The sequence below is a fragment of the Chaetodon trifascialis genome, chromosome 22 (genome assembly GCF_039877785.1).
Source record: "Chaetodon trifascialis isolate fChaTrf1 chromosome 22, fChaTrf1.hap1, whole genome shotgun sequence".
Classification (NCBI taxonomy): Eukaryota; Metazoa; Chordata; class Actinopteri; order Chaetodontiformes; family Chaetodontidae; genus Chaetodon; species Chaetodon trifascialis.
The window spans coordinates 6,999,556-7,070,525 of record NC_092077.1 but is presented as its reverse complement, the minus strand read 5'-3'; the positions used below and the strand labels follow the sequence as shown (position 1 = coordinate 7,070,525).

General features: G+C 42.3%; 4 protein-coding genes across 6 annotated transcripts; all 4 read right to left on the bottom strand.

Annotated features, from left to right (window-relative positions):
- Nucleotides 1–25,385: 25,385 nt before the first annotated feature.
- On the bottom strand, nt 25,386–39,526 carry etnk1 (ethanolamine kinase 1). The gene is made up of 8 exons (XM_070991573.1): nt 39,222–39,526; nt 37,505–37,764; nt 36,554–36,694; nt 34,018–34,160; nt 29,261–29,344; nt 28,348–28,508; nt 27,600–27,673; nt 25,386–27,351 (listed from the first exon to the last, which is right to left on the bottom strand). Exons 1-8 carry the CDS (start codon nt 39,366–39,368, stop codon nt 27,279–27,281), a joined length of 1,083 nt encoding a protein of 360 aa, XP_070847674.1. The 5' UTR covers nt 39,369–39,526; the 3' UTR covers nt 25,386–27,278.
- Nucleotides 39,527–41,306: 1,780 nt separating this feature from the next.
- Nucleotides 41,307–47,203, bottom strand: pyroxd1 (pyridine nucleotide-disulphide oxidoreductase domain 1). The gene is made up of 13 exons (XM_070992015.1): nt 46,829–47,203; nt 46,628–46,708; nt 46,324–46,443; nt 45,841–45,969; nt 45,344–45,417; nt 45,024–45,220; nt 44,831–44,928; nt 44,585–44,687; nt 44,385–44,500; nt 43,811–43,933; nt 43,141–43,278; nt 42,848–42,937; nt 41,307–42,466 (listed from the first exon to the last, which is right to left on the bottom strand). The coding sequence occupies exons 1-13, from the start codon at nt 46,904–46,906 to the stop codon at nt 42,308–42,310; spliced, it is 1,506 nt and encodes a 501-aa protein (XP_070848116.1). The 5' UTR covers nt 46,907–47,203; the 3' UTR covers nt 41,307–42,307.
- A 4,137-nt stretch (nt 47,204–51,340) lies between these two features.
- Nucleotides 51,341–53,952, bottom strand: LOC139350790 (islet amyloid polypeptide). Its single transcript, XM_070992392.1, has 4 exons — nt 53,833–53,952; nt 52,617–52,712; nt 52,021–52,161; nt 51,341–51,914 (listed from the first exon to the last, which is right to left on the bottom strand). The coding sequence occupies exons 2-4, from the start codon at nt 52,694–52,696 to the stop codon at nt 51,740–51,742; spliced, it is 396 nt and encodes a 131-aa protein (XP_070848493.1). The 5' UTR covers nt 52,697–52,712; nt 53,833–53,952; the 3' UTR covers nt 51,341–51,739.
- A 3,173-nt stretch (nt 53,953–57,125) lies between these two features.
- On the bottom strand, nt 57,126–69,763 carry LOC139350673 (solute carrier organic anion transporter family member 1C1-like). Of its 3 annotated transcripts, none has more exons than XM_070992192.1 (16): nt 69,622–69,763; nt 69,228–69,353; nt 68,178–68,313; nt 66,301–66,442; nt 65,998–66,130; nt 65,764–65,891; nt 63,775–63,921; nt 63,554–63,652; nt 62,557–62,778; nt 62,231–62,395; nt 61,847–62,042; nt 61,589–61,754; nt 60,651–60,835; nt 60,205–60,269; nt 59,782–59,899; nt 57,126–59,669 (listed from the first exon to the last, which is right to left on the bottom strand). In XM_070992192.1, exons 3-16 carry the CDS (start codon nt 68,277–68,279, stop codon nt 59,168–59,170), a joined length of 2,370 nt encoding a protein of 789 aa, XP_070848293.1. In that variant the 5' UTR covers nt 68,280–68,313; nt 69,228–69,353; nt 69,622–69,763; the 3' UTR covers nt 57,126–59,167. The 3 variants fall into 3 exon arrangements, with proteins under 3 accessions (XP_070848293.1, XP_070848294.1, XP_070848295.1); XM_070992193.1 differs by having other exon boundaries at nt 69,228–69,370; nt 69,622–69,757; XM_070992194.1 differs by lacking the exon at nt 69,622–69,763 and having other exon boundaries at nt 68,178–68,309; nt 69,228–69,287.
- Nucleotides 69,764–70,970: the final 1,207 nt, after the last annotated feature.

Below are 70,970 nucleotides of genomic sequence, written 5' to 3'. Positions count from 1 at the left end.
GTCTCTATGCCTCGTCCAAAAATATGTTCATCTCTTCTAAAGATCTATATCGGCGTCTTTGCTTGGTCAACGTCAATCACGAGCCGCCTGAGTTCTCTGGCCAAGTGTAGCAGAATTTTCCGTGATTAACTTTGTAAATAACCAGGTGCCTCCTGAATTTGGATGCTGCACCTTTTCTAAGCTGACAAGGAGCTAACACCCTCAATCTGACGTCGCCGTTGTGCGAGATGGATCACTCGCTCCGTGTGTGCGCCTTTGTGTAGGTGTGCGTGCATCACTCTGTGTGTGTGTGTGTGTGTGTGTGTGTGTGTGTGTGTGTGTGTGTGTGTGTGTGTGTGTGTTAAAGGGAGAGTATTTTGATCTGTGCTGGCTGTTTATCTTGCTGAAACAGGAGTCTCCCGTCACTCCAGCCCCTTTCTGATCCTGACAGATGAGTTCAACCCCAGCCTGCAGCCTCCGAGGGGAAGAGAGGAGAGAGAGAAAGGGAAGGGGAGGGAGAGAAAGAAACAGATGGATATAGGAAACAGAAATAGGAGAGAAAGTGAGTGAAAGAAAGAAACACACATAGGGATGGAGAAAGAGAAGAAGACAGACAGAAAAGGGAGAGGACTGGAGGAGAAAAGAGAGGGCGCTTAGCTTCACCTGCCAGTCTGTGTTAGCGGGGATGAGCCAGAGTTCCCTGCTTCTGGAAGCTTAGTGTCAAAGGTGGGACTGCAGGGCTCTGTCTGACGTGTGTGAGAGAGTGTGTGTGTGTGTGTGTGTGTGTGTGTGTGTGTGTGTGTGTGTGTGTGTGTGTGTGTGTGTGTGTGTGTGTGTGGGCATGTGTCTTCGTGCCCAGTAGGGGTTCCCCCGCACATTCCCACTTCTCGCCTCTCCACTGCTCCTCACATCACTTCTCCCTCTTGCCATCACTCAGAGGTTGGGGGGTTGATTTGTGTGTGTGTGTGTGTGTGTGTGTGTGTGTGTGTGTTTATGTACAGTGGTGTGGATGGGTAATGTGGCAGGCACCTCCTCAGACAACCAAAACAGAGGACCCTGATCTCTCCCAGACTAATTTGATGATACAACTGTGTCTTGTTTTTGACGTTTTTTTTTTTTTTTTTTTAACTATATTTTAAAAATATTTTGTGGGTCAAGCTGTTTTGGAAAAACAGGTATTTGTAGAATTGAAACTGGTGTAAAATAAAAATTGCCCCACTGTTAAATGAAGAAAAACACAGCACGGGGGAGTTTAAATCTACTGTGCTTCAGCTAAACCAACAGTCTCTACATTATATTCACGAGTAATATTCCACATCACAGCACCAGGGATTACTAGCCACTTTTCCGCATGTGGTGGAAAAAAAGTGTAAATATTACTAGAACGTCTTGTAGATCTTCCACTCAGACATCTTCCACCAATATTCCCATTAGTCACATCAGCACCATATTTGGTCAACTTTCGTGTAATCGGTCAGATTAAGAAGCTTTGTGACCTGCAGTGAACTACGACTTTAGAAAAAAACAAAACAAAATCAGCTCCTTAAATGCCTCCCTAATTTCACATCCAAATACATCATGTTTATCACGTCAGTTACTGAGGAAACGGTAAATAGGAATGTTCTGCATTATGCACGCATCACTGAAAAAAATGTGTTTCAGTCCACTGAAACATCTGATGAAATAAAATACTTTGATTTAAATTTTATAGTAAAAGAATCAAACTTAGAAAGGATGAAAATACACCTGCTCCACTTAAAAACTCCTTCCACCTCACAGTGGAAACAAGCTGTGAACGCAACACTGACACACCTTTTAAGTTGATATGGCAAAGGTGTTAACATACAGTCATTCATCAGAAGATAAGGAGCAACATGAGCGTTCAGTGGGAGTCGTGCAGCCGAACGCCTGATGACTGGCAGTCTCACTCCTGAGGGACTGGCTCTGTCGCTGCTAAATGCTCCACTGTGTTCCCTCCACTCGTTAACTTCGCCTGCCCGCTGTCTGCCGCTGGACACATTAGCATGCAGCAGGACGATCAGAGCTTTTTTCATTTGAAACAGCGGCTGCTGCTGGGAATGAGACTGATGAGAGAGGTGAGAGCAAACTGAATCAGTCGAGTTGTGGGCCAGAGAACCATGAGGTGAGGTGAGAGTCACGATCAAGAGGAAATGCAGAGTCACTACAAGGACCCCTCTCACTTAAAAGCAGTCATTTGATCCATTGCTCAGAGGTGTAGGTGTGCACAGATTAGGACTGCAACTAATAATTATTTTCATTATTTCACTAATCTGTTGGTCATTTTTTATTTTTGTCCCAGAGATTTTCAGTTTATTGTCAGAGGAATAAAGAACAGAAATAATCACATTTCAGAAGCTAGAATCAGAGAATTTAGATTTTATTTTATTCTATTTTATTTTTCTTTGGACCCTTTTTCTTAAAAGTTACTCAGATTAATCAATGATCATAATAGCTGCTTATTAATTTAACAATTGACAAGTAATTGATTCATCCCTGCAGCTCTCTCTATATATGATGTTTCCTGCAATTAAATCAAACAAGCAAAAAACAAATGATGATAAAAGGGGTTATTTTTTCCATATTTATGGAAGTGTAACAAAAAATACTAATGCTGAGTTAATGTTGATACATAATGTAGTTCCAGCTTCACAGTAAATTGCACACTGTCTTATCTTTTGCATATCATGGCCAGTGTTTAAGAGCTTCTCGTGTCATTGTTGACAGTCTGATTAGCAACTTGACTTTCAAACTCAACCCTAACTCCACATTTCGGCTAATCTCTGTTAACATATCTGCAAATAATCAGCAGGTAAATTAAAAATAAATAGCTAAATCATCATCAGACGGCAGCCGATGTGTTCCCCTTCTGCTGCTCTCCACACGAACGTGCAACCAAAGCCCGCTCAGTCGGGATTGGTTAATACTACTCGGACTACAAGCACCTTGCCTACAGATTCTGCATGCATATACAGATATCTGTTTATAGCGACTAAGACAGATCTGAAACTATCAGCTGTTGCCCTTTCTTAATACAAAAGTACCGATTATACCCCCTTGAAGGATGTTTGGGAGATACAGTCGAATTTCTAAATCTCGGAATTTCCCCTCGAGGGACGAATAAAGGAATATTGAATATTGAATTGAAATCTTTTTTATTCCCTTCTCAGGTTGCATCAAGTATTTTTCTGTTCGAGCACAGCAGCAGGAAGACACAATGACAAAACATTTAATCCACTGTTACCATGACGTCTGTGTCCTTCACTTTCCTCCTACTTGGTTTCGACTGCTCTCAACTTGTGTGTGACATGTGAGTCAACTGGTGGGTTGCAACCAGAAAGTGGTTCACCTGGCACTCCATAACAACGGACCTTGGAAAATCCAGCTGTACTCCTATTTAGGTAAGCAGGCTTTATCCTGAATTAAAGGGCCTATTAGGCTGCAGCAAGGATATATTTTCCTCTGCTTGTGAGACAAAGATTTTTTTGCCTTTAATGAGTGTCTTTTCACTCTCTGCAGGCTACTGGAGCCCTATTATTATTGCCTTATTATTTTGCTCATTACCCACCACTCTCACCTCAGATGCATGCGCTCAGTTAGGCCAGAAACGCTGAAAGAATCGCTGTTGGAGTCAAAAACCGTCCATACCTCTGAGACCGTGGTATGTCCTCCAATGTGCAGGCTGTTAGCTCCATTACTCTCTTTTATGTTTACCTTTGCATTTCTCTCATTTGTCTGCTGCCACTTGTGCCTCTACTCTGCCTTCGCATCGTGCCACAATGTGTCGGAGTTGATCTGGACGTGACTCCTCCTATAGCTGCTGTTCCGTTACCTTCTGTAACTCAGTGAGTCATGAGTTATTTTGACTGATTAGTGTTAGCATAGCCCCAAGTTAGCAGCTAGCACGAAAGCTGCGGTAGCCCTGCAAGTAGTCGCCATGTCAGCAAGCTTCAACAACCGCATATTATGTGAAGACACAAGGATGAATTTTATCGTTGCTGGTGGGCTCAAATCACAGTTCAGGCAGGAACGCAGCTAAACAAACAAATATTAAACATTCTTAAAAGATGCAGTTCCTATCAAGACAAATATCGTGAACTACACGTACTCAACTGAACCTCCCACCTGCCCTTCTGACTGACGCCTTGCCCCTCTGATGAACCCCGACCACCTCTCCAAATCATTTCATACCTCTGTTAGCTCCCGCCCACATGGGCCTCCTCCCCGCTTGCCTCCCTGCGCCAAGTCACAGGGAGCCCCCACTGATACCCGAGGCTCCACAGCGCTCTATCTCACTTGCACGCACGCACACACACAGACTTACACACACTCTCGCCGCCACCACCTCGGCAGCACTGGGCCATCTGTGGAGCCTCGGTGCGGAGAGCCAAGTCACCTTGCTGCCACACAACTACTTTTCTAACCTTTCACATGCGCTACACCTTCAATTAGCTACACAGTCAGCAACAATGTGGGCTTTGTGTGTGTATTTGTGTGGAGGTAGGAGGCTTTTGCTCCGTGTGTGTCGGTGTGGAAGTGTGTTTGTGTTTCTGAAGGAGACACTGTAGCAGGAGAGCGCGAGCACAAGGGGCCAACGTGATTTCAGCCCAGCTATTGAATTGGTGTAATTGGGAGCATGACCGACAACGTAACGGCTGGAAGGCTATATGTCAGACCAACTGCTTTTTAGCAACATCTCTCCTTCCCTTTCTCTCTCGTTCACACACACACACGCACTCTTTCATCGCTTACCGTTGCTTTACATTGCCTATTCTCACCTCCCACCCCTCCATCCATGTGTCTCTCCTGAATGGAAGCTCATTCCTTTCACAGCCGCACATCCTCGCCGAGACTCAGCCGAGAGGTCTTAAAGAATGTACCGTATGTGCAAGGGTCGGACCCTTTGCCCTGTCTCGACCTGACCCGAGACGAGGAAAAACAGCAGGTCTTTGTAGGCTTCTGAGCAGGATCTGAAGTTTCTCCCACTCAGCGACGCCAAGAGACCTTGACTTTGACCCCGCGCTGTATCTGGCATCGCGAAACGGGAGCCGTAAATGCAGAATAGTTTTCATTGAAAAGAACGCTGGGCCGAAAGATGATGGCCAAATAGGCCAAATTGTCTGCAAACACCCCCCTACAAGGTGTTCGTTCACATGCTCGCACTTGTTCTTTTATTAGAGAGCGTGCTTCTTGAAAAGTGGTGATAATGCTACAGGCCTGTAAAATTAGACCTTTCAGAGAGGTAGCTCAGCGATGCTTACCACTTAATCCACTTAGATACCCTGCCCCTGAGTCTTTCTCCATTTTTCTTTTTCTTTTCTCCTTCTATCTTGTTTACCTTAAACGCCTCTTTCTCTAACTCCAATCTACCTCAGTTTTTATGTTTGTTTCTTTCCCTCTCTCCTCTCCCTCTCTCTCTCTCCGCGTCTCTTTCTCTCAGATCTGTGACAGATCGAAAGAAGACTACAGGGGCCACGGAGCGGAGGCTGTGAAAATCTCACCACACTTTTAATGACTTTTAATGAGATTCATAAAACATGCAGAAACTTGCAGAGAAAGGGAGAGAGAGAAAGAAACAGAGGGAGGGACTGAGAGCGAGAGACGGAGGGAAAGCAGCACCGCCCGCCACCAAGCTGACAGCGAGCAGGCTTGACATTTGGCCTCTCGTAATTAGGGAAGTGCCAGATTCCGTCCCACTAAATCTCAGCTCAGAATCATTATTCTCGACGGTGTTGACTCCGCAACGTCCGACCCGCTTAAGCCCTCCTCGGTGCTTTTTTGTCCCCCCCCTCCTCCCCCCCTTCTCCCCCGTAAATATCGCAGCCAAAATTACATTACAGTTTTGCGCTTGCCTCCCCCTTAATTGCTTGCCCTCCAAACACAATCTGCTTTGGCAATACATAAGATGGTATGTGAGTTAACAGCGACAGTGAGTTGGCAGCGAGGCAGCTGAGCGGCGGTCTGTGAAAAAAGGGAGCACTAAGACGAGGAGATAAAGTGTGGAGGAGAGCTGGAGAGGAGCTGATCACACACAGACAAGCTGGGGAGCAGCAGACAGATGCCATGAGAGCACGGCTGTCATCCGCACAGCCAGGATGGAGGGAGGAGAGGCGGAGCAGAGGGAGGAAGGAGAGGCCGGGGTACAGAGAGGTGGAGGAAGAGAGAGGCACGGGAGGAGTGGGAGAAGGAAAGGAAAGGAGAGGGAAATGTAAAGAAGAAGGTGAAATGGTGTGAGTTGAGAGAACAGGGTGAAGGGAGGAGGAATGGACAAGAAGGAGAAACTTTTAGAATTTAGCCAAAAAGTACAGGGAAGGAAAGGATGCGTGGTGCTATGTGACCGCTCAAATCTGTCATTTTCTCTTTCCATGCTTGCTCACGCTCCCTAAAAAAAACTCTTTAAAGGATGCTTGTTCAGTAAAACTCTGTATATGGAGAAGCAGGACGCACGTCGTAATATGGTGTTGTCTGTGGAAACTTTGTTTGCATTAGTTTACTGCCACTAAATGCTTCAAACCAATCTTAGAGAAATGAAAGAATGGAAATAAAATATGCTGTTTCCTAAATGTGCAGAAACGCCAGGAGACAAATGACTCCTCCACTTCATTAAAATGCCGAGGAATTATGTTTTTCTCTTTAAGCACAGCCTCATTTCAAAGTTTGTGGATGTCCGTACTGAGTTTGGTATAGTTTTACACTGTGTGAACTGGTCAAAGTATTAATTACTGTACACGGATCTGTGCAGTGTTGACTGACGTTACATTTTAGAAACAGAAAAAAGAGATCATTTAGGACTTGTCTTGTATTTTAAGTTGCTTTAAGTGAATATGTTTTTTTCTTCTATATTCTCTAGTTTCATTGCCTGTGTGATTGTAAGTTGATAATAATCTGACGTGTTACTAAATACAAATAAAATCTATTGAAGAAAAACAAAATGACTATTCGAAGTGTAGATATATGTGTTATTTAACACATATATGCTAAAGTTCACAGCTAAAATTAACTCATATAAAGGAGACAAAATGCTTCACCGTCACAAGTCTGAGCATTATTTTCTATCAATTAAAATCAATTGGTTTAAATCAAATGAATTTAAACAGCTGCACATTATTTTTTATCTGTAAATCAAAGCAAAAAGAGATGGGAAATTATGAGTGATGAAGGAAGTTTGATACTGGCGAAAGAGTACACAGAGCAGGAGAGTATAAAATATCACTACCTAATACAATCACACTGTATTTCCTTCATAACTCTGTAACTCTTTCATTATATTTTCCAGCCCGTCAAATACGTCAGAGTGTTGAGAGACAAGCCGGAGCTGTTACTGACCTTACTTTTATTTTGAAATGTTGCACCATGTGAAGTAGAGTGCATGAGGTTTACTTCTCAATATCCATTTTAGTTCATCATTCAGCATCTGTTAAATCCAGATGATCCAGTCAGTGTCATCTTTAAAAAAAAAGTGCCATGATTTGTTTTAAGCCTTTGCAGTCAATCATTTTGTATATATAAAAAAAAGAATTCAAATATGCCATAACCACAAGTTAATATCCCCCAGCATGCACCATCATCCCACCGCACGCACAAAAAATAAAAGAATTGCCACAAGCTCCTTTTTTGCCACTTTATGAGAAGTTTAGACAAAGTTCCCTCCTTTTCCTTACACTCGGAGGCTTGTGTCTTGCAGAGAGAGCCCATCACAAAGCGTCAGCTAATCTGGGAGATGGCAAAGAGGGGACATGGGTTTGACAGGGGCTCGCTTACTCCATAAGCCTGCCATTAACGCTAATCCTTATGTGTGATGAGCAGAGGAGGGGCAGCGGCAAGCGGGGAGGGACGAGACAGTCTGTAAATATCAATAACAAATAGGAGAAGTGGTGGTATTAGCCCCCTCCGCCCAGTTCCACCACCACCACCAAACCCTCATCCCAGCCCAGTTTGGCCCTCATGTCTGCAGTCTTTATCTTGCAGGGATTGGTCTGAAGTTAATCTCTCCAGCCGTTATGACAGTCAATTAGCAGAGAAGAATGTAGCTGGACTCAACATGCTTGAAAGTGAATGCATGGGGGGTTCATGGGGTGCGTTTGTGTGTGTGGGTGTGTGTCGGTGAGTTTGGTATCAAGGAGTGTGTGTGTGTGTGTGTGTGTGTGTGCATGTCTGTGGAGAGATGTTCCACAATGACAACTATCTCTCTGTCCGCCCCCCTGGAGAGCAGATGGGATATGAGCCTGCCAATGAAACAAGAAGAAAGAGTGGCGTGTGTGTGTGTGTGTATATGTGTGCAAGTGTGTGTGTGTGTGTCAGTCATGCATATGCACGCACACATGCATAGGGGCGCTCAGTGTGTGTGTGTGTGTGTGTGAGAGAGAGAGTGTGTGTATCTGTGCATTCAGTGCAACAGTGTCTTCCCATAGTTGCACAGTTGTACAGTTCTACAGAGTTGACGAGAGCACATTTACTGAGGCGGCTGCCGGAGAATGTGATGCCTATGGACGTGACTCATTGGAGCAAGAAACACTGGCATCACAAACATCAATAATCAGAGTTTTCTTTTCAGACTGCGTTTGATTGATTTTCCCCCCAGAGATTTGCTTTTAGAGGTTCTAAAAGTTTGGGTGATCAGTCATCTCGGAGGATGCAAAATCCCATTGCAATCACTGTTCTTAAAATTCAATTCAATGCTCGATTATAGGAAGTGCAGAATCGGACAAATCAAGCAGATTTTTGGTCATATTTCACGTAAGGAATCATGCATCCACCCACCGGTGGGTCATTTAGCTGAGAGCAGCACACCAAACTCCCCTTTGAAAACAGAAAAAAGTGTTCCTTGAAACAGTCATATTTTCTATGACATTTTGTACAAGAAAAAAAAAACAACTAATTCTCAAACCTCCCCAGACTTGGCTGTGAATTTAAGATATGTTGAAGTTTAGCTTCAGGGCTGCTGCAATTTCTTCTTTTCCCACACTTTTGAGGTAATATCATGATCAATAGCAGCGCGAACGATCTAACAGCAACAGATGGGTGATTTCAGTCTCTGCTCTCAATATTTAGGAGTTTGCCAACAGGGCCAACGCTTAAAAACTTGTTGTTGACTTTTAATTAAACCTTTTCTCTTAGTTTTTGAGTTACATGATGTGTCATTCCTGTTTGGAAATGTTCCGTACCGTGGAGATATCAGACCAACAGACAATTACATTTAGGGTTGCAACTAATGATGTTTTTATTATGTATTAATTTGCTGATTATTGTATTGACTCATTGATGAATCATTGCTCTATATAATGTCAGAAAATAGTCTGTTTTGAGTGACCAATAGTCCAAAATTATAAGAAATGACCATGAAAATCAACAGATTCACACATTTGGGAAGCTGCATTCAGAGAAATAAACCATTTTTGCTTAATTGATTAATAAATTATCACAGTAGTTGGCAATTAATTTGCTGTTGATTGAGTAGCTGATACACTGCTAAATAATTCCTATGATATTAAACTACATACTCTTGCAAGTTACTTAATTACTTCACTTAAACACACATGCCTTTTTTTGAAAATGTCACTGGAAAAAAAATAGAAATGGGCCTTATTTGGAAGAGAGTAACATTGACATCTATCAAATTAAATCTCTCATTTAAAAAAAAAAGAAAAAAAAAAGCATTTCTGGGGAAAGAGCTAAAAGCGTCATTGTAAACTTGTTTACCTTTTAAGATGCTGGTGAAATAAACAGGCGGCGGTGGAGCCCGGCTCAGTACTGGCCTCCAGGGAGAGGTTGGGGCAGCCACCCAGGTGCCCTGAACCAGAATGAGAGGCTAAACTGGGCCGCAGGATGCCCCCGGTCCCTTGAATGCTTCTCCCAGGACAGAGAGGATCCGGAGGCCAGACCAGCGTGGTCCAAAACTGAGCCCAAGTCAGCCCGGGGGACCAGGACAATAGCCAAGAATGTGTTCATATGGTAATGCAATCAACATCAAATCTAACCAGAACAGATTTTGGGGGTTTCTGTTTATTTATGGTGCTTTTTTTAAAGTTATGAAGGCGCACATACTCTCATGCCCATAAACCTTGTTGAACTGTGGGTAAACATAACCATCTCCACACATATAAGCAGGCTTACACACACGCGCGAGAAAACACACACAGGAGCAGCAGCAGGAGCAGCTGCATAAGTCTTTGGGTGAGTGCACATCTGTTAGACTGGCTTAGTACAGTGAAACTGGCTGTTGACAGCAAATGTTTTCACTAAAGCCCACATTGTGAGTTATTGTATATGGTGGCTGCTGTGTGGGGGAAAGGACAAATTCATTTATGCTTTCTTTCTCTCTGTCATTCTTCTGTCTCTCATGCAAACTCTTTCAGCCTCCCTCTGGCTTTCCTTTCATCTGCTGCCCGTTCGAGGCGCACTGGTCAGCAAGTTAAATCAATTATACCGCGAGCAGTTGAGATATTTGTGGCCATTTGAAATAAAATGCTTTGCCCGGGTATTTCTTGAAAACCCCCCATTTCCAGAGGGCAGACGGCAGGTCGAGGTCACATAACTCCAGCCATCTATCATCTGCCACCTCTGCTTTGGCTGTAATAGCCTCTATTCCTTGTAAAATCAGAGTGAATGGTCGCACTAATAGAGAGGCATGTTTTTATGTACCTAAACTGTGGATAGATGTGATTGTATGATTGATTTGAAAACCTAGTGTTCTTTCCTGTGAGTCAGAGTATTTGTGTGTAGGCAGCAAATGAAAAATACCAGCATGTAGTGACTGGAACAAAACGATCTGACCCTCAACCTTCCAATCTTTTTAAGCGTCTTTCCATTCAGAGGTAGCTTTCAATGTGTTGAAATTCAATGGTATGATTACGCAGATGCAGCATGCTGTGTGTGTGTGTGTGTGTGTGTGTGTGTGTGTGTGTGTGTGTGTGTGTGTGTGTGTGTGTGTGTGTGAGGGGAGTTGAGGGATATGTGTGGGTGTGGCTGTCGATGGGTAGGTGTGGAAGTTTTATGTGTATATGCGCGTGCTAATCACCTGTAGGCTGCTGGTTGGGGGGTGTTTGTGTTCAGGGCACCAAGCAGGCCTTTAGAGTGAGGTTGAGTGAGCAGCAGAGTCACACACACACATACGCGCACACACACACCCACGTAGCAGCCAAGTCCAAGCCAGAGCTGAGCCAAGACTGTGTTTAGAACAAGAAAAACACTTTGTTTACGCTTTAGGGCCCTTCACTGCTCAACCGGCGAAAGAGGGAAATCAACTCATCCCTGGTTCCCTAGCCACCGCCGAGTCGTCAACAGATGAAGTCAGCATCTCACACCCAACAGATGGGGCGCAGGGAACAGCAGCCTACTTTAACAAATGGACTTTTCTTTTCTCTGCTTCCCAATCTACTAATCAATGCTCGTCGTCTGCGCGATGGCACTGATGGCTGCAGGCGGAAGGTTAGCAAGTTGCTGGCTGAAGCAAAAGCGCGATTATTCGAGGTGTGTGTCGGGGCTCGCTGCAGAGCCGAACTCAATGTGGCATCAAGCTGGGTGAGAAAAGAAATAAAAATACATTTATTGTTGAAAAGGAATGTCTTTTCTTGGATATAATCCTGCAGGGCTTGGTGGAAGTGCATCTGTGGCAGGGGATGTTTAATATCAGATGCTGCTTTTTTGAAATTGTCTTGCTGTGGTGAGATCAGAGCATCCAGATGATAAGGACACGCCCACCTAAACGCCCTCAATCAGATGAACAAACAACTCTGGCTCCAGAGGAAAAAACACACACACAATCTATTTATTTATTTTTTATCATTTATCCTTTAAGTCGTCTGGTTTTTTGTCCGTATAATTCCTTTATTCTTCACACCCAAATCAAGTGCCTCTGTGCGCAGCAGATAAATAGGAATTCCAAACTCCAATGGTTCATTTGTCATGGTGTGAATTCCAAGAGTGGAATCTAGAAATAGCTCGAGTGTTCAAGCGCGGTTGTTGCCTGGGGCTCGGTGGCATGTAGGAGGCTTTGGTGATATTTGCTTTTTGCATATTTTCTACTAGGGGGCTTTTTTGGAAGGGAGATATGCACTTTTCCCATTGCAAACATTGCAAAAAAAAAAAAAACAGAAAAGATTTTTTTGTGTGTTCTGAGCTGCACGTTGTAGGAGGCTTTGCCCATTATTTTTGTATGACATTACAGTTTTAATTGAATTGAATGCAATTTATTCTTAAGAAAACTTTTAATTAAGTGCCATATGGACAGATTGTGGAGTAGTGGCCTCCATGATATTCCCTTGGGGACATTTGCTGCATAATTAAGAATATGAACTGTAATGACACTATGAGATTTAATGGAAACTTGCAGTCTAAATAGATGATGTTGGAAAGCCATTATTACCCAGACAGAGAGGGCTGAGTAGGGTTCTCAAGGGACTGTGGGCTCCCCAGAGTGGAACCCTGGGAATAGAAACCCTTGAGAACAAGGAAGGAAGGGAGGAAGGAAGGACGGAAGGAAGGAAGAAGGACGGAAGGAAGGAAGGAAGGAAGGAAGGAAGGAAGGAAGGAAGGAAGGAAGGAAGGAAGACAGTGTCGTTCTTGATTTGACTACAAAATGTATTCATTGACCAAAAACAGCAAATGTAGCGAATCTACCGATGTTGGCTGTAGCTAGCTAGCAATGTACGCACTGAATGACATACTGTGCATTTGCGAATTAGGGTCATGCAGCAGTCGCCTGCCTGCCAAACTTTTTCACTCAAGTTCAGACACTGACAGCTGACATGGACACGTCTTTGCCATAGTTTGCACTCTCTTCAGCAAATCTGCGTCCGTTCGCGGCCACGTGGCTTCATGGAAAATTCGCTTCCTGTTCGGCCTGGACTTGATATAGAAGCTGCCGTCATGGTCGCTACGAGCAGTTAATGTTTTTCACAGTGACAAAAGAAAAATAAGTAAAATTGCAGACGTAAGAGATATTAATTTCTGTATGTGTACAGCTGGCTAGCGAGCTATGTATGGAAATGATAACCTTACGCCTAACCCTGCCAATCAGGGTCTGACTTGTCAACTGTTTCTCACAGACCCATTTGAATTAGCTAATACTTTTTGTTATCATGCATAATTCTTGTCAGCGTGCTTCGGCTTTTACATTTTGACTTGTGACTTATTCCGCTTATTGTGCATCTGGAGCCCTTTAACAGTATCTATAGCTATTTACACCTGTCACCAGGTGATGCAGTATAGTGACAGAGTCACCTTGACTTCAGCAGCCTCAGAGTCACTATACTGCGTCCACACGGGGAGGAGGTCATAGGGAGTGAATGGCATTTTTGGCATTTATGTCGCTGTAACTTTACACGTTGTGTTCTCGTAACTCTTGAGGCAGCCATTTTGTAATTGTGTAAGGACTTCACACTGCCCATAGGAAGCTCCTTGTTCATCACCACCCTTTGATTCCCATGGAACAAATAACTTTCACAGCTGTTTCTGTCAGAGGAGAACTTGGACGTCCACAATGGCTCAGTACAGAACTCATCAGTGTTTTGTGGAAAACTTCAATTGTTGTGGAGCACTAATAACAGTTGGAGAAGACTACAGCAGAATGAGGCTGCTGAAGTCAAGGTAAACTATTTGCCGTGAGCAACGCACAGCAAAATAGAGAATTCTTCTGTTGTTAGCGTTCAGTGAGCAAACAAAACAAAGAGAGGGAACAACGAATAAAGCAAAGATGTAAAAAGCTCACCGCGCCAAAGAATGTGGAACTGAGAGAAAAGAGAGGGAGAAAGATTGAGGAGAGAGAGAGTGAAAGAGAGGGTGTCGAGAGAGCCAAGGAGAGGGTAAATATGGAGGCCAGATAACAAGAAAACAAAGGCAAAGAGAAGAAAATCAAAAAGTGTGTGTGTGAAAATGAGAGAGAAATGAAAGGAAGTATAGACACAGTTAGCCGCCCGCAGAACATAACAAACTCATTTACAGAGCAGTGCCAGACTTGAAAACAATTATCTGCCATCTCCGTTGCCTCTGTAGAAGAGTAGCCCGTTTTGTGGGGCTCTTTGTTTTTCTCAAGGACATATTCATTATTTCAGATGAGACCCATTTGAGTCTAAATAAAGACTTTCTCTCCTCTCTGTCAGATTCACTGGTGCTGTGATGCTGCATCTGAGGGGATGTGAAAACACGTTTGAAAAGGAGTCTGATGAAAGCACTTCTATGCCACTAATGCATGTTCATTAAGTTCAAATTCTCTTTTATTTCCACCTCCCTTTTCACATTTGAGTCCGGGTCCTAATATTTGTGTTTTTGTGTTTTTCTGTGTTTGCACGGTGCACAAGTTCTCTTGAAAAAACGGAACGTTCGAGCAATCGGTGACATCTTTTTCTTTCGCTCGCCGCCCACGACAATAGTCGTCTGTCCAAACGGGCTCTTTGAAAGCAGGCCGCATCTTCTCCTGTGCATGCAAGGAAGAGGAAAAGGCTGGCACTAATCACATCCAGACAAAAGACACCTCTGACAAACAGTAAACAAGGAGCCAGAAGTCTTTTATGACTCACAGGGAACACACGCACACATTTACAGAAAGTGTTATTCCTCTCCGGATGAGAGGAGATTTTGACATTGCGAGGAATAATTCGCCGTTGTGTTCGTAGCCGCCTCGCTTCCTCTTAAGGTCACGACGGCGAGCGCAGATGGAATCAAAGTGACACGGCGGACGGCGGGGGGAAAATAACCAAACGGGCTTCAGGTCCCATCTTACCTGCTCGGGAGGTTGTCTCGTCTTCGCTGAAAGACCTCTGTGTGTGGAAATGAAAGAGGAGGGTACGGAGACAAACACACACACGCGCGCGCAAACACAACACACTTCAAATGGCCTTCGAGAGCGCTGCATTCCACATTTAATTGGAAGCAAAAAAATCCAGCATAGAGCACCCTCCAAAGTAAACTTCTCACAGCGGCGAGCCAGCCAATCACACGGGGAGGCCAGGTCCCCGGGGCCCCGCCCTCCAGAAACGGGCACAGATAACCTATTGTTGGAGCTCAAACAGCGGTCACACACACTCACACAGATGCCCTTATACACAAAAACACATATTCGCAGTGAGTATTACTTCTGAAACTCGCAGCAAACATGTTTTGTGAAAAACTGGATGAGAGCGAGCAGCAGGTACTGCCAGTGTTTTCACAGCTATTTAATCCCAAAATTTGTCCACACGATGAGAAACTAATGGAAACTAATGGATCAGAGTGGAGCAGAGCAGAGAAAGACACCGAGAAAGCAGGGATGGTGAAAAATAAAGGTATCCTTGGTAACTAGAATAACAAATGTAATATCAGGTTTACAAAGCTGGGTTTTCTCCCCTCACACACACTTTCACGACGCATGCGACACGATAATGAGGGATCCATTCGCCTTCTTTAATTCACACGTATCAGCGCGATGTGACGTTTGCACTGTGGCATTAAAACGACAGCAGGTCTGCGAGCCCATGTGGGAAATTTGACGACTTTGATCTGAGCTCGTGTGACTGCAGCCTGTCTCAAGATGAGGACAAAGGGCAGAAAAAAAATCGAAAGAGAGGAGAAAGTATTTTATTTTCATCGTGAAATGTGTTGAATTTGTGTTCAGAATCATCTAAATGTCAATAATCAGTCTGACATTTCTCCGGCGCCTGAAAGATCAGATCAACTCGATGTTGCTGTTTCAGTCATTCTTCCATATTTCTCATAATTTAGGGCGTTTGTTTTTGTTCTGGCACTGTGTATTTCCTTTTTTTTTTTTTAAATGCACGATTTAAACTCTCACGCTCTGAAATAAATAAATGTGTCTGAATCCAATCTGGATTAAAACATTATAATTGTGAGCATTTATCCCTGAAAATCCACAGCTGAATTTTTAAGAGGATGTGAGCACTAGTTTTTATTTAACGCAAACACACACAGGGGGGACATCTGTGCTGAACGCTGACCAAATCCGCGGCGACTTTACTCACAATACAATTTTGTTGGAAGTGTTAGAATTTGTTTCAAGTTGATGGCACAGCCTCCATTTTGAGTTGACTTTGATATCATTCTGCGAACAGTGAAATGTCTGGATAAGTGTTGCGTTTAGGCCAGCCATCTGTACCATCTCCAACTCCAGAGCAGTTACATGCAGAGTACCCTCGATTTGCAGGGGGAGAGACGCGGCGGCGTTTTAAATGGTTCACTGCTGGCATCTACTGGACAAACGGAGAAATCCAGGCGCTGCGACAACTTTGGCGGCCCCGCTGTCTTCACTCCTCTCCCTGCTCTTCTCTTCCACAGATGATCCGATTCCAGCATCATGCATACCATGATTAACAGACATTATGTGGTTTGGCAAGAAAGGCAAGATACAGTAGTTAATCATCAACATTTTTGCCAAAACTGACAGATTTCAGACTTCAGATTCCAGATTTTTCACTTCAGAGTGAAATAAAAAAAAAAAAGTGTTAGTGTACATCACAATTACGCATCATGTCTCCTGCTGGGTGTAACGTACATGGCATTAAGGACATCTCTGACATGGAGCTGCAGCCCATTTTGCACAATCCGTATTTTAACAGCTAAAAAAAAAATGTCTTTATTATGGCACTTCATTTACACCCAGTCTATACCTGATCTGTATCAATTTAATAAAGGAGAGAAATTAAGGGTTTCACTGGGATTCTATAAACTATTAATTCAGGAAAGTAGAAAGAATTGCTTTTCAATGAAAAGCGTTAAATTATAGCTCTAATGTCAGGTTAGGAGTCAATATTTGGATATCAGGTTCCTCCTATTTGCTTAAAAGTGCAATGATTACTTATATTGGCCACAAGTGTTTATTGTAAGTCAACATGTTTAAAGCACATTAGTCATAAATTGATTATATGTCACTTTTTTCAGGTGTAAACTTTAAATTGCAAGATAAAAAAACACGTATTTTTGCATCTGCACTGGCCTTTTAAAGAGCATTTAAACCCCGAAATGTTTTCACGGGTGCAGAAGAGTCTTTAAAAATCCAAATGGTTGTATGTAATCACTCAAAATCCCTTTTTTCTTGGAGGAAATAATACAAACAGCGGCAATAACTGTAAATACACGCACATACGCTGCACGTGTTTACTGTGCTGTATGTATTTGTGTGCATTCAGTATGGGTGCGTTTATTTTTATTCACAGCATCAGCGACAAATCCCACTGCTATAAATGCCTCTCTTCATCAAGCCCCATAATGTGTGCATAGGTTTGACTGTGCGAGTTAAAAGTGCAGTAAAAATGGTGCTAAAGGCATAAAAAGACTGTAAATAATGACACGCGCACGACATGTTTTAAATAAAGATAAACTGCCAGATGAATGATTATTTTCTGTCCCTCAGCTGATCAAGTGTTGGTGTGCATGCGCCGAGCGTCTGCTGAGGAATTTGCTCATTTAAGTGTCACCAAGTTAAGTGAAAATGGAAAATTAAAGATGATTTGAGCACAATAATATTTCTATTCTTTCTCTTTCTTCATTTTTATGTGTGTTGATTTGCATGGCTTGGGGAAATCACTCGTGACAGAGGAAAGGCGGAAACAACAACAACAACAAAAAAAACCAGTCTGCGATGGAGATTTCCTGTGTGAAGGAATGTGATTACTGGGACTTTTTTTTTATTTTTCCTGCCGAGCACAATCCTCATCTAATTCTTGTAATTGTTGCCTCATAATATGACACATTCACATAAGCAAACGCATTCAGCTCCAGCCTGTTTGGGACGCTGCGGATTGAGTTAGAGAGTTCATCCATTACAATAAAGAACAAAGCGCTCCCCTATCTTTTTCAGACATTTCTCTCTTTATGATGCTGAGTATGGCTCTGAGGTTGTCAGAGAATTCAGGCAGACAATGTGTCGCTTTGAGATATATCGAGAGCTCCACAATAAGATCCTGTGTTGTTGATCATTTTGAAAGGGAGGGAGAGCGAGAGAGACAAACTCCAGACAAAAGCGATTGTCTCGATTATTTGTCCGTCAGCGATGTCAGGAGCGCATTATGAGCGACGATGGCTTCGAGGATAACGGCGAGTGAGATTAGGCCCCGCTGAGGAAGAGAAAGGAGAAGAGAAAGAGGGGGCGAAGAAAGAGAGGAGCGAGAAAGAGCGAGGGAAGGAGAGTGAAGAGTGGAGAATAGGGATGTGACTAGACTAGAAGAGAGCTCTGTGATAACTGCCAGCCAACAGCCTGTTTGATCCTGAGGGATGGCAGAGGGATGTAAGGCGTTTGAAGCTGACAATCCCTTTGTGATGATAACACATGTTTTTCAGTGTGCGCGCTGATCCTCCCTCTCCTATTGTATTATGGGCAGCAGACGGCAGCTACCTTTAGGCCCAGCGCGGTTATGAGCAGCTGTCGGCATTGTGGGAAGTGCCGCTAATCTGCTTCAGTATCTTTAGCCCCTCGTTTAGCTCTTTGATCCTCTCCCACTATGCCTCCCTTCCCACCACGACGAGCGACTGAGCTCGGCAAAGCTGTGCTGGAATGTCGGATAGATAGCAGGAAGGGGGGAGAGAGAAAAGGAGGAAAATACACAATGCTCCCATCAGAGGCTCGCTATTAGCAGATGTTTCTGGGGGGGGGGGGTTTGCATGTGAGTCTCTGACAGAGACACAGGGGACACGGCCTTTCATTTGTTCTCCATCACTCTATTCAGGCTTTCAGTGTGGAGCCAGAGGTTGTGCCACGAGCTCAGTGGTTAACATCACCTAAACTCATGGTTTTAAATCCCAGTCTCTGCCTTTTCTGCTTCTTCCCACACTTCAAAGACATCTGAGGCAGGTGGGTGACACTGAGGAGCTTATTTGGGTTCATCAGTGGTGCATGCTGCAAAGCGCAGTCATAGTAGGATGCCTAGAGCGCCCAAGGCAAGCAAACGTGACTTTTGGTCATTCTTGTAGTCAGAGGGGACAGCACACCCACTGTTAGGAAGATGGGAGGATTTACAGTAGAGGAACACATCGTCTGTGGGTGTAGGAGAGGTCATGACTTACCACATCACCTCTTTTCTTTGTACGCGGTCTGCTCTGTGTTGTAGCACTCAAGCACTTGTGGGATCAGGATGTCATCACGAAAGGAAGAGCAGAATCACACATCACCTGAAATCAGAGACAAAGATATACCTCTGCTTAGGATGCTGTGACTGTAGAAAACATCATGTCTGTCCTCTCGTGGAATCACTTTCTCAGGTGACAGTGAAGAACCTTTTGAGGGACTCAGGAACTTTATCTGTTTCCACCAAACGAACCAGGTTACCTGCTTGGCCATTACAGTGTATTCACGCTCCTCTGATGGTCCCACTTCCCAAATTGGGAAGTTGTTATTCCAACTTCAGAGCAGCTGCAAAGACAATGTGTTGGGTTGTCACTTCTCTAACGATCCGTGTTGCTCTGCATGGACAGCACTGGTTACACCGTAATACAACATGCGACAAAAAATTGATATGCCATACGTGAATAAATAGTACGTTTCTTACCCTCAATCAAATATTTAGTTTTCTCTGCCATGTTTCTACATAGATTGGAATATTTGTGTTGTCTATCAAAATTTTCGCCAACTTTCCCAGTCGGGAACTCATTTTTCCAATTTCCAATATTACTGCAGTACTTTCCAAACAGGGTGGGGCGACTCCTTCTTGCCAAATGCGATTAGAATGCTGAATGCATGTGAAATTCACAAAAACCCAGCAAATCTTCAGTTTTTATTTTTACTGTATTTCCTTATTTGGAATCATATTGTTCGTTGACGTGGTGTTCCTGCTGTTTGTTCTCAGGATTGGCCTGTCCTGTTTCTAACTAACGAGCATTAAAGGAACACTTACAAAACCTTTTAGTTCCTACAATAGTTTCAGTTCTTGATAATAAAAGTTTCTCTGACTTTTGGTCAAAAATGCTCATTTTTCAAGTCAAAGATATAAGCCACTGTTTTCTCTAGAACACATTCAAGCCAAAATGTGGAAAACTGGCAGGTAATTTCTCACAAGTTATCACTCTTTTGAAGACGTTTCCAGCATCCTCAAAGACTCCTCTATCCTGCCAGAACCATAAATATTCAGTCCAGTACAGAAGATTTTATCCAATTTCCCCATGTGGCTTCATTCCTTCAAACAAAGATGGCAACCAGAGGTGACACACATTTCTTTGCCTTTTCTAGTTGATACGAAGCATCACCAAAACTGAAAAGTTTCTGTGTCTGGCTCACTCGATCATGTATTTGGGAATGAATAAGGTGTTCATATTGGCAGAAACACTGACGAGTGGATAAAATAAGGCATGAACTGAGGCAAGGAGCGCCTAATGTTCCTAAAAAAATATTAAAAGCCAAGAGCAGGACGTATTCTGATCAGAGAGGCAATGCCAGCTTCCACCACTCCCTCACGGCTTCATTACTAAACATCCACAGTCTGCTGTGCCCCTCCGTCCTCTGAAGCACAGTTAAGTTCACAGAGAGTCATCAAAATATCCAAAACAAGAAAGGAAAGGTGAGAACGCACCGGCGAAATGTTAGACCAGAGATCCAGGCTAATAAGTAATTATGGCCAAGAAACAAATCAGGTATGAGACAAATGACAGTCTTTTAACAGCTTTGAGCAAAACATAAAACATATAATAAGATGAGGTGGGTGTAGCGGAGGTGTGTCTGTGCGTGTGGATCATTGTGTGTGTGTCGGTCGGGGGTGCGAGCAAGCCGCAGCGAGCGGAGCGGATACAAGCTGCACACAATTAACAGAAACATAAATATCTCGCCGTGCTTAAGCAAGCCATTAATCAGATATAAATAGAGCAAAGGAGCCCTTTGTGATTAACGAGGTGAGACTCACTGCTAATTACTGTTTCCCTCTCCTCTGGTAATTAGGTTGGCACGTTGAATGGGGATGAACGAGACCGCCCTAACCCCACCCCACCCACCCCCCCCTCCACGCACACACACACCCTGCAATTGTTCTGTTTTGCTCTCTGCTCTTCTGTTTGATTGTAGTGAGCTGCATGTACAGTGTGTGAATGGGATTCTAATGGGATGGCCAAAATGAAGCACAAACCATCTTCTGATCTGCGTGTGAGCGGAAATCCAGTTCTTCTGGATATTAGAAAGGTAGCAGGGATGGCCAGATAGAGGTCACACGAGGCAAGGGACCTCTTGGCCCCTTGAACTTCTTAAAGTTTAAGGCCCGGTGTGTCAGATTTAGGGGCATCAATTGGCAGAAATGGAATATAATATTCACAATTGTATCTTCATTAGTGTATAACCTCCTGAAAATAAAACCAGCTGTGCTTTCGTAGCACTGGAGAGAACGCCAGAGAGCGCTAAAGAACGTTTTTAGCACGTTTTAGCAGCCACTGTAGGGGAGGGTGAGGTTGCTCGATGTCACTCAATCCTGCATACTGGTCATTTAACAGTGATTGTTGGCAGAGCTGCTTTAATGCCATTGTATTATTAGCTGATGCTTCAATGTTGGAAGCCATAAATCTGCATTTAGGCCTGTAAATTAGTGGATTGTTTATATTGGAATGCGGCAGTCAATTTGTTTTAGCAATGAATTTAGTATTTTGGTATTTGGCTTATTTATTTAACCCTGATTGCAAAAAAGTGAAAACGTTGTGTTTAGTGCTTCATAATATGCCAAACATTTTCAGGGGGAGTCAGGGAACCCTGGACCAGAGAAGATGGAAGTGTTTCTGGATGTTAGTGACAGGCGGCTTTTGCTTTGCGTGGTAGAGGCATAACGTATTTATAGATGTAGTGACGAACTGTGTTCACTAACAATGGTTTTCCAAAGTGTTCCCGAGCCCAGGTAGAACTATCCTTTGCACAATCATGTCAGATTTTAAAGCTGTGCCACCTGAGGGACTGAAGGCTTTCAGCTCAAGGTCAGTTCAACAAGATATTAAAGGCGACTGCAAACCGCAACAAATGTAATGCTATTCAGATTTATTCAAATATTATATGTAACCAGTTGCTTTGGCCTTAGAGGTCGACAAGGCGAGCTATTAGGCAATGAGACCTACAGATAGACAGGTTTTTATGTCATTCAGTGCCTTGCCTCTGTTTACTGTGACGTATTTAAACACAAAGAGAAGTTGGGGAAAGAAATTAGACTCTTTCTAACTATAACATTGTTACGCCTGCAGAGAAATGAGACCAATGAAATTGTTCTGTGTGCCTGAAAGGTTTGCAGTTAAAACTCCTCTCCAAAGGGACTCTGCCTTATGAATTTGGAGAAATGACAGCTCTGATGGATGTGCATCACAGCTGTGTCAGCACTTTCCCTCTTCTCCCAGGCCTCGGCCTCTGACGGCCAACAGGCTTTACTTCCCCGCTCCCTGTCTCACACACACACACACACACACACACACACACACACACACACACACACACACACACACACACACACACACACACACACACACACACAATGCTGTGCTCGGGTGATGTACAAGTATAATCCATTACTACACACTTACACCAATTGTCTTCAGTTGGAAGTGGCTGCTATGACCTTTTTATGGGAAATGAAAATAAGTGGAGGCGCAGAACAGCCGATATTGGATTCTGTTGTTAATTAATGTGTGTATTATCCGCGTGGATGAAGCCAGGGGGAGGAAGTTAATTGAATTACAGTCAGCGAGTTGGATAATGCACTGTTGTAATTGTTCAACTGTATAAGACAGTCCTCACATTAGGGAGATGAAAGGCAGGCTTCTGGAGAATGGTAAGAAATTACTTGTTTGGTTTTGGGGTGTGAGGCATGAATGGTTTTCTAATTTACCCCTTGGGATGGCAAACTATGTGCATTGGTAAAACACGTCTGAGCACTCCTTATTTACTTACAGCACTTTTGCAGCACATAGACAAAATAACGCATCACTAAAACCCATCTTATCGTAGTTTTCACTGACTAATAGGCCTAACAAATAACATTAGGCTCGAGCCCCCTAGAGCTCACCTAGTCACTTTGAATTCATCCATATGGCCTTCATGTAGACTTATTTTTTTTTTACATCCAGGCTGTATAACCAAATTTGGTCCTCCACAAAGGAGAACTGGCCCAGGGCTCAGTGTTGCAAAGCAATCTAAGCCTATTTGAATGTGATGTTTTCTTCAGTAAATTCAGAATGTTCTTATTTGCTTTGAATGGAGAGGTTCAATACAAGGCACATTAATGAGCCGCCTTTATTTTAAATATAGAAATCTATGTTAATAAGCATTAATATCACAAATAATAAATGTTGAATAGGATTATTTTTGTAGCATGTGGTGAGCTTTTCTGCCAGGTTTGGGAACCTGCGCATATACTAATTTCTTTCTATGGGATGTGCTGCCATCTTGTGGTCAACTCTAGCATAAACTCGGCCAAAGACAAGTACATTACATTTTACATACCCTTTCTCAATCCCAGAACAGCTCATTCTGACGGGATGATGGTAATGTCAGGATCTCTAAAGACAAAAAAAACAACTTCCTAGAAAGATGCAGGTGCAACATTTATTACTTGCACAGCATCCATATCAATAATGGCTGTGTGGTGTATTACCATGTAGTGGCACTAGTGGCCCATTTAAACCATAATGCTCATTCTAGCTGTAGATGCAGCAGCAGATTTATGTTCACACTTTAAAGAAAGAACACACACATCATAGAGAGAAGACTTACATGTACATTAAGGCCTGTGATGTTCAAGCTACTTATTTAAGATTATTAAATCACAGTTTAAATCCAGATGAAGAATGAGGGAGCTCTCACTAACACAGCAGACCTCAGCAGAAGCTGCAAAGACAAGGTGATACTCCCATAAAGACACAAACACCCGGAAAGAAACCAGCGAGCAAAGAGACAGACAGGCATGGGGTGTATTTCACTCACCTTTTTGGACGTTTATGTTCATTCTTCTTTCTTTCATGAGGGATCCATGTCATGTGATGTCCCACCGGCGCTCATTTTGCTTGTGACCTTACTCCTCATCTTCTGTCTCCGTTGCTTGTAGCCGAGCTGCTGTCATCTAGCAGTTCTGGAAAACAAGCTAACTCTCCAAAGTAATTCATGTTGAGAACTTTCCATTGTTTGTTTTATTAGTCACGTACGTCTTATGTCACATTTCCAGAGAGCTGTCCATTTAACTTTCAGTCGACGAGGATTTCTCCCCCCCCCCCCCCCCCCCCCCTTTTCTCCCATTACTTAATTTCTTTCCGGATGTAATACCGTCTTTGACCACACGATTAGTTGAGATTTACCAGCGTGTAGCTGAGGGGCGCTGTTTCACTCAATTAACTCGATAAAGTAGGGATGATGTTGGCACACCGTCTGATAAAAAAAAAAGTTTTACCTCTACTTTTCTTTGTTCAGTAATTCATAGAATTATTTTGCCTTTTAATATAATTGTCATTACCTTAACTGATCTTGTTCGGCAGACATAAAGATGGACAGAGGACACATAAGGGTAAACAGACTTTATTATAATTTTGTTGTTTACAGTATTGAAAATGTCTTTTTTTTTTTTTTAATTTCACCTCTTACCCCTTGCAGTTACTCACTTTAATGCAACTTTTAGAAAACAAAAAATAAAAGAACTCCCTCTATGTACATTCATTCATATTTGAGAACACGCAAAAGGTATTACTTTTTACTGTACATATAAACATATGCTAAAGTGGCCAGAGAGATCTGAGGGCAGACTTTTTACAATGTTAAATATGAAACACACACTTGTAAAATATAGAGGTTCATACTATTAGCAGTACTACGATGAGCTGTGTAGAATGTACAGTTTCAGATTGATGGGGAAATAAAACCTTTAGGACATATTTCAGCAGTACAATTTGTAACATTTTGATAATTCTGATTATGGTTGTCAGATTTGACAATCTGTGTGTGTTATGTGTAAACGCGGTCTGACAGTGAACTACCCGGACACCCCACAGAAAATCTTCCACAGACCCGAACATGTTCCTTCAATACAACTCAAGCCTAAAACTGAATCAAAACTCTTCACCATTGAATACACTTTTATGTAAGATCTTCACATTTTAAAAGCCAACGTACACGTTTCTAACTCCTGCTAGGCCCGACTCAAACTACTTAATTCACCAGCATGAAACACACACTGAATTACAGACGGGAGTGAAGCAACAGACCTAACCTTCAAAGTGTGAGTACGACATAAGCTTTCACAGGCATACACACACTTCAGCGTCTACTCCTTCGCTACCACAGGAGTGTTAACATGAGTGCACGATCCAGTTTTGTCAATAACTGTCTCTTCACAGAGCTTTGCAAACTCGCTACAGCAGAGAGCACCTGGGCAAACGTATCATTTGCAAAGTCTTCACCACATTTTGCTGATGATGATCATGTTTAATCTGCTCAGGAAGCTGAAAATCAAGTGCTCTTGTTGCACTTTTTCTTTTTTTTTAAACATGCTACGTTTGCCCAGGAGTCATCTGCTGCTGCATCAGCAAACATTCACACACTCTCAAGACCTCAGCTTTAACATTTCCATTTAAATAAGTATAAAAACAGTCTCTATAATTGCCATTCTCTTTATGCTACATGGAAAATGATACAGTGTGCGTTATGTACAGGCAAAAAACATGTCAGCACTTTGGTGTAGGCTTATTAAAGTAACGAGAGATGAACCTGTTTCAGTTTTTAAAGGGCCTCCTGAAGCACATTTTAAAAACAATTCACATGAAGGTCAATGGTGGATATCGAGAAGTTACTGACAGCAGCCGTTGTTTTCTTTTTCTCCAGAAGATGGTGCTCTTGCTCACCAGATGCCACTAAAAGACGACTCCCATCTCATCATTTCCAACTGAACACAGACAGCCCAACTCAGTCAAATTAAGACAACCAACTCGACGCCAATCCACCTTTTCACAGACCTTCACCCCAACACTGGGTGCTTGAAATGAAGAACGGCAACAGTAACTCAGCAATCTGACAGTAAGCAAGGTCACATGGCAACAAGTGAATGAAATCTAGTCTACATGTGTATAAAATGGTCAGTTCTCAGTTCATTGGGACTGAACAGTAGTGTTTTGTAAGATTAAAAATGATTCCCAAACTTTCCCTGACATGGAGCAGACAATACAATGGTTTGGTCTCGTTTTGTACAGCGTCTTCCAGTCGACGTCACAGTGGATCAAGTCCCCAACACGGCTGACTTGTCATGTGACCTACAACCAAATTTCCCGTCTGCCATTATGAACACGGAATGTTCAGATTACAGTGAGATGCAAGCTTGTCCCCAGTTACGATTTAGACAAAAACCAAGTGTCAAAACAAACAGAATGTACAGAACAGTGAAAATCTCCCTCGAGTCAAAAGACTGACGGGTGCTCAACTATTTGACTCAACGTAGAAGTAAGATGTAAACACAAGATGCTCTCCTACGACTTGATGTTTCTACCTTCAGCCCAGAAAGCCTGAGGACACGAGCCCTCATCAAACTACACAGCAACAATGACTACATGGCTATTCTGGTGCACCACCCATGCAGAGTTTGTTGGGTAAAATAAGGGTGAAAACAGAAGTCATAAGGCAGGCCACAAGTTTTGTTTTGTGTGTGTGTGTGTGTGTGTGTGTGTGTGTGTGTGTGTGTGTGTGTGTGTGTGTGTGTTGTGGCTCATATCACATGGGATTATGGGACAGCATCGGCCTTTCCATGTCAGCGTTTCCTCTTTTTTGGGGGGTTTTGTTTTTTCCTCTTGGTTCCTCAGCAAACAGAGCAGGCTTTATATTGCTATCACGTCAGTATAAATTTGGTTGTTAGCAGGGCTGGCGATCAAGGGTTTTCCCCCATGAATGTGCATATGAGGAAGGTGTCTCCAGGCGATCAGATTAGTGTTTGGGCCACCTGTCTGTCATGTAGGTGGTTACCATGTATTGGTTGTGAGGGAGGTGACATTCCACCTACAATGTTTTTATAGTGATTTGAAGAAAAGCTGCTAACAAACACAATATGCTTATATCGTGATAATGTCCTAATTGATATTAGAATGACTGAAATGGCCACGACAAATTCTGAAAAGTGGGTATCATAGCAGGTCTCGACACACAAGCCCACAGTACAAAAGACTAGGGCTGCCTCCTCGTTCACGGAGGTGTGACAGCAGATGATGGATAAAGTTGTGCTTGATTCAAACTATAGCGATAAGGACATGTAGAGGGGACCCTGTAGGCACTGAACAGGACAGACTCTCAAGTCTGGCTCTTCCCTACATACACCCTAAGAGGGTGCTCTGCAGTCATACAATGCGTAGAGCAGGAGAGAAGATGGGGGGGGGGCCTTTTATTCGGGTAAGTTCAGCGCAGCCACCTCCAGTTTCATCTTGAAGTACTGGTTGAAGCGCAGGATTGCATATCTGAGAGCAGAGACACACAGGGAGAAGAGCAAAGTCAGCGATAGGTTAAAAATGTAGGTGACATGTTAGCTAGGTGCAAAAATATCAGACTGTTTTAGCACACTGTGCACTGAGATGACACAAATAACATCCATCTGGGTGCTTTGTATTTTGTTCTTAAACATATGTTTAAATGACTGAAATCTGCTGTTCAGCGCAAAATAAAATAGCTCAAATGTGCTTCATGGTTTAGTTCAAGATGGACTTACCCCAAGAAGTCAAAGTCGATGTTGGAGAACTTGGCCTGAATCAGAGCCCAGAGACCCCAGAAGAAATGAGACGCCTAGATACAGAGGAGAAAGAACACAAAAGATTAGCATGCACTCTCTGGCTAAAAGTAAATGTCGTTTCTAATTACCCAACACAGCTCACTCAAGCATGTACAAGGCCAGCAGACGCCCTATGGAAACAACACCAAATAGCTGACACAGAAATGCAATTGCTTCACTTGCCCATCCTCCACACTGGCCTCTTGTCCTCTTGACAGTAAACAAGGCAGAATGCGGCTCAGGGGAGAATGCCGAGCCTCGCAAGGGTTACCAGTCATCATTAAGAGCGGCTCCCATATGGTGGCCGCATCAGCAAGCACATCACAAACATCTTTCTCTCACATTCAGAGCAGGCAGGTTTTTATAGCCTGCATCACTCCCTACTCTGTTTAACCGACATCACACCAAAATCCATGTTTACTGACCCAACACCTGACAGCAGGCCTGGAAAATCCACTCTGACTGAGCCTCCGGGACACTTACTGTGCTCTACAAGTGTTCAGTTCTTCAATTTGACCTGTCACCGGGAAAGGGCATGGTACTGCAACTACCATCTATCTGCCAATCAGAAACCGTCACCATCTTGGTCTTTAAAACCCAAGACTTGACCAGAAAGACCAGTCAGGCGGAGATGAGCCCTTCTATAATCAAATGTGGTTCATAATGCATGTGTGATACGAATGCTTACCAAGGCAAATCGGTTGACTTGGACGTAAAGAATCTCCACCTCCCTGTCGGTCACGTCACTGCCCTGGCCTTTGTACTCCTTATAGGCCTCCAGGTAGGAGTGGAGCCACTGCAGCTGAAAGGCCCGATCTGGGTAATTACTATAATCCACCTCATTCAGGCCTACAACACATAAACACACACAAGTTACACACTAATATTTCTGTTAACACTTCTTATGCACATCTTTTTTATGTACACCAAGCAGTCCTGAAAATAATAATAATAACAAACTTCATTTATACAGCACCTTTAATACTGGGTGTGCTTTATAATACCATGCAGAGAAACAAGAGAATAAATGAGTCGGCAAATTAAAACCAAGCTATCAAATGAATAACAAAGAGGCAGCAAATGCTACAAACAGTAGAATATGCGAAAGATGGGAACAAAACAGTTAGAGTCAATGTTGAATGAATATTTTTTGTATTTGTTTTAAAAATGTTCCTAAGCTTACAGCCTTCGGTAGGGAATTCAATAGTTTTGGTGTGTAGCTAAAAAAGGCTGAGCTGCCAATTTTTTTACTTGTATTTAAAGAACTGGCAGCAGTGGATCTAAGAGGGCGTGACGGATTACAAAATGACAAACAATTAACAATGTAGGCCAGTGCCAAACCATTAAGGGCCTTTTAAACAAGGAACAGAGCTTTGAAACCAATCCTTAAGTTACTGGGAGCCAGTGTAGATTAGCTAAAACTGGGTGATATGCTCTCGCTTTTTTGTTCGAGTTCACAGCCTGGCAGCAGTGTAAAGAGCACTGCGGTAATCTAATCTACATAAAACAAATACATGAGCAAGTGTTTGCAGTATCTCGTTGGGATAGGAACGGCTGCACCTTTGCAACATTTCTTAAATGAAAGCACCAGTTCTACTTACCAGCAAACTCATTGAAATGGTTCCCAATGTCGTAGGCTTGGTAATTGTACCCAGCATACTCGTAGTCAATGAACTTTACATTGCCTGGAAAGAGAAGCGGTGTTGTTTAGACAGAGACACGGGAAGCAGACATAAAATGATTATGTTGTCTTTTCCCTTTGATTACTCTGAATGTCAAGGCTTTTTATTTCATACTGTAACTTTCTCCCTGTCTGACTGGACTGGCTGGCTAGTTAGCCAATTGTGGGGCAAGGAGTAAGAGCTTGCATTTTGAGGAAAGTACGACTGTAGAGGGAGACTTGGGCACAGAAAATGAAATAAAGGGAACTAAGACGGACAGGTTTCAACTGAAGAGTGACTTGTCTGAAAAGAAGTGCTGACAAACACTACGCATGCACTGTAATGCTGTTTGGGACTAACGCAATCATGCTGTTAAGATTTAGGGAACTCAAGAGGATACAAAATAAAAGCTCTTGTTAAGTAAATGTGGCAAAATATATGCTTTTATACCATCTTCGCTTTTCTAATTAGATATACTGAAGAACTACAAGGGAAGCAATCCAAAAGACAACATATAGATAGCTCGCAGGTCTTCAAGGAGGTTGAGTCGTCAATCTCTGGTGATATTTTAGTAAACAAATTAGATGTACCAGTGACTTATTATCAGCCTTTTTTCACAAGACCACAAAATACACAGCTGGGATGCGTTAGCAAGAGATGAAAACACATGGAACACATACAAATATCCAGGGGAAAAAAAAGATTGCATCTGGCTTTTCACACAATGTTTGTTTTGGATACATGCACAGAATGAAAGAAAAAAGTCTTAAGTTATGTTTGGAAGAGATGCGAGGAGGGGGAATAAAAGAGAAAATGGCAAAGAAATTAGAGGGACAAAGGGAGGAAGATATTAAAATACAAAGAGACACTAAAGCAGTTCGTAGAAAAGCACAGTGAGCTGCCAAAGCAAATGAACAGCAACACACTGTTTGAGACGCGCTCTCAGAACTTTGTCGTTGCTGAGAGCCAGCTGGAGTTAGAGATCCCAGATACACACTAAACCTGCTCGACACGTCTATTCCTAAAGGTTTTACAGTCTTGTGAGGAGTTCTGCACCAAACTACAGGCTTGAATGCTTATGTATGTAAGATACTTCACCTACATGTGAAAAAGCATCTCTTTAACTGCCACTGAAATTTGAGTAAAGACAGTTAAATCTGATGTTAGAGCGTGGAGAGGACGGGTCAAAGAATGTGTTGCTGTCTGCATGCAAGAACAGGAGGTGTCGGCATGAACAATGAACAAAGGGGGAAGCACTCAAAACACAAACCCTTACTGACAAGCCCCGTTATTACAACACACTGATTAAAAAAAAAAAAAGAAAGAAATTTTGAGAAACAAAACATGTCATTAAATGTCTCTAAATCTGTTGGTTTGTTTTGGCTTTGGCTAATTTCTTTGCCCTAAAATGTGGAACATTAGTCTTTGAGGTGGTGCTGGACTACAGAGAAAGACACTTTGAGGTGGGTTACCAGCCGGCGTGTAGGTCCTAGCGGGACACAACTGAACACCTCCAGGCAGTGGCTATAGCCCCCCTGTGCAGCAGATGAAAAGGTTGGGGCAAACACATCTTTCACACATGCTCACTCTCTCACTGACATATTTTGTCTTTTACCCATGCTTGCTCCCACGCACCGTGTCGAAACATCAGGTCTTGCTCCTAAATCCCATTCCCCGCCCTACCCGTGCAACCTCACTTCCCCTTCACACAACACTCCCCTCGAATGCTGCATTCCAATTGGTCTGCTGTCAACCCAATAACATGACACCTCTGCCGCTTCTGCAAATGGCAGAATCTTTGAGAGGCTTCCTGTTGGCTGCTGAGCTGCAGATTTTGTGGCCCTTGGGGCTGAGTTAAAATGCGTGCCGATTGTTTTTTTGTTTTTTTTAGCTTTGCAAATATCTGAGGAAAGTGAGAGGGGGCAGGGAAACTATAGCAGCCTGTGTTAGAGGCTGAGAGACAAAGTAAAGAGAGACAAAAGAGAGAAGTAATTCAGCACTTGTTGAGTGTACTTCCATTTCTTAACCATATTTTTGGAAAACTAACAAAATGAGTGCGCTGCCACCATTTCTGTTTATGGTTTTATCGGTACAGGAAGTGGTGGCGCCTCTGCTGTCGCGTTTGGTAGACAAGTGGTTTTATTCACAGCGACAACAGCAGAGCAGAAGTGACAGGAAGCAGCGTGGCAGCTGTTCTATCTTTTCATGCCTACTCTGCTTTTCAACCGAACAAACAGCTGTAAGTGCATGGTAAGACCGGCACTGAGCATACTCCGACGGTTTGGATAGTTTGAGTGGGTGCGGTCAAAGATTTTGTAATTATTGCTTGGAGTTGAAGTCCCTGGGCTTTTGCGGTGTCCATTCCACTGTGATTGTCATGTGTAGGTGTGGTCTTGTTGTGTTTGCATTGTTAGAAAATGTGTGACTACACTGGAGATACTGGGATAAAGGAACATGCGTTTCTATTCTGGTTTTTAATCATTAATACTTCCAAACAGAGGTCCTGATAACCTCAGGTGTACTTACTGAAGCCTGAAACATGATTCTGCAAGTCTGCAAATGTGCACAAAATGCTGTGCTCGCACTTTAACATGCTTGAACAAGAGATGTACCTTAACTTAAAATTAGCATGTGCTCTCAGGGCAATGTTGCATTTGTCACTACTGACTGTACAAGAACTGAACTGAGTTTCAGCTGAGTGTTGCGCCAAATTTTAGTAAAAGCAATCAGAACTTCAAATGTGTGCACCTCCACTCCTCTGTGAGCTACGGTTAACCAGAAACTGTTTTGCTCTTTCTGTGTGGCACAGGTACTTCCCCACGCTTTTGCCGAAGCATGTTTCAGCCTTTGACGGATAAGACTGATGATGTTCTATATTCTTGCTAATGTCAACAAATCGCATGAAAAGACCCAAACCAACAACGCACTAGTCTGTCTCACAATGCAAAAAAAAAAGAAAAAGAAAGAGGAGGGGGGAGATATCACAAGCATTTACTTTGAATAAAAAATCAAAAAGAAAATGCTCCGTAGTTTTCAGCAAATGTTGCTCAAACAGTTACATTATTGAAGACCACTTTTATCAGTGGATTAATACACATTTGGTGCACTAAGGGCTACGTGCAGCAGTGGGACAGTGTATGTAGTGTTGACTCAATAAAATACACTGTGTGTTCAGTGTAGTGTAACTGATCACGTCACCCGGTGAACAGTGTGGCTGCTTTTAATAGTGACAACCAACAGTGGAGCTCTATGCCACCAGGGAGGAAGCTATCTGTAGGCTTTTGTCTAAACGGGCAATACTTGTTAGTCTGATCAACTCAACGCTGGTTTTCATTTTTTCATGGATTTTGTTGACGATAAGAAAATTACAGAATATCACCAGACATATCATGTCAATTACACGGTCTGACCAGTGGTCAATACTGATGCCATGAAATGGAAACTGAACAGTAAGGAGCAGTGACGGAAGGAGTTTTCCAGCTTCCAGCGAGTGCAAACCATAAGCAGTTGTGTAATAACCACCAATGTAAGTGGCCTAGCTACTGCCAGAGGGACAACTGGTAGATGAGTAGCACTGGAGGGAAATGGGTGGGTACGTGGCTCCTACTGCTGCCATGAACTCATCCCGATTTGCCTGAGCAGTAGGCAGACTACGTGAGGGCCCTCAGAGCCGACTGTGCGTGAGGTTTGTCTCTCTCCATTGCCTCCCCAGGGCAGGGTGGCACAGGGCAGCCACAGCCTCAGCTGTCATTCCTAGGGGAGAAAGGCTAGACACAAGGAGCTGTGAGAAAGGCCCCGCCCCTCGTCACAACCTGACGAGGGGGCTGACAGCTCTTCAGCACCCCCACCCCGCCTCCCACATACATTAAAAAATCCTGCACTTTCTTGTTTCCCCTCTTTCTCACCAGTTTACCCCGCCATTCCTCTGCTACAAAGACAATGACTAGAACAGTTTCGCTGACTGGTACAGTGTCATTGGCCAGTTTCATTTAAGTCGCTCAGTGCAAAAATAGGCAAATAAGTTTGCTTGAGGACAGGCTGCCCTACATTTCTTCTTTCATCAAGAAAAAAAAAATCCCAAGAAGAAGGAGGAAAAAACCCCAGCAACACTGCTAAAGCACCAAAGACACGTGCTGTCAATAAAACTGAGATTTGGTATGTGGTATGATGTAATGGCAGATGGTTTACATTCTAAGTTTTCATCACAGAATTAGAACAACAGATCAGACAAAATGTAGGAAAAGAAACGGCTTCACTTTGCACAAAGCCGATGGTCTCCCAGGATTTAAAGGTATGGGAAACTGAAATCCAAAAACACTACAATCTGTGACGGTGATCTGCTTTAACACGTAATTGCCAAATTTATTAGAGGCAGATACACAAAACTTTGCCCCACCTTCCAATCTCTATCAATCAGCACACCACTTTAATTTATGTTGCATTTGCCCCATTTCGAATGAGGATTTCATCAAGGGTAAAACAGAGGGTCCAAATGACAGGATTGTCTTTTCTGACCGTTCTAATTCTACACCTGCAGCCCAATGCAAACACTGACAATGAGTGAAGCATGTGACTAGCGTTGACCAAGTGCAGTTAATGCAATCCTACCTGAGCGCAGGGACCAATGCAGTTCACACTACAACACAATTCAGTCACACAGCAAAGTCTACAGCTGCACTAGTGCAGCTTATACTCACCTGCCTCCTCGTTGTAAATTATGTTTTTGCAGAGTAGGTCGTTGTGGCAGAGAACTACGGGGGAGCCCAGCACCGACAAGTTCTGCTGGAGCCACACCAGCTCTTCTCGGAGGCACAGTGGGCTGGGCACCTCCATATTCAACCTGGAGGGGGCAGAGAGTCAGAGAGTGTGAATACTGTGTACTGAATTAGAGTATTAATAGAAGAACAGAAGGAGGTGAAGTCAGTACAGGGGGACCTGAAAGTAGACTTACAAATAGAGGTGAAATAGGAACTGAAAATAAGAAGCATGAGAAGAAAAGGAAACAAATAACCTAATGTTACAAACAGTCCCAAACAATTTATGTGGCAAAAATAGACGAAAAAGAATAAATGCTTTATTCATAATTGCAATCTCACAATCTTCACAATCTCAACAAAAATTAATATACAGCAAAGGAACCACATGATCTTGGTGCACAGCCTCAAATTTAGGGAATGTTTAGTCAATGTGCCCAACGCAGTCAATTCAGAAAATAATGATAAGCTTCATAAAAAGAATTAGAGAAGCTCGACCGAAAGCCCGACTAGAATAAAGTGTTTGTGACACAAGTCAAGTCCTCACTGCAGTTCAGTTACAACCACATTTCCTGCCTGTTAGATTAGGCTGTAACATTACAGCAAGATAACTAATACATGAACACAGTGACACAGAAAATGCCTTCATTAAAAAGGACTGAGACATGAGAAAAACACCTACGCAAATTAGCAAAGTGCACACTTTACACAGCAATGCAAAACAGAAAGAGCAGGCTTCAGGCCTTGTGATTGTATGCACTCCACCTATTAGGTGTTTTTTCCTTCAACACACATACACGAACCCCTGAGATGCTGCGGGCGTCGCAGCCCTTTGGAAGTCTTTATCAGTATTTGTCTTACCACGTTATTATTTGGGTGACCTACGCAGAAATCAACAGCCTGCAAAGTCAATGTTTGTTTTGGATTCATTTTGGGCGCCAACTTAAATGGTGGCAGTTGTTACTGCCAACACTATTTTCAAATGATCAGGAGCGAATGGTGCCAAAGTGCCCAAAGTGTGTTCACTTAAAAACCCCGGATAATCAGAACTCAATTTGTCTGTGATGTGGCGCACCTGAATTCTTTTGTGTTGGCACTGACACAAACTGAATGGAGGGAATGGATGATGAAGATATAAGAACTGATTAACACCAATACTTTTAATGCTTTTAGCTTATGCAAGATTGATATCAGACTTAGGATATTAAGAGTGACTGCTAACTAAGTGTAATATTAATGATCCATTCCGCTAGGGGTGGATGATATGACCGAGAATATATATCACAGTGGGGTTTTTTTTGGTTTTGTTTTTTACTTTGGAAGCAGTAACCTGTCCGATACTATAGGTTAATTAGTAAATGTAATGTCAATCATTCTCAGAGTTAGACAAGGGGCAGGATTAGACATCGAAACAGCAATTATTTGGTAGAAACCCTAAAGCATATTATATAAGTGCAACACAGGGCATGTCTATCATGTGCACTTAAATAGAGCTGGAACACACACACACACATACCAACACACCTGAGTGGGCTTTCGTGTAACAGCATAGCCAGCTGAGCTTGTGTTGTAGCGTGAAGTGTGGAGATAATGTTAGGTCTGGCTATGTGAGACGACACAAAAAGCAACGTGAAAATAAAAAAAACTGTTTCCCACGCCAAAGTTACTACTCTGATTATTTAACTGGCTTCAAATGAGGCTTAACATTCACACAGTTTGTCTTCACTGTCCCTCAATATGAAAAACGGCAACATTGCTACAGCGTGCGGGTCTGCAATAAATGCTACAAGCAACATTTGCTGCGGGAAATGTTAATGCCAAATTCAATAGCCAATTGTCCTGCCCCTCAAAGCAGTGCAAAGTAAAATGATTAGCGCACACATGATATAACTGTTATCCTATGAGTTTCCAAGTTAATCCACTGAGTCTTCATGTCTTCAAATGGTGTGAGTAGATAATTGTGTTGGTTCTTGAAGGCAGCAACAGAGAAATTAGCACGCCTTGTTTGATAAATGTACTTTTATCATATCAGAATGCCACGGCTGTAAAGTGAAATGATAACTGCTGAGCATATGAAAGGAAACTGACGTACCTCCTCAGACATGTACAACTCATAATAAACACTTGTGTTGTGCCATTACATGTGGGGTGGTTTGGATCATTTGTGACTCACTGATAAGAGAGGTAGGGGGTCGTAGTTCCACGTGGAGACAAAATATAGCATAAATATGCAAGAGGCAAAGCCACATATTACATATAGTCTGTGTAGATATAGTCTATATAAAACCAGCAAATGAACTGAACATGAACTGTCTGACTTTTTAAAACACTTTTGTCAGCCAGGACTGTGACAATGAAACTGAATTAGGCTTTAAAAATTTCATTAATGTACTGAAACATTTAGATGGCATCAGAGAAAAGCAGCCACTTCCGAAGGTCTGACACTTCTCAGTAATTAAAAGATTTGATATGGCCTCACCTGGCAGTTTGCTCAGGGTCCTCTAAGCACTTGGGGATGAGAGCAAAGTACTTGCCCATCTTCAGCCACAGATCAGACTGCGGCACCCAGCCATTGTGGGCATGGATGGCGTGGTACTTGGCCAGCTGCCTGGCAATGAGCCTGCAAGACAGAAGACGACAGAAAAACAGGCAGATATGAATAAGAGCAGCACGCAGCCACTGGGCAATGAATTTAAAAAACAATAAATGAATAAATACAGGTTTTATGTTTTCATCAGATAAGAAACAGATCTGTTCATTAGGATACACTCACTCATTAACAATGTTTTAATGTAACATCAGGACAAATCTCTAAATTTTATAATAATTTACTTCAGTTCATCAAACACATGTCCCCTATTGATCAAAGTGCATGTTCACAAAGGATGAACCTCTCACCATCCTTGCTTTTGAGCGACCGAGCCTTTCCAGGATGCCCCTTTCATACCCAATCACGATACTATCACCCGTTACCAATCAACCTGTTTACCTGTGGAATGTTCCAAACAGGTGTTTTTGGAGCATTCTACAACTTTCCCAGTTTTCAGTTGCTCCTGTCCTGACTTGTTTGAAACGTGTTGCCGACATAAAATTCAGAATAAGCATATATTTAGAAATATCTGTGAAAATGAGGAGGTAAAACGTTAAACATATTGTCTTTGTACTGTTTTCAACTGAGCATATGTCAAAAAGGACGAGCAAATGATCACACTCAAAGTGGCCCAGCTTTTTTGGAGTTCCGGTTGAAGTAATTCATTTTAAACTTCAGTATCACACAAATAAATGCATGTAACTGTATGAGTGAATTTGAGTGAGTGTGGTGATCTGCACTAACAACTGAGGGAGGAAAGTGCTAACAGACAAATCTAGCTCAAAGGCTAAACAACTTTATGGAAACACTCTTTGTTGTATATCAAAGCATTTCGGTTACCTGAAAACAGGCTGGCTGCGAATGTCCTCAGGCTCTAGAGCGGTTCCTTGCAGAAATTCATAACACAGGCCATTGTTGAAGGTACAGTATAGGCGTGGGGCACAGCGGTGTGCATGCAGTACCCTGAAACTTTTCACTTCATTTTCCCGGTCAATGAGCAGTTCAGTTTTGTTGCCATAAATACGGACCAGAACCACATCCTGCATGACTGCACCCACATAGCAGCCCAGCAGCTTATTGGTTATTCCATCTGTGAAAAACTGCAGAGAGAAATAAGAGAAAGAGTAGAAAGCAGGTGAAACAGGGGAAAAAAATACATCAGAATTTGTGCTTTGCTTCAACAAGCTAGCTTGACATCTAGAGTCAGACCTTTCTGCAAAAATCTACATTATTTTGGGTGTTACATAAGTTCTGGGAGGAGTCTGGAGCTGGCAAACTACACAATGGAGAGAAGAGGAACGAATGTAGCCATGAAAAAGTAGGGCTTGTCTGGTTTGATTTAAGCTGAACTGCCTCTGCTGTGAAGCTGGGAACATTTTTGGGGAGAGGTGGGGGGTGCTAACATACCAGCCCTAATTGTTCACTCTATAAGGGATTGGCTGAGAACGATGGGACTGTCAGGAATTTTATTTTGCATGAGGAAGCAATGACAGGCATTTGCTGAGTTCCCACTTTGCTCTCATTGATGAATATAAGCAAGGGTGGTGGAGCATGTGACCAGCTCCTATCCTCACTGTTTACCGAGAAGAACCACACCCCCAGTCTGATAATGGACAGGGAAATAAGCCACTGCAAAATTCATCACTTTCTGGATATCAGCCCAGGCTGTAATGTTCAGCACATGTCTCGTCGTGACTCTCTGGGATAATGAAATGTCAGGAAATAGCTTTATTTGAGAACTAGGCCTGTTTGAGTTTGGTAGACCAAAGAGAGCACTTACAGAAAGACACATGCAAAAAGTGAATGCATGGAATAGTCTATATCCATGATCTATTAGTCATCTGTGAATAGACCAGGGATTTCTACTAATCTATGACATGTACCCTGAAGCTCAGTCAATGCTGCGCAGCATGTTGACAGTTCTGGGCCGAGGTGTCAGACACCTCTCCTCCTGCCCTCATCTGTATGACCACCTCCAAACAGAACTGTGGCTTTGATTATTAATTACCTCTCGATCAGTTCGCTTCCTACACAACAACGACAGAGAGCAAGGTGTGTTTAATTTCCGTACATCGTCGCCGAAGTACCGCTGGTGAACAGGTTCGCCTGCATTTGCAAACTGCGCCAAAGGCTCCGACTGCTGCATCATGACCCGGGCTGACGCAGATGCTATTTGCAAAGGCAAAACATTAACCGTGACAAGGGAAAAATACCGCAGTATCTTCGGAGCTGTGACGTTAATATAACGAGGAAATTACCTACCATCTGTCTGAGGATCCGAATAGCTGCTTTATAGTGACATTAACATAACGCTAACTTACTTCTTGATATTTTAGCTGCCTGTGGTGTCATTATAATAAGGTTAGCTGGTTTTGTGGGCCATTTATTCATTGAATAAATTAACGTTAGGGTTATTCATATGGGAACACGCTGCTAGCTAACATCGGCTCGGACAACTTTTGGCTACAAAGAAATGGATATACAAGCTATGGCGAATTTGGAGACATGCCTGTATCTGCCTGTATCTGTAAAAGGTTTTAAAGGGAATAAATAGTACCTTCACTTTGACCTCGGATGGCTTCCAGCTCGGTCTCAGCTCCTTGATCAGCTTTAATGCGCCAGATCTGTAGTCGCTTTCGTCAACTGTCACATCTATTTTGGGCACAGCGGGAGCCTCGTCGGGTACGTGAATATAGTTGGCCATGGATAAAACTTAAGTTCTTGGAATATCTTGAAGTCTATCGATTACCGTACCGTACGTGGCAGCAAAACACGCAATGTATGAAAATGTCACAAACTGCGGGTATATAGACCTTGAGCGGTCGGTGTGCGGCAACGCCTCTCAAAAAATCCCACCCACCCGAGAAAAAATGTTCTCCCGATGCATGCCGGTAGTCGAAAGATTCGCTGGAAGCGCATGTTATATGTATCAGCGTGCACCGTCGGCGGGGCCTAATCATTAACAATATCTTCATATGGAAAAATGTTGTCCTGGTGCCAGACATCACCGAAAAACAAAATACATGAAGTTATAACATACATACGAGCACAAATGGAAAGTATTAGTGGGCGTATGTCTTATTTTGAGACTTTGAAGTTTTAGCTTTTTCGTGACTTAAACTTCTCAATTGCGTAATCATGTCGGTGGTCCTTGGTACATACACAAAAACGTACACTTAATGCGTAATACCCACTGCGTCACATCCGTAATCTACTTGAATGAAATGAGCTTTGTGGCAAGTCTGAGCGTTTTAAATGTCAGACCTACGAGGGGCCGTAGTCCGACTGAGAGTTTAGACCCATTTGAACTCAAATTAATCCGGCTTTCTGGCCTAATACACGCACACCTCGAATGTTAGTTGTAAAGGCAAAACGAAAAAGGTTATGCTTTTGTGAACACAAAATGTATTTCTGCTATTTGTCTAGTAGCAACATGTTGGAACAGGCTGTCCTCACCTCAACATAAACATTTTATTTTACAGATATGAACTGAATGACAGACAGTGTGTGAACGTGCAATTCCATATCACAGTGAGAAATGTAGGTGTTTTACTGGGCTTATCATGATGAGCAGGATGGATGTTTCCTTCAATTTTTATAATCTGAGATTCTTGGAATTACAATTCTGATATCAGAGAGAGAGAGAGAGAGACTCCTCTAGACTAGAAAAATAATAGTATAATAGTATTTCCATGTTGTCCACAAGTCAGTATGACCATTTAATGTCTGTTCAACGCTGGCATCTGAATTCATGCCAGATCTGCCTTACTTGGTCACATTATCTTAACATGTGCCACTGTGGCCAGTGTTGACTCATCTAGTGAACGATGCCCTGCTCTACACCCACACAGGTACACATTTACTCTTGGGAGAGCTTCCCAGTGCAGTCAGCTGGTCATTTCCTGCTGGACAGCCATTTTACCTTATCAGCAGCTCTTTAGGGAAATAAGTGCTTTTTATTCGTGTTTATTGCTCTTATTCCTTCAGTCTCTTTTGGAGACTCATGAGTTACTTGCACAGATGGAAATTAGGGAAAAGAACTGCAACACGTCCCCATTTCCTGCAGGCTTTTTCTTGCATTACAAGCCTTTGTCGTTTTGCATAGTGCTCAATGAGTGACACCACAAGGTTGCCATGCCAACTTTTATCAGCCAATGGCAGCAGATAAATCAGTGTGGGCAGGTTCCTGTTGCTTGTCTACCCTATAAAACACATATCTACAGGAAAACCGGTTGACCTCGTCTTTTAAATTGTCCTTGTGGAGACAACTCTTTACACGTTACCGCTAATGTTGTCCTTTCAAAAGCTGATTTTCAAATAGCAGCATCCCCAAGAGCGACATATCCAAGGAACAATAGACAGCACTGTGCACGTTCTATGAACGCCTGCTGAGGTGAAGGAGGAGCCGCAGCTGCTGTTTAGTTAGAAATTTGATCAAGCGTCACTAAGACAACAGGATTTTCTTTTCTTTTTATTTTTTACCACCATGTATTGTTGAACACATCCTGTTCTTCTGGGTAAAAAAGCCTCAGTGTCTCATCCATGCAAGTGTGTCTCACTTCACTTTATGAAACAATGGATTTGTGTTCATGCAACATGAAAAAGGGCTTTTCTAAACATATCACTCAAACACTAATTTAGTGCTCTTGGTTTTGAAAATAATTTATTTTAAATCAAAAATATATTCTTTAGTACACAAGTGCATTGAAAGTATACTACACAGGATTTGTCCTTTGTGTCGTGTTCTTTGTAAGTGAATCATTCAAAGCTGGCCCCTCCTACATCGCATTAGAAAGACCAAAGCAGTGAATCAGAAAAAAAACAAACTTATTTTCTAACTGTTTCACGAGGTTACCTTTCAAATCCCACATAAACACGCCCACACCTCTGCACAACCCTCAAAGAAGGTGCCGCATTGCTGGATTCTGTGTGAGTGCAGCCAATGCGCAGGCTTCATCCTGTCTGCTGTTGACTAGGTCTATCTGCAGACACACAGTAGAGACAGGAAACGCCTACTACATGATACACCTCCAAAATCGTTAGGTTTAGAAACCAAAACGAACTTGTTAGGGTTAGGAAAAGATGTTGCATCTAGACGTTTCTCTGCTGTTGCCTCTCTGCTCTGCGTGAGTGTAGTTCGGCCTTGCCCTCTGTCAAACAGACACAGACCAGCAGGTCTGTCCACATTCACAACACAGACAGAGAGCAGAGGGGGGAGACACAGACAGGGGCCCGACCTCACACCCTGCGCACTGTTATTGGCTGGGGGAAACACACCCACTGCGCAAAGGCTGATGCCCAGAAACATCCCGACCACAGCAAGATAAGGAAATACAGGGAGAGAGCAGGGTCTCTGCAGATACACTGCCATGCACTTCTAGCAGGTGAGAAGTGTTGATTGAGACATTGTTTTTTAGGAAAATCCTGTACAATATCCCTTTAACAAGAACCAAGATAATGTCTTCTTTGTCAGACAGCTGTTCGTCATTGTCAAATACACCCATTAGCATGACCATGAAGGCAGAATGCAAGATTCCCTCTTGTGCCTTTAGACATCCTTCAGGTTATCAATCAATGTCATCTACCTTGGATGACCGGTGAATATTCATTGCTCAGCATGCTCCTAAATCGCCCCCATCGTGCTCAGTCGAAGTAGTCCTCTATATCAATGTTGGGGTTGAGCAGCTCCTCTCCATACGGGGTCAGATCCATCTGGTTGAGGATCAGGTTCTCAAAGGTCTCCTCCAGGTCTGTCTCCCCGATCAGCACCGCTCCCACCATCCTGCCTCCACTGAGGACAACCTGGAACAGTAATACAGGTTGAATGTTTGTGAAAATACAAATGTTATCTCCCACGGTGGATGGAATTATTCTGTTGGACACGTGAGGAAAGCAATCTTCAGATGCTATCGCTTTCTAAAGGTTTAACAAATAATCAGCTGATCCTGTTTTGCTTCTGGCTCATCACCAGCATAAGATCACACACACAGGAAAACAGTGGCTCCCTTCACACAACTCCAAAAATTCAAATGGCAAATTTAAAGGCCACTGGCACCACAAGAATGTCTACAAGGAAACAAACAACCTGACATATGTGATGACAAATTCTTTTCTTATTTAAGTGTATTTAAGTGATACGTTAACACACGTGTATTAACACATTGTTATTCTCGTTAGTATCACCTTGACATACTCCTGGCCTTTAGTGCAGCGCACCAGTAGCTCATGGTCGGGCCCCAGCCCCTGTCCATTAAACTTTCCCAGCAGGACCACCTGTGGAACGACCAGCAGACAGGAAGTTGTTTAAATGCACGGTGCGAATGGGCCTGAAGGTAGAGAGGACACTCACACACTCACAGAGCAGCTCTTTGAAATGACCTTCAATAGTCTTGAAACACTGACTAGAATTTGCACAGTAGATGATTAACATATTGGTTGTTCTTTAAATGACTCCCCTGTAGTAAAATGTCACTCACCTTGTAGTTGAAGAATCTGGTAACGTGTGAGAAGAGTTCGAAGCAGAAGTCCAGTTCTATTGGTTCTGACAGGACGTGTGCCGCCATGCAGCGGCCAGCGTGCCAGCCCATCTGACGGGCCTGCGTCCACAAACGCATCTGCACATAACACAAACGCACACATACACAGGGTCTGAAACAATGCAGGTGAAAGCACATTTTTTTACATTGCTAAATAAGTTATACTACTATATATTTTAAAGTGTTTGCAAACCCATTTTTAATGTTATCCTGCTGTAAATTCAAGTACTCTGTGTGAATTCAAAAACAGACTCATTCACCGATACCAAGCTTATCAATTTTTCTTTAGACTTCACTAAAAGCGTTACAGCGCATGTCTTTAAAGCTTGATGACAGAATCAGTTTAGGCACTTTTAATTATTTACATTTACAGAGCTGTTACACTTTAAGTCAATTTAATGAGGTGTAATTGGCAGTATGAGTGAAATAAAAATGCATACAATCTTCGCTCTTTAACCCATGTGGAAACTGACACCAATTATCCTAAAGGCAATTAATCAGCCATTATCCTACTATGTTGTCCTATGCACTGTAGTTTCTAAAGATGCAACGTCTGAGGGAAAAATGGCATTCTGCACAGGTCGATGCGAAGGCTGGTCGGTCAGTTTACCTGCTGCCACAGTGGGCTGTGTTCCCAGCATGCAGTGCACACGTCTCCTGCGGCATACACATCTGGCTCTGAAGTCCTCATGTGGTCATCTACCTGCAGGCCACCATCATCAGCCAGTGCGAACTAAATACATAAAACCAAATATAGAAAAAAAAGTTATCATCATTAAGAGCCAAAATATGACACAATGAGGTGGCTCCAAGTGGGGAATTCAAAGTTAAAAGCAAAGTGAGAAAAGCTCATCTGTCCTTTAGTGACATCTAGAGGCTTTCACATCAAACTGCTGAGAGCTTTGCATGATTTTCTGCTTCTGTTCTACTGTTTACTAATAGTGCACTGTCCAACTTCATGAGCCCACAAAGGCTTCTGTCTGGCAGGAGGATATTTTAAAAGGTTACCAACAGATATGGACAAATCTTGTTGATTAGGCACTGACAAAATGGTAGCTAGAGCTCATATGAACAGATTACGTAACACTGAACTTTGTGAAGAGACAGAAGAAGATGCAGACTCGCAGTGCTGGCGCAGTGAAAAGACTTGGGAGCACAAGAGAGCTTATTGCTCCTTTAGTCACCTTGTTGCCGGGGAGAAATGGCTCAGTGTTGGGCACGACACCGGTGGCACTGACTATGAAATCACAGCCAAATGTTTTGCCATTGGTGAGCTGGATGTAAAGTGGCCAGGATCCCCCTGAGACAAGAGAAAGAGAGAAGCTTGAGGAATGAAAGGCTTGAGGGGAAGAAAAAGTGGGGGGCGAGGAAATCTAGTTCTCACCATTCTCAGGTCCGAGTGTTTGCTGTGGGGAGTTGAGCAGCTCCTCAGAGGTGAAGATCTTTTCTACCTCACACTGGTATTCCACTGAAACTCTGCGGGACACCTGTGCTCATGCCAGCAAGGAGAACAGACCCGAGAGAAGAGGTGGAAGGTATGACATAACAGAGGGTCAAGATGCATACAGATTGATCTGCAGAGGCCCGTCACCCTTCCCGACCTGTAACGAAGCTGCACACGCTATCTCACCTGCTCTGCTCCTCTTAGAACGATTCCTTCATGCCAGTCTGGACCGAGGGCACTGCCAGCCTCTGTTGGACCGGAACCACGCCCTTGTGCGTGTCTATCTGAAAATAAACACATATACAGAAATCGTTTGTATTACAAATCTCGGCACAGACTCTGAATCAGAGAAAACCTTTGAATAAACCATGATGAGGACCTGCTGTGAAGGTCTGGGACGCTCCAGGTGCTGGTTCCTCGGTGGTGTAGCGAGGTCTCTTACAGGCAGCAGCTCTCTCTGGTTTGTCAGCCTCCAACGACGGGATGAGGAACTGCGCCGCTCCAGCATCAAAGAAGGTGTTTCCGATGGCCTTGTCCTTCACGGCCCAGATCACCTCACAGCCCTCCACCTCAAACCTAAGCACAACATGTTGGACAACACTGAATGAGTGTACAGAGTGACCAAAGTCTGAGCACGGTGGTAATGTTAGACAAAGTGGTTTTATATTGGCTCCATGCTCTTTAGCTTCTTTTACTTACACTAATTCAAGAGCAATCCCTCCATTGCCAACAACAACGATTCTCTTTGCGGTGCATAATCGCTTCTGAAACTCCTGAAGCACAAACACAGGAAAAACTCTTCAGCATGTTTTACTTTTTAAATCACAGACTACGGAGGTTATGTTTTTAGTCCAGTTGTTTTGACTGTTTGTAGATTAGCAGGACACATTAAACAAATGCAAGATATTATAGCAGTTGCAGCTGTTGAAATTTTACTGGATGCACTTTTGTACACAGAGCCAAGGCCAAGTGCTGTGGAGGTTACTGTGCCTTAGCAGGAGTATTCACAGAGGATCAGGAGAAGAAATAAAATGGTGCAGAGAACAAAACAAACAAAATACAATCGGAGATGTTCTGCTTCTCTGGACAGAGTGCAGACTTGCTAAGGTAAGGAGGACTTACTTCTTCAGTGTCCTCAAGGATTCCACACCTGCATGTCAGTAACAATACAAACATCTAGAGTGATGCTGTGTTACCTGGGCACTGTCTGTGTCCCGTATCCCCAGCACAAAAGGGTTGTCTTTGGTTAGGAGCTTGGGTCTGCCTCCACTGCAGATACACAGCTTCTCATAGCCAAAAATGCGTCCATCTGCAGTTTCCACAGACTGAGGATGGATAGAGAAATGGGCAAAATTAATGATTGATTCATTTGAACAGCAAGCATTCAGTCTGATTACAGTCCCATTGCTCTGTACTTAGACCATAAGCTGTAACCTCATGTCCACAAGGTGGCGATAGTAGACACATAATAGTCATCAAAGAGTGGTTGCTGTAAAGTGTTGCAGGACATCACTGTCTGGATTTTATTGCAATTCTGACATGATATTCAGTAAACAACTGATGGGGGAATTACAGCATGTGTGGAATTCTGTATTTTCCTCACAGTTACAGATGTTAGTGAGATACACATTTTACGAACAGTCGCAATTTCTTGTTAATGCTCATGTGATTTACGTTACATGTGATTGGGCATGAAGGGATTTGACAGCAGAGTGGATGACAGTCAGGTTGGGATATTTCTCCTCCAGAACACTGGATGGTCGCTCCTCAACATCAAACTCCTCCAGTATCTTGGACACCTTTGCCAAGGAGAACAAAGTAATAAAAACATAGTTTTAATATGTGATGTTGTCATCATTTCATGGTCGACTCAAAGTACATGCGTCATGTACATGCATACATTCATTGCCGGTCGTTCGTGTGCATTAACAATATAACTATGTTCCCTCTGAACACCACCATCATCATCACCATCCTCCTGACCTGTTTATAGTTGGTCACTGCCTTGATGTGGGGACCTGCTGTAATCAGAGCCACGTCAGCTGATGGAATCTGGGATGACAGCTGTCAATGAAGATTAAGGTTAATGTCAACTAGCTCCATGGCATGCATTACAGTTGTAGAGCGTACGTATTAAAGTTAATAGATTTTTTCTATTACACCGAACTAACAATTCATTTTCACCTGCTCAACACATGTCACACCCGCGATGCCACCTCCCACGATCACAAATCTAAATGTTTTCTCTTTTTTATCTGCCATTTCTTGCTTAGAAAAATGCTAAGCTAACGGTATCTAGCTTACACTAGCTCCCTTGCATTTTGCGATACATGGACTTAGTTAAACGGTCAATTTTGTAGTTCTTTCTCTCTCTCTCTCTCTCTCTCTCTCTCTCTCTCTCTCGGTGCGGACTCGTTGATAAACATTTGAGACTGTACTACTCATTGGTAAGAGTGTAAAATGCTCTAAGAAATAAGTAAGTAATAGCTAGCTGACCAAATGCTTCTTTAGCACATGACAACAGAGGACCAAAGAAACATGACTTCCGTGTTTACGGTTACCTACGGCAAGCAGCAGGGAAAGCTTTCAAGCGCACGCACTGAGGCACGACCAAGGAATTGACTACAGCTTTCTTCAAGGAGGCTGTTAGCAGTGTAATTATTTATTTATTTATTTTCAAAGTGTGCATAATCTTTAATGGCCCACAAAGAAGTCACATGCAAGCTGTGTTTCATACAAAAAGACATAGAATGAGCACAAAAACAGGGATAGAAAATTAATGAAAAATAATCCTCAGAACATGACTTGAAACACTATCAAACAACTGCTTTAAAATGCTGTAGGAACGGGGTCAACACATGAGGTGGATGAGTGTGACTCTTTGAGAGTCTTGCAGAGATCAGTTAATGTAGTGTAGGTGCATTTTCTCCCATGCTTACATCTTTTTTACAGGGTTTACAGAACTCATCTGTGTTCACATCAGCAGCAATATAGGCTCAAACTGACCTAATTTGCTAGTAAGGAACGATGCTAGTTATTCACAGTTTCATGCAGAAAACTGTGGACGGGTGGAGGCAGAGTTGAGCCGATGGTCAACAGTGGAGAATAATATTCCCATCATTCTCTGTAACAATTTTGACTTCTTTAAATATATTACAGTGGACTGTGTGCCCAGTTCTCCTTTATTTTCTTTCAGCTGCTTGACAAAATCTCTTCCTCTCATTAATACTGCTGTTGTTGAACCATGGGGAGATTCTGTCAGTTGACCTCTTTTTAACCTTTAGAGTAGCAGCAGCTTTTAAGGCAGATTAAATGCTATTGTTGAAATGTTCAGCCAGGTCATTTAAAGGGCAGTCAGCTGTGTGTGGCTCAAATGATAATATAATATTACAGACCTTTGCTGCAGCCTTGCTATCTGGGAGTCTCTTTTGATTCAAAAATTCCCTTTTGGTTTTAGAGTTGGTTGGCATCAAAAACCACATAGTGATGGTCAGAAAAAACTATTTCTAATACTGAAACATTGTCGATGTTTAATCCTGTTGTTATTACCAAGTCCAGAATGTTACTATGCTGATGAATGAGGCTTCATTTACATGTTGGGTAAGCCTTAATGCCAGTGGTGTGATTAGCTTCTTTGGCTTCAACATAGTATTATAAAACCTTTCGTCATTCAGAGTCAGTGGTTCATACATGTATTGCAATGGGTGGTTAAGACAGCGTTGGTGCTTTCTTATTTGATTTCTTGCTGGATTTGCCTTTACAAAAGTGTCAGGAAGGCTGGTTTGGGAGCCCCATCATCTGATCCAGTGGCATTAAGACACATCCAGGGCAACGTGTCAGTCAAATCTGTGCCAGGATGCTCCACAGATGAAGCCATCCGTCTGTGCTACAGAGTCAATGAACTGCTCATTCTTACATATGTGATGTAGTGTTTCAGTCTTCTTTTCAAGATATGTAGTTCCCTGAGTCAGCTGCAGCTCACAGTGATTTAAAAGAATCCAGGATCCACTGTGCAAAACCTTTGGCAGAAAAAGAACAAAGATACCAGAAAAAGACTGTAAGCAATGCAGAGAGCAAGCAGGAAAAGCATCTAAATCAACTTAAATTGATTTATTTTTTATCTAGCTGTAATCCCTGTATTAAAAAACCTGTAAATTAATTTTGCAGTGAGAGCTGTTAACAGTGACAATCCTTTGCTTTGAATTTTGATGGTAGGGCTACCCTCTTGTTTATATTTGGATCACAACTGTATCTTTAATGTCAGAGATTAATGTTGTCACCGGGTCATGAATCAGATCTGAAATTCCATCAAAACATTCATCAGCCATCATTAACGCACCGATAAACAACTCAGCACCAGATAACACTTGAAGTACAGTGCCATTTGTGATTTTACATGAAGTAATCGACCGATCTTGACATGATCCCCATTCTGTGTCAGGGGGTTTGGTGGATAATGGCTGCATTGTTTTTGGATTCATCAGTAAAAGCCGGCGTTTGTTCTATTTTTGAAAAACCTTTTATGCCGGTTTTAACTGTGCATGGGAGTATTGCTGTCAGTGTCTGAGATGATCGGGTCACTGGTAATCAAACACAGGTTAATGCCGTGCGTCATGCTTCCCCTCTTGATTTTCATTACGTTACCCTGAATAACCCCTGCGGGAAGACAACATATGACTATATTGAATACAGTATCGTGATCACAATGCTGTCATAAAAAGGAATTTGGACAAATGGTGGGCTGTTTTTTTTTATAAAATAGACACTGAATGTACTCAGTGTATGCAACATCATTTTTATTTTTCATTGATAAAATGTGCTCTCGGGTGTATCTGACTGTGAGGCCCTTGACCATATTATTGAAACCGTGTTGCTTCTGAAATTAATCAAGCTATTTTTATTTTACTTTAAAGCTAACCAAATGCCCCATTACATCCATTAAATTGTTAACATAATTCATAAACTAGATACACGCAGTAGAGTACATGTAACTAGGAGTTTAGTGGGGGGAGATTGACAGCCTCCATCAGGATCACAGTTATTTAATGTGACTATATCAAGTGGACTATAAAGGCAATGGATTTTAATTAACTAGAAGTACATGTGTTACATATGTTGATTAAATGAATAATTTCACAGAAAAATCTGCAAAATTCTCAGTACAATGCAATTTTATTGTTCAACACGGAGGAAATTTTTCTTTAACTACACTTCTGCACAATAACACACAGGACACAAGAAACAACAACATGTAAAACAGCATAGAATTAGTCATCAACTCATAATACCACGTGAACAACATCTGATGTCTCTTACTTCAGTCACAGCATGAGCAATAAATTAACTATTGAGATAAAAATGTCCAAAAGTCTCCACTACACTGGCATCATGCTTAACAGCCTGTTATATGGGCTGTCCAATGATAGCACTGGTTCTTCTTCAAAGATCCAATTTAATTTTTGTGATTATTTGAGACAGGGAACTGTGTCTGATGGCCTATTAAATTTAACTTGCTTATATTTTCTTACTGCAAGCAGCAACTGTTAGCTCAGTTTACCAGAAAGACTGGAACTGGGGAAACAGCTGGCCTGGGTCTGTCCATAGGGAACAAAATCTAATAACCAGCACCTTAAAAAAATGTAGAAAATTTGCCCATTATGTTTTGTCTGTTCCAGCTGTACATTAACTGAAGCATAAAAACAATAATTTGTCGTCACGTGTGGGGCTGCAGTTCCCTGTCTTAGGTCAGTTAGGATCACTGCTTTATTTTCAGAAATGTCAGAATAATGTTAGAGAGAATGATTTATTTGAGCTTTTATGTATTTCCTAAAATTCCCAGTGGGTCAGTTTACATACACTTAGTTAGTATTTGATAGTATTGCCTTTAAATTGTATCACTTTGGTCAAACATTTCAACTGGCCTTCCACAAGCTTCTCACAGTAAGAATTTTGGACCATTCGTCCTAACAGAACTGCTTTAACTGAATCAGCATTGTGGGCCTCACTGCTGACACACACATTGGCAGTTCTGGTCACAAATTCAAGGTATTGGACGGTCACTCCAATACCTTGACTCTGTTGTCCTTACACCACAACTTTGGAAGTATGCATGGAATACCCAAGCACACCACTTGGAAGAACCACTTGAGACCTTTCTGGCTGATGTCTTGGGATGTTGCTTCAGAATATGGACATAATTCTCACGATGTCATCTAGTTTTTGTGAAGTGTGCCAGTCCCTCCTGCAGCAAAGCACCCCCACAGAACACCAAACTCACGTAGTTTATAGAGAGTAAGGGATTCCTCTTGGGATACCTGTGGCAACTCCCAGCACATGACACAATGCAGCTCATTAATGTGCAGCCCCGTAGCGAGGGGTGTAGCACAAAATGTTGGTCCCTTCCTGCATCCACAGCTATTCATGTGGGTATCCTTGTGGGCCCCTACTCACATTAGGGCCCCTGGTCCTGCAACCCCAATAGTTAATAATCTGATCTATTGGAGCTATTCCTTACCTACAGAAAAACATGATGAAACCCCTTTTGTGGCAGATGGGGAAGCATGCTGGGAGCAAACTGTAATACTTCCAGGTGTTTTAATGGGCATATCATGTCGGAGTGCCAGCTGTGGATATGTGAACAGCTCAGAGCTCCTGCATGCAGTTGTCATGATACGCAATAACGTGGCTTAAAACGCATCAAGATTTTTAGAAATATATTTTCAGAATTTTATTATCAAAACCAACAAATAACATTTATTTCATATGGCTTTTACATCTGTTTTCTTTTATTTATTGTTTTTTATTTACTTTGACGTCTTCTGATGTATTTCTATATTCACATCATGCCATTGTGGAACAGCATTAACAGAGCCACGACACACAAAGCCAGGAAAGAAAAAAAGAAAAAACATATATGGACTTTGATGGTTTTAAATTAAAGGCACTGTTTCTTAAAGTTTATAAAATAAAGAAGAAAACTCTGTTCATAATCATCATTATGACCATCAGTATCATCATTATTAATGTCATTCTCACGATCATTGTTACATAAGATGTCTGGTTATATCATCAGTGCACTGGGAGTGCAGGTTGGTACTAGAGAGGCAGGTAGCTGGGAGGCTGCAGTAGGTCCCTCTTGCCATAGGTGGCAGATCCCACGTTGGTCGGTGCGTAGACGGTACCGATAGTGTTACTGGAGCGGACCAGGAAGTCTGCTAGCCTTTGGGTGACACAGGTGGCTGTGTTGCACTTCCTCTTTTCTATGTGGTGACTGGGAGGATGAAGAAAGCACAGACTTCACAGTGACACTCACAGATAGAAGGTTTTTCACGTAATGCGGATTTTAAACAGTGGCTCATTTCTGTCAGTGCCGTCACCTGTTCATAGCTGTGAGCTCCCTTTGTGGCCGTGAACCCATGAGGCCGAGGAACGGGTTGGAGATTAGCCCAGGAGCTAACCAGCCTTCACTGTCTGGGAGAGTACTTTCCTGCTCGCTGGATGAGCTAGGAGTGAAGTACCTGAATCACAGGAGGGAAAAGGGCCAAACTATTTCACACTGATAGCTGATGATACCCTCTTCAAAACATCCACTAGCCCCGAGAGCCAGAAGTGGCCATTTAGCGCCCCCTGAGTTTCACAATGAAGCACTTTCCCACAGATGAGCACAATTGGCTTCCACCTCCACAGTTATCAGTGCCCCGCTGCTCCTCACATACAACATTACAGCCCTACTAATCACACAATTCCCATGATATTCAGCTACTTGTGCGGTGACCTCAGGTTAAACTCATACACTGGTTTCCTGACTGTTAAGACAATGGTCATGTAAGCTAGTCCCTGATCTGATATGATTAAAATCTCTGCAAAGGAAAACCTGCTAAATTTTATTGCCTACCACACCATAATAACCTTTTTTTCAGAAGTCATTGCATAGACACACCAAAGAGCTGACTGCTCTGTATTATACACTTACCTGTAACTTGGGGCAGTGGTGACACAGCGCAGCAACACAAGCAGCACGAGGAGAAGCACAGGCATCCTCAGGTGATACATAGTGTAGGGTGATTACCTGGATCAACACAGTGGATAAAACACGCTTTGATTTATTGTTTCAGCGGGTTAGGGCAAACCAGAGAATGCATGATTTGGTTTATTTGTTGTAATTAACTGTAATCTAACTACAAAGAATGGGGCAAATGACAAAAGCACAATAACATACCAATTTATGTACATTATCAGTACATAATGTGAGAATTTAACACATGCAAACAAGCGTAGAATGCTATAGTTTCAAAGTAGTCAACAGATAAGAGAGAGTAATATAATGAGTGTTTCCATCATAATGCAATTCTGAACTTGAAGAGTCAGCACCATGAGACCAAAAGAAAAGCATTGTTAATTCTATAAAATATATTATTCACACAGTCTGATTTAAAGCTGTGCTCAATGATTCAGTGACAATGCACCAGCTGAGCATGAACCAGTTCAGAATATTCTTTTCCCTAATGTATAACTTAAGAGTTTCAAATAGGGTTGCAGCAAACAATTATTTCCATTATTTTCTTCATGGATCAATTAATAGTGTCTATAAAATGTCAGGAATTTTCTTATAAGCCAAGACAATGTCTTCAAAATGCATGTTTTGCCCAACCAACAGTCCAAAACTCAAAGATATTCAGTTTACCACACAAGACAAAGTATCAAATCCTCACAAGTGAGACACTGGAGCCAGAGAATATTTGGCATTTTGCTTGAGAAATTAGATAAATGATTAATCCGCTCCATTTGACATTGCATACATGTATAAATTCTGTGTACACATGTTGCACTTTATCAAAGCTTCTGCATATATTTCTGTGGTCTAGTATTTGTGGTGCTTCCTTACATCAAATAGAAAATTCCAAATTGCTCATCGATCATTTTAAGCAACAACAAATATTCGGTGTCTCTGGACAGCCTTCGGATGCTGAATGTAAAATATACAGCAGTTCTGTTTATTTTAACAGCACACAATATGAGTTTTAAAGCTCTAAAAATATCTGGAAAGATGCAGAGATTTAGCAAAACATCATAATTAGTACACAAACTAAAAGCACTGTCCACCTCCTGAAGCACCCCATTCACAAGACTCAGACATAGGTCCTGTAAAAAAAGACACACTAAAGCCTTAAGAGAGGCAGAGTACTTACTTTCTGTTGTGTTAGCCAGTAGATCCCAGTCTGTCACCGGAGCAGTCCAGGGTTTGGCAGACTGTCACACAAACCGACAACAGTTATAGGCTCATCGCTCAAACCACTTGTGACATCAGCTCTCTCCAAATATAGCCTTTTTCATTTACATAGAATGGGGAGGACAAGGGGGGAGGGGGGGTGTATGGAAGTGTAGGGAAGTCCAAGAGGGTCTTATATATGTCAAAAGCACACTCAGCTACCTTAATGTACACTCTTAAACCTGTGCACACACCGATTAAATGTAAATGTTGACGGTGTACACACACACATACACACACACAAACGCACACACATCTTTGCACGTCACCATCCTCATCATCACCTTCGTCATCATTCTCATCAGCGTCTGTGATGGGACTGACCCGCCATAAACCCACACCAGGGAGAGGAAAGCTGCCTTCGTATTTATCTGGAGACACGTAATGAAGTTTCAGGTCACCAAACTCTGGCCCTGCTGCCTCCCTCTGGGCTTCACGGACGATGAATAATACATGTGAAGATGAATTATCATTAATAATGAATGGGGTCTCATTATTTTGATGGGACACGTCACAAACAACTGAGAAATTACTAATTAATGAAGCGATGGTAAAACTTGAGAGTAATACTTTACAGGCACGTGACCTGGGATTCTGACAAGCTTATGAGTGGATTTGCAATCACGTCTTTGCGATAGTTTCCTGCAAAAAACTTGAAATATTCAATATTTTTTTGCAACTTTAAAGCTGGTATAATGAATATTTTTAAATTAGCAATGGACCAAATTGCCTCAGCTCTACAGTGGATTTCAGTTCATTGTTTTGTTTTTTCTGCCCACATCTTTACTCTTCTGGTTGACTCTCACCGCTCTCATCGATGTCTCAGCCAAACACCTCCAAATAAATGTTAACGCTGCTCTGAGTCTCCTCGATGTATAAACATGCAACTGTTTGCTAACAAATCAGCCATATCAGCTTGATGATGATGCGTTTACAGCCTGTTTCTGTTGCTCCCATCACAGATTTATGACTCAACAACCCTACAGCTGTCATCAGATTGACAGACTAATCTCTGATTGGTTCACAGAAATATATGACATCAATTTTTTCCAGTGAAAGTCACGCCCACCACTGCTGCACAGGAGCTAATGTGTTTTCAGCTGAAACATTTGGATTACATAGGAAATGAATGGTGCGCTGAAACCATGGCTGCAAAAAACAAAAACGCTCATAAAAACATAATTATCAGAGAACGCAAGAAAAGATTACCGTGACCATGTTTCTGCATCCATAAGATGCCACCACAGGCTGCTGGTAAGTGCTGCGGTGGTTTTCACCGCAGCTATGAGCTAACAGAGAGATATAGTGCAGTCCTAATGGACATGTAACACCCCCAAACCCACCAAGGTCCAACAAACACCTCCCTATGTTTCCTGTAAGCTTCCTAAGAAAACCTGCAGTGACTGCAGACAAAGATAGCGTGACAGGATAGTTTTTCAGATTTCTCTGCCTTTACATACAGACACTATCTCTGAAGTCAAAGATATGACTTGATTCACTCCAGCCCTTCCTTGACACTCATAATTGTTCTTTGCAAGCTGATTTCTGAAGATGAACACATAACAAATGCTCTAAAGGTGATAAAAACCATTAATTCATTTGGCCATGTACAACAGATTTTTGTCAATGCCCATTAATGCAATTATATTCCGTTTCACTGGCAAAAGATGGTTGATAAAAAAAAAAAGAGAATAACTTGATTTAATATATAATTAACCTATTAAATATTTAGCTGTTCTAGTGGATGTGAGGGGGGTGTTTAGAAAGGTTAATGTGCCCAATCTTGAAAGAAAGGACAAGGTGGAAGGAAAGACAGAAAAAAGAGAGGAAGGGAGAGAAAAAAGGAAGAAGGAGGTGGGTGGCATGTGTAGGATTTTAAGTCTATTTTTATAAGCTATAGTCTGGAGAATTGTTCTGTTATTGTGTCCCTTGGATTACTTCTGCAATTGTGAAGAGCCAGATGTTACATCACTTTCCTGCTCCAAAGCCACTGTTACCACAACCAATACTCAGTTTACAGACAGAGTGAGCCTCCATAATCCTGAAGGTAAAGAAGTTCTTCTTTGTCTATTCTTCATACTTTGAAGGTGCTCCTTTATATAGCAGCTTTGTTTCCATTTTCAAACTTAGTGCGACGGTTTGGGCTTGAAAGCTCTAATACACACACTGAATATGGCTGTATTAGTATTCTTCCAGCACGGGACATAAGAGGGATCAAAAGGCACCTGGGAATGATGAGTAGCCAGTGCCAGTAAAGGTATTGTGACCTCTGATAATGAGTATTAACTGGGGATATGTCCACTATCGCATGATGAACTACTTAAATGACATATCCTCGGCGTATGTGTGATAACTATGCATAACTGGAGGAACAAAACTCCAACCCACGCTCACTGAGGTCTTCTCTGAATAACAGCCATAACTGTTTGGGCAGGAGAGGAGCCCTCACACATGTATCCAGTGTGTACGGTCTCTTTGTGGCCCATGATGCATCGCCAGACACAAACAAACAGTTAACGTCACCAACACCTACCTGAGCTGGGAAAGCAAATGCCAGTTAATTAATTGAATGGAACTAAATGACTTCTTGCTACTGGTTTGTGTTGTTTTTTTCTCTGACAATTGTTGCTCAAAAATATGCAGCCTCCATAAATATATTACTAACGTAACAGGCATATATGTAACTGCTGACAATGTTGCATAACGTGTGTATGTTAAAACAACCTAGCTATCTTAAACTGACATTTAAAAGGTTCCCACACATGTGTAACCATGGTAAAAGCAGCTGTGTTACAGAGAAACACAAACTTGGTGCTTCAGCTTATATTAAGTACGTTAGCTCGGGCTGAGTTTGGACATACACAGCAGAGTGCCTGCTGGGTTTAGGTCGGGCTCTGTTTTTACTCCCTCAGACAGAAATATGCAGTCTGAGCCAAACCCTAATCTACTCAAGGTGTTAATAAGCAACTATTTGCTAGTATGTTTGCTCTTCAGCTTTATGAGGTGATAATGAGTCAGCATTACACTTACAGCTTGTTGCTCGGCACCCTAGTGACCCAAAAATCGAGCAGAATGAATACTGATGTACATTCGGAAACTGTGCTCTTAATTTGCACTTTTAGCACAGGAGGCACTTGTAAGGAATGAACCTAACAGCAACATCATCTTCACACTGTTTTGATTCACAACATGACATTGTGTTAATACTTGTTTCATGCATGCTTTTGAGACAGCAAAATTTAATGTGACAATAATATCACACAATCAGGGGTTCATTTATTCACATTAAAAGAAAAAAACAATCATTTTGGTCCAGAAGTTTTGTTCTATAGTCTGTCTGGGTCTGGGTCTTTAGTCCTTGCATGGCTGCTGCGTAATCATGGGCAATATTTTGAATTGTTGGGCACATCCAGTGCTCTTTCATTTAAATACCAAGTACTCTGCTACGTTTCTACAGCTGTGGAAAAGGCACCAGCACATCCTCTTCAGGACTAAGTGTAATACAACAGTTCTATCCTGTAATTCAAGAAGGAAAAGTACTGTTAGTGCAGAGCACTTAATGGACTGCCAACTCTCATGCACTGACTGTGAGACTCATGCAGTCCTCACACAAACTCCTGACTGATAGCATCTTGGAAAAAGTGGACACTGTCAGCATGGACAGACAAGACAGAGCAGCACAGTGTCTCTGCATCTCTTCTGTCACAGTGTGCCTGCAGGCAGGAGTGACAGTAAGCTACTGTAGTTACGGGGACACTCTAAAACATTCTCATGACTCCCAATAACAGGTTTTTATGCATAGCTCAATAATGACATCTAGTAATATGACATGATTTTAGAGTTTTGGTTAAAAAACTGGAGTGTGGGATTTTACATTGAAATGAACGTCCGCTACATCGACCTTGCTGATTAAGCCTGTCACCACCAGGTGAATCTCTCTGGAGACATTCCTGTGCTGGTGAACCAGTAGTGACTGGTTTGCCGGAGATGAGGGGGAGGAACCATAGTGATGGAGTAGGATACAGCAGCTAGGAGTACGGTGGAGCCTATGGTGTCATAATCAAGTAGACAGTGAAAAAATAGAATTGCACTTACTAAATAGTCCGTTCGCACGGGACAAAGTCTTAGCAGAGCCCAAAGTGGCTTTGACAGGCACTCACACATACTGCTCCAAAATCACAAAACATTCGTCATGTATGCAGTTTTTCCTCACTTTGCACTTTAGCTTCATCATTGTGATATTGGGATTACGAATGTAATCTGGCTTTTGCCAAAACATGGACTGCAGTCAGGTGGTGTTGTAGGGAACTGTATTGAACTGAAAGGTGTTTTTAATGCTTTGCCCATTTACAATCATCAGTGCAGTCCAGTACAGCACCACCACTAACTACAGCCTCAATGATAAAAAAAAAAAACATGTAGTTGAATTAACATCTCTATGACATTTGAATCTTCTTAAATGTACATGTTGCAGATCTGTAATAATAATAACAACAACAATGCAGTGTTTATTCATATGGTGCTTATTTATATTGCAATATTTAGCGATTGACAAGTGACCCTAAAGTCATTCAAAGATTTCAGGGCTATCCACTGACCCTACCTCCTCTGCTGACATCTAAACAGCCATGCAAATGACAGCTTTGTTGCAACAAATCATTTAAGCTAGTTAAAGTCCAGCAGACAATAATGCATCATGCACTGGTATTTATTCTAGCTCTTATTCCTCAGACAGTACCGTTGGCTAATAGCTTAGTTTAGCTGCCAGGGAATCAGAGGATGAATTGCGTTTGTAATCTTATCAGTAGATATGTGTGAAAGCACCTCTGACATAATGAGAAAAATACAAGAAATCCAAGCAAAATAGTTCAGCTAAGAACTCTTTGCTTCTCTTCTCTTTCTAGGCTGACTCTCTAGTTTAATTAAATCTAGTTTGATGATGATGTCTGGAGGTTTGCCAGGTATGCTGATCAACCATCCTTCTGCACTGATTACTGATGTGGTTTTTCACCTATAAATGCTTTAAAAATGCCCAGTGCTCATAAATGCACTGACTTCACAAACACTCAATCTCACTCCAAGCTAAACTGATGAGTTGGCAGCTCTGCCCAGAAGAAAAAACAATCCCTCCCAAGAAGCAAAGTAAATGGGACTTTTGGCCAAACAGTAACAATTCTTGAATGGTTCTAGTTGTGCCTGTGTTTGAGACCACGCTGATGAAAAACTTAATTTTGTCTTTGCTGTGTGTCTCTAACTCATTCAGCCTTATGATGGTCCAGCTCCTCTTTTTCCACACGTGCATTCTTCTTATTGCAAGACTCGTCTTTTCCCTCTTTCACCTCCTCCTCAGACTTCTGCCCATCCGACTCTAGCTTTACTTCTTCACCTGGAAGAGGAGTAAACTCAACAGTGGTCTCTGTCAGGGATTTGACCTGTTGCCTCTCCTGGGTGCTATTTGTGGAGACGAGTCTGCCATCTTCGGGTAGCTGCTCTGTTCTGTGAACGCCCCCTCCCTCCTCCAGTTGTGTTGCGATCCTTACACAGACTTTTGGCGGTTTGGCAGTTTTTGGTGCGCTAGGCTGGTCCTCGGCAGGATTTGATGGGGCCTGAAGTTCAATCTCCTTTGAAGATTTTGTATGTGGCATATCAGTTTCTCGCTCTGGTTTCCGAAACTGCCGTCTGAGGAGGACGATGACAGCAATGATGAAGAAATATGAGGAACCACTGAGACAAGTGATCAGACCCAAGAAAATGATCCTGAAAATAGAGACAGAAAATGGACAGAGGGTGGTTAAGGGCAGAAATTATTACTATACTAGTTGTATATAGCAATCATGTTCTTTTTCCACATTTGTAGTCCATGGCGTACCTGTACATTGTAGAGTCATATATGCGACATGCTCCCCTGCCCCCACACTTCTTGATTGACCACTTCAGGCAAGTTGAGTCAATCAAGGCTCCGAAATACACCGGTGCAGGAATTCCACCTGCAGATGAAGTGTCAGCTAAATATGGACAGTTACAACACTGCACAGGAGACAAATAGTCTGCCCCTCAGTCAGACTTCTAATATTTAGCTTATTTTGACTGCTGCAAACCAAACTAATGCAAAAAATTTGCAGTCAAGCAAGACAAAAGGTGACATTTCTCCCAGCAGGGGGAGCTTTATCTCTGGGAACTGAACTACAGAACAGTACAGTACAGAAACTGTACTAGCACAAAAGCAAAACAAGTCCAAATCTGAAAACACAAAAATTGTGCTTTACAAGCGACTGACAGTATTGAAGCTTACCAAGAGTTCTAGTTACCAACGCCTGCATACCCAGCGCAAGGGATTTGAGCTCTGGTGAGATGCACCTGGAATGACAAAACAACCTGGTCACCGATATAGATCATATGTGGAGAGTTGCTGTGCTCGTCAGCATCTTCAAAGGAGTAGTTTGACATTTGGGACATATGCATAATATACTGTCTATAATGTGTTCATATTAGAGGTTTCCCCTTGTTTCCAGTCTTTGTGCTAAGCTAGACTAAACAGGAAACAGATTTTAATTTGCTCACGACAAGAAAACAAATAAATTTGCTTCAAATGCGCAGGACTGACTGGTCAAATTAGGTACTTCATTGAGTTAACAGTATCAAAACAAAGGTGTTTGTGAAGCCACTCATGGCTTACATCACAAGAATGATATACAGAAACATTAATATTCCCAGTCATCATTATTTCCAGACACAGACCGTATGATGACCATGTAGCCAGGCGTGGCTCCCAGAGAGTTGATAAAGGAGCTAAGGACAGACACGGCCATGTAAGAGGTGAAGCTTCGGCTGCAGTCCTTAGCGTGAGGACACTGGCCCAGCCTCACGGACGTACTGCTGCCTGCTGGGAAGGAGGCGGACACACAGCTGCAGTTGTGAAAGACCTGATGAAGAGAGAGAACGTGTGACATAGTGAGAAGACAAAGTGGAAATGAAGCAACACCCATTTAGAATTTGTAGAGCAAGTCTTAGCTTAGAGTCAGTCAATCTGCTGTGAGTGTTAGAGTCCCATGCAGTGATTTGTGATTTGACGGTTCAGTGGTTAAATGGGTCGCAGGAGAAAATTCAACAGAATTGAGGGAAATAAAAAATATAGCAAACTTGAGGTAAACTGAGAAGACTTTGAATGAGATCTTGAGTAGAGAGCTGATGAACAGAGAGAGAAACTGAAGGAATTGATTCTCAAATTCTTCTTTGGTGGAGCTGTCATGATTGTCTCCTTCAGTCAAATGTTCATAAAGCACATTCTCTTGGCGTGTCTGCTGAGGAGTGTTTTGTCAGATTGAGGGTTGAGAGCTGCTGATCAACATGTCAACAAGTCACTTTTTTTTAGAAACATATTTATCAAGGTCACTTGCTGCATGTGTTCACTTTGTGTTAAAGCACGTCGAGCTGCATTTCTTGTATGAAAGGTGATATATAAATGCACTTTATTATGTATTTATTTATTATTTCATTTCATTTTTTCACTTTATGGTGATGCTGCTCAAGTGCTGGGTTTACAATTTGGAAATTTTTCAATTATAAAGAGTTGATATTGGGAGCTGTCAACCAACTCTGGACTCATCACACCCAGAAATCTTCCTCTAACTGGCTGATAAGGAGGTTGTTGGTGCATTCACAGTGTGCAGCCCTACTGTGTTCTTGCCGTATCCACTGGAGCTGAGGCAGCCAGCCATACATGGAGAGATGTAGGTGATGCCGCTGTCTGAGCAGACAGGGTCCCACTCCTCTGCTGAACATGAGCAGTCCCTGTTGCACTCTGAGAAGAGCATATCTCTGTCGTATAACACACCCTGGGTCCTGCAGAGCAAAGAGGGTTTATATCTTACATTAACTGGAGGTTATGCCTCTGTTGAAGCACCTTCATATACCCTTCATGTGTCAGCACTGACCCATTGTATGAGATGGTGAGCCCAGCCACAGGAATGTTGTCACACTTGGTGCCAAACTGCAGCAGAAGGAGGAGGTATGCCAAGAAGGATGTGGCAAACGACAGCTGAGCTCCTGACACCAAACTCAGTTTATACCTCTTCATCAGCAGCCCTCCCAGGAAGATCCCCACTGCCACCGCCGGCAGGTTCAACACACCTGGAAGAAAAAACACAAGTGGGTCTGGACACTGGGAGGCCCTTCTTACAGTAGGAAGTCTCACCATCAGACACCTGAAGATGCTTTGTTTCTCTTTAAGCTTTGAGAGCAGAGCTGTAAATGTTAGCAGGTTTTCCACATATACCAACTTTATTAATGCAGCTGATGGGTTTTTTTTTTTTTCTTACCTATCAGGAAGTTGGCTCTGGATGCAGACTGTCCAAACTGTTGTTCCATGTATTTTGCTTTGAAGGTGAACAGGCCGATGAAAGAGTTGAACTTCAGGATGCTCCCACAAAGGAGCAGGAAGTAGGCAGGAGTTCCCAACAGTCGTTTCAGTGCTGGAAGAAATCCTGTAGAAGCACATCCAGAAAAAATATAAGTAATGACCTTAAATGTGCACACATTCTGTTAAATAGTAAAACACCAAATCTATGTTAAATAGGGTATTTGCACATTGAAATGCAATGAAGTGTCATAAGTGTTATGAGAAGAAGAAGAGGATTGTCTTAACCTTTAGCGATGTCAGTCAGCTTGAGGTTGTGATTGTTGTTGAGGACATCCTCTGTCCCACCTAAGGTGTCACTCCTGCCCTTGTCTCCCTCCTGCTTTGGCAGGGAGCGGGGCAGGAACCAGAACGGAATGCTGGAGATGAGCAGGAGGGTGGACGATACCAGGAAGCCCATCCACCAGGCTCCCACCCACCGGGCATCTTTAGGAGTGATGGTCACACTTTCTGGATGAAAGAAAGGAGTTTCTGGGTGAGTGCACAGCAGGAGCAGGAAGTCTGGTGTGGTTCATTTTAACTTTTATTCCTCCATGTGAGGGGAACAGGCTAGCTGCGTCTTGATTATCTGGGATGGGACACTCCACTTTCCAGTAGCGACACTGCACACTTTAGCTGGACTAATTGAGTTTGCTTGGCCAATGAATTATTGATTTTACCTTATCTATTGGTGAGAGTCAGGACAGTTCCTCAAAGGTACACTCAGAAAAGTCCTCACTAACCTGCCCTGACAGGTCCTATTTTTACGGTAACATGTGCAGCAGGATGAGTCAAAATCTCTCTGAACCAAAGCTCCAGACACAGCCTGCCTCTTCAGTCAAAGCATGGCATTCTAGGCAAAAAGCGTTCTTTGGTTTAACCTGTTTAATCTGTCGCTTGTATTTTAATCCATACAGCTGTCTAACAATAGCTGGATTTTCATCTAAATACATCGCACATTTTAACCAAATTTCGAGAACATTGGCAAAAGAAAACACAAAGGAATGCTTGATTCCATTCACTACCATTAAACAATTATTAGAAGTTGGTTCACTGAGATAAGCAGCAGGTGGCGCCAATTATCAGGTCGGAAAACCATTATACCACTGTAGAAGAAGATGGGGCAACAAGACAACGTAGTTAAGCACTTGTTGACTCATTTCTGTTTGTTTCATGTATTAATGTTAGCGTTTTGAGTGAAACCTGAGGATACATATGTCTTCCAAACCAAATGCATTGTGCTTACCCACGTCAACATATCCAATGTCGACATATAGTTTGGCACAGTAGGAGCCCAGGAGGAACCCAAACATGGGGCCTAGCAGAGTAATGGTCTGGAGACAAGCTGCAAATCACAAAAGAAATTTGCAAAATTTTTCCACTGTCACTGCCATTTATATGTCCATTTTAAGAAATTTGGCTCTCATAATATAAGACATTGGGCCCTGTCAACGTCCCATATCTTACCTATATAGAAGGGTGAATTTTCTGCTTTAGCGAAGTCGTCGATGTATGAGATGCCCAGCGGTGTGACCGGGGTTTCTCCAATCCCCCGCAGAGCGTTCCCAAGGAAGACATAGATCCACATGTTGGAACCAGATTCTCTCACACAGGCTCCATGAAGACACACAAATGAAATACACGATATTGATGTTGTCACAATCTGATAGTGATTTTCACAGACACTGCTTAATATTACCTGTGATATTTTGTTAAAATCACCAAAGGTCAGCACATTTCCTACACTCAAACGCAGAAAATACATAAACTTTATTCTGTCAAACATCCATAATCTTGCACAAATTCTGTCTAAGCTGCTGACTGCATGCTGCTCCCTTCAGTTTTTCCATGTAGTTCAAACCACCTCTGCAGCGCACGCGTGAGCACGTGCATGTTTTGTGTGTGCATGTATTGTCTCCATCATTCATGGATTATTAATTTAGTATCTAAAAGAAGACTATCAAAAATTGAATTAAAAAACCCATCAAACTTTGTATGGAACCCCCTCCCACATGTTATTGAAAAACAGAAAATAAAGCCTGCTACCTCAATTGTGCAGACTAATACAACGTGGTGTTCATTCAATATAAGTTTAATAGGATGTGACTTTAAGCTTGTATACTACTGCTTTGTAGGTGACTTCCACATTGTGTTTTTTTCTAAATACATCTCCTCAGAATGGCTGAGCAGGATCAATATGTAGCATTCTGTGGCTGTATGACGTGTCTGTGAGAAGAGGAATTAATTATGGCTCCACAATAGAAAGACAGGCGTAACATTTCAACTGAGGCCCATCTCAGGGAACGAGAATTGATTGGAAAAAAAGCTGCTCCTCAAAACACTGAAGAATACATGATATGAGTCTAAGCTGAATTTATTATCATAAATATTACCAGTGTCTGCTTTTCAGCGATGCTATAAGACCTAATGGTCCCACATATTATTGTGCCTCTTTTCTCTTTCTTTTTCTATTTTCCATCTTTCTCTTGTTGGTGTGGTCTGCAGTCGGCACACAGACTCTCTTCACTGCTGGTGAAGTGAGGTGGTGAAAGCTGCGTCTGTGTTTAGTTCAGGTAACAGGGATTGGGAGATATTTGTCCTTGTACCAGGACAGAAATTACAGAAGTCAGCCACCCAAAAGGTATAGCTTTGGGGTGGATAGTTTCAGTGCTGTTGTTGAGCGATATGTACACAGCATGGGAGGTGAACGGTTTTGCAGGTCAGACCAGGATCAGTGCATTCCAGGGATGGTTGAAAGAAAGTCAGTGAGTTGTTAAGGGTTTTAACCAGGTTTCATGTGAAGGCGGACTCTTGCTACTGCTGTGGTTTCTTGTTCACTGACTGTAGCAAAGGTGTCTACATTATAGTATGGTTTGTCCTGATTGCTGGTTCTTGATTTGAATCCTATGGGTAGTGGTTTGTCAGAAAGCAGTAACCAGGTTGACAGGTGACAGGTGATTATTGCACAGTTGCAAGTTTTATTGTTGGGTTTGTAATTGCCATGCTAAACGTCCCAATTAGAGTAAGATACACACTTAGATAGACAAAAAAAACACTGTGTTAACAATGGACAATGGTAGTGGGACAATATAGCCCCGACGCAATACCTGGTTCACTTGGTCAATTCTAAACATTGAATTTTTTAACTTGTGACTTTGAAATTAAGATGCAGCAACACAACAAATATCAACCTGATGCTGGTATTAGTGAAGAACTCAAGAGAGTGTTAAATCAGCAGGATTCGTTGTCTGGCAACCATTATTGCTAATCCATGAAGTAAATGTTGAGATATTTCACTTGGTAAATGCAAACTTTGACCAGTTGCATCCATCCAGTTGTTGCTGAGATATTTCAGCGTAGCCCAAATTGGTGGACTGACCAACAGACCAACATTACCATCCATACATATATATGTTGCTAGAGTGGCTGATGTCAGTGGAAATTACTCATTCTTACCTCTGTTGTCTTCCAAAGAGGGCTCTATCTGAATTTCTGGGATATCTTCTGTTTTCAAAGAATCCACACAGGCGGCGATGTTCATGCTGTCATTCTGGACAACCTGAATGACTGTGTCATATTTGTAGCTGTGAAAAGCAGCCGTGCCAGAATGAAACATTATAATAAGATCATTTGGAGGTCTTTCATCAGAAGTGTTCAAGTTTGTAAAATCGTGTGTCTGTCGATGTTTACCGTCCCATGAAGAAGTGTGTCAGGCCGGTGAGAAAGGCTCCTACAGCCATGAGAAAACAGCCCACAGCAATGAGTCTGGGCCGATGCAGCTTGGCCCCAAAATGGCTGACCACAGCGAGAAACAACAAGTTGCCTACCTCCAAAAAAATAAAGAGAAACCAAGGGAGCAGAATAAAATTGTACATTATACATTGTAAATTATGCATTTATCATAAGCTACAGAGCCAAACTGAAAAGCTGGCAGTAAGTAAAAGTAAGACCTGATCAGATCCACAAAGGGTTCAATCAAAACATAGACGCTACCCATCTCAAAACTGCCATCTATGAGTCCAATGTGCGTGCTGGAGAGGTCAAAACGTCTCTCAATCTGAGTGATGGAGCTCTTCATGTAGGTTCCTGTCAGAGCCTTGGAGAAACAGGCGAAGGACAGCGCCACAATAAACAACTAGAACACACAAGGGGAAATATAAGTCATCAAAAAAGGCTAACAGATCATATATTTTCACAACCAAGTACTGTGTACTGTAAATGAATGGTTCTCTGTCACTTTCTAATAAATAACTCTTTCATGATATATCTGCTTTAATAATAATAGATAAATAAATAAAATGAAATAAAAATAGCAATGCAATATGAAATATAAAACCTGCAATGATGGTTTTTTTTGGCCACTTGGGGGCAGCAGAAACAAGTTCTTAACATTGATGCCTTAACCACATGAACGCAGGTATTTTTTTAAATGGAGTTTTTCAACAGTTAATATAATAATAATAGCAACAGCACTCATTTGGCAAAATCTCCACATGTAAACAAAGGAGATAATGGAGCACTCTTCCAATGTTCACTCTCTTTCAGCTTTTTGTTTCTGGCTTCTGCTTACTCCTGAGAGAAATATTGAAACTGAATTTGGATGCCTGCTGTGGCAGAAAACAACACAATGAGAGTGAACCGAAACCGAGTTACTGGTCAGACAGGTAAACACTAAGCTGAAACGGCCCACAAAGCTCTGCAAAGCTGGTGGAAGAACAGATTGGACTGATAATTACAGACAATTTAACAATAATCCTCAAACTGAAAAAAAAACAAATAGAAAATCATCTAATAAATTCACAGAACCGGTTTGAAGACCTACTTTGGTCAATGTAAATTTATAAGGCATTCGGTTTCACTGACTCTCCAATGTCCTGACTGTGGATGGAGAACTGAACAAAGCCTACCAAGCAAAGATTTACACAGAATCCTCACACATACTCATTCCCCCCAAAAATGACAAGGTTCTGGCCCATGTTCCAAGTTGTGTTTTAACATGCAGTCTTATTAACATGTCACTGAACTGAGCTCACACACTCTGTATGCTGCTTAATTTGCCTCCTACATTGCAGCCTCCACATTTCTTAGTTTCACTCGGTGTGTGGGCACTCTGCAGTCACTTTATTACTTAATTCCTACTGGGGATTAGTGCAATTCTCCTGCATGCTTTGCTATGTACAGAATTTCATCTATTATGCTGTACTGCGATAGAGGCTTTCATTCTCAGGTTAAACTTGACTCAGTCTGACAGGTATGGACCGCTCTGGGCTCTAAAAAAACTCAGAAAACCTTGAAAACCTTAATTAAAGCACATAAAACAGTGTGTTGTCTCATAAGCACCCCGACAGCTGATGACATACAGTAAGTATAATTTAATGTACGCTACTTCTTCATCTGATTTGGAATAAGACTGATGATTGTGAAAATGTGCTTTTCAACCTTATACCTACAGACTGAGCGGAGGCCCTCGAAGAGAAATCTGGGGTGAAATTGTTGTGCCTCATGAGAAATGCTCCATTAGCTTTGCACATGGTGATGTAGTGCTGCAATCAGGCAAGGCTGTGCTCTGGACTGACACTGAAGTGTTTGACAAAAGTTGATATGCTGATCTAAAGTAGACATATGGCTCGGAAAGATTTTCGAAAACAACAGCTCTCAGCTTGATTCTATCTACTCTGGGAGGCAGCATGTCTCTGAAAAGCATTTATCCTTCCATCTATACATGCTCATCGAAATTTGAAGGGACAGTGCTAACAACTGCAGCATTGATTTGCCTTTTAGGTTTTGAACAGAATGAACATCAGCCCATGAAGAGGAAGAGAACTACAAGACAGCAGCAGCCAAGTGATGGTTGTAGATAGCTTTAGTACTTTGAGAGTGGAGATCCCAGGGCGCTTTTTGGTCTTCTGTTCAGGGTCACACAGAGTCTGTTGACTGGTCATCCTGCCCATGTCCTCGGCTGTGTCCTCCATCCTGCACTCAACGTTTACCTGCTGGTCAGTCTACCTGCCCTCAAAAGCAAATAGAGAATAAAAAAAGGAAGATCAGGCTGAAGATAAAGAAAAACGTTTTGACTGAATGCCATAATGTGGGATTGAGAAAAAGCTTTTTCCTTTTTCCTTTTTGCTGAGATAGAGAAGATTGATATCACTAAGGTAGACTAGCTTAGCATAAAGACTGGAAACAGGGGAACAGCCAGCTGGTTCTCTCTGAAGCAAACAAAATCTGCCTCACCAGCACTTGTCAGCATGTTATATCTCATTTGTGATGTGAATATGTTCTCATGTAAGTCTCAACAAGAATAAGCATATGTCCTAAAATGTTGATGTTTAAAGGCAGAATGAGTAGGATTTACTTACTTAAAAAAAAAAAAAAAAGTATGGGCAGGGGATCTGTAACCTCCAGCCAATAGCAGCACTGATAAAGTGAGGGCGGGACCAGGTGCCAGATCTTAAAAAATTAATCCAAGAGGAAGCTACAAGGAAGAAGCAGGGCTAACATTGACTGTTGCATTTCCAAGTCACAACTGACAAATCTTTCTCAATATATAATAAATATATAGAAATTTAACCTGTTTTTTACAAAACAAAAATTGGCAGTTCTTTACGTTTGTGATCTTCACAAAGACATCAAACTTTTCATTTATGACATCATCTAAAATCTACTGCATAATAATCTACCAGAACTTAATTTATTGGACATTTCATGGACCTCAGATTTTCAGCAGTCAGCTATAAGCATAACAAGGGTCTGATCTGACTTTAAGTAGATAAACGTTTAAAAAATATACATTTTAACAATCAACATCACTTCCATGGTACTGAAACACTTCCTCAAGGGCAAAGCCCCTGCTGTCAGTTCAGTCTCACGTCTGTACCCGTGAAGTGAGCGCAACCAGAACAGCTGTACAGGTACCATACCTGTGCAAACTCCACCAGCGTCTTCTCACAGCCCTCTCAGCTTAGTCAACGTCAGGAGCTGCAGCTTGAATCCATGTCAGATAGGAGAATGGTTTCCGATGACACCTCATTTGTCCTTTGGAAAGCCTGAGAGGGGGGGAAACCTGACATGAAGTAATACAATCAACCAGTTAGAGTGTTTTCAACTCATAACTCAATAATCCCCCTCAGGTTTAGCCTGGTTAATACTTCCACCCACAGCACAGCTCGCCTTTAATGTCTGATTCTTTCTTGGCCAGCAGACTAATCTCAGGAATTTCTGGAAATTTAAACATCTCAAACTTTGCTAAATTTAGAGAGGTAGAGAGTAAAATCATGACTGCAAAGCAACTTCTGAGGAAGCTCAGTAAAATACCTAGTACATCTCCAGGCTGAGGGGACTGGGGTCTCCCCTCTCTTCTTCTTCTTCTTCTGCTCCTCTTTAAGCAGCCATGTGTCTCTCCTCCTACTGAGAAGAGGAAAACCTGCTCTCCCCGAGCTCCTATTCTCCTGTCTGCAGGCAGAGCACTTACTCGGAACCAGTGGGACAAAAGGCCTCGCACATTTTCATTCCACACACATGCCAGCCAGTCCAGGAGGGGGACAGCAACAAGAGAACATGGGGGAGGTGGAGGGGAGACAGATTAGTAACTCCAAACCAGGCCTGCTGGATTTTTTTTTTCTCACAAGGTAAAATAGTAGATGTAAAGGATGGTCCAGATTTCATAAATCTACTGATAACACATCGGAAAATACACATCACACCACCACACTTCATCCTAAAAACAGCCACAGTCAATAGAGATTTGCTGTATTGCTTTGATGAAGACCTAAAGCATAAAACAGTGTATCTCAGTATTAACAGTGTGTCTTGCTGTAAACATGTATCATGGAATGCTCTATTAGTCCAGTGACCGGTGGGGGGTTCGGGCCGCCAGGCAGCAGGTCACACAATCAGCTTTGTTCCCTCACAAATTCCAAGGATTAAGATTAAGAGCCTTCACATTCCTGCACAGCAACAGTGAAGAACATGTTCTCCATTTTCCCTTTCTGAAAAATTACACTTGGCTCTCAGATTTTGCATTTGGCGCAAGTGTTCTACATGTCTTTTGTGACTGTATCAAGTTTCAGGTACATTAAGACAGGAAGATAGTTTGTTCCTACATCAGGGTGCCTTAGACAAGCAGCTACTGTATCTGCAGCAGATCAGCACATATACACTTGTGTTTCAATGAAATTTTCCCTTCATTTTTTAAAATTCTGCATTACATTTTCCCCTGTCTGACTGATGAAGCAGTGACATGCCCCAGTGGCACTGCAGTGCCTTGCAGTGGATATATTGTTGTATAGAGCACAGCCTGCTTGTGAGATCAGGTACTGCATACTCTCACAAGTTCATGAGCAACAAGATATTGAGAAAAATAAAATGCATGAATAAAATTAAGGGTATAAATACAGAGTAGATCATACCATTTACATTAAAAAGTTGCCAACTTTTCAAACCTCATCTACTCTCAACTGAAGCATTATTGGTATACTGGTGTAGTAATAAAAGGGTTTATCACTGGCTCTAACAGTTTTATATTATATTATATTATATTATCCATCCATCCATTATCTGTACCGCCTATCCCTTTCGGGGTTGCGGGGGGCTGGAGCCTATCCCAGCTACGGTGGGCGAGAGGCGGGGTACACCCTGAACCGGTCGCCAGCCGATTGCAGGGC

Bases quoted from the DNA above. Each gene is read 5' to 3' on its own strand.
- etnk1 (XM_070991573.1), bottom strand. From the start codon at position 39,368: ATGGCCAACTATATTCACGTACCCGACGAGGCTCCCGCTGTGCCCAAA. The intron at 36,695-37,504 runs GTAACCGAAATG...TCTGTCTTGCAG, and splicing joins CGCAGCCAGCCTGTTTTCAG to GCTCATTGCCAGGCAGCTGG. The intron at 28,509-29,260 runs GTAAGTAGAACT...TATGTGTTGTAG, and splicing joins CCATTTCAATGAGTTTGCTG to GCCTGAATGAGGTGGATTAT.
- pyroxd1 (XM_070992015.1), bottom strand. From the start codon at position 46,906: ATGGCAGATAAAAAAGAGAAAACATTTAGATTTGTGATCGTGGGAGGT. The intron at 43,279-43,810 runs GTAAACTGACCG...TGTTATGTGCAG, and splicing joins ACAGCCCACTGTGGCAGCAG to ATGCGTTTGTGGACGCAGGC. The intron at 42,467-42,847 runs GTGATACTAACG...TTACTGTTCCAG, and splicing joins AAGGCCAGGAGTATGTCAAG to GTTGTCCTCAGTGGAGGCAG.
- LOC139350790 (XM_070992392.1), bottom strand. From the start codon at position 52,696: ATGTATCACCTGAGGATGCCTGTGCTTCTCCTCGTGCTGCTTGTGTTG. The intron at 52,162-52,616 runs GTAAGTGTATAA...CCTGTGATTCAG, and splicing joins ACCACTGCCCCAAGTTACAG to GTACTTCACTCCTAGCTCAT. The intron at 51,915-52,020 runs GTGACGGCACTG...TCATCCTCCCAG, and splicing joins GAGCTCACAGCTATGAACAG to TCACCACATAGAAAAGAGGA.
- LOC139350673 (XM_070992192.1), bottom strand. From the start codon at position 68,279: ATGGAGGACACAGCCGAGGACATGGGCAGGATGACCAGTCAACAGACT. The intron at 66,131-66,300 runs GTAGCGTCTATG...TTTTGGAGGTAG, and splicing joins AGATGGCAGTTTTGAGATGG to GCAACTTGTTGTTTCTCGCT. The intron at 63,653-63,774 runs GTAAGATATGGG...TGTGATTTGCAG, and splicing joins AAATTCACCCTTCTATATAG to CTTGTCTCCAGACCATTACT.